This window comes from Cnephaeus nilssonii (genome assembly GCF_951640355.1).
Source record: "Cnephaeus nilssonii genome assembly, chromosome: 24".
Taxonomy (NCBI): Eukaryota; Metazoa; Chordata; class Mammalia; order Chiroptera; family Vespertilionidae; genus Cnephaeus; species Cnephaeus nilssonii.
The window spans coordinates 13,578,072-13,639,019 of record NC_137095.1 but is presented as its reverse complement, the minus strand read 5'-3'; the positions used below and the strand labels follow the sequence as shown (position 1 = coordinate 13,639,019).

At 51.5% G+C, this 60,948-nt stretch overlaps 2 protein-coding genes across 2 annotated transcripts; one reads left to right on the top strand and one right to left on the bottom strand.

The window, feature by feature from the left end:
• Positions 1-10,451: 10,451 nt before the first annotated feature.
• On the bottom strand, positions 10,452-19,895 carry MRPS11 (mitochondrial ribosomal protein S11). The gene is made up of 6 exons (XM_079763948.1): positions 19,629-19,895; positions 19,352-19,501; positions 13,359-13,457; positions 12,575-12,704; positions 11,542-11,607; positions 10,452-10,835 (listed from the first exon to the last, which is right to left on the bottom strand). Exons 1-6 carry the CDS (start codon positions 19,691-19,693, stop codon positions 10,728-10,730), a joined length of 618 nt encoding a protein of 205 aa, XP_079620074.1. The 5' UTR covers positions 19,694-19,895; the 3' UTR covers positions 10,452-10,727.
• A 118-nt stretch (positions 19,896-20,013) lies between these two features.
• On the top strand, positions 20,014-28,830 carry MRPL46 (mitochondrial ribosomal protein L46). The gene is made up of 4 exons (XM_079764262.1): positions 20,014-20,244; positions 22,997-23,183; positions 24,583-24,756; positions 28,487-28,830. Exons 1-4 carry the CDS (start codon positions 20,023-20,025, stop codon positions 28,735-28,737), a joined length of 834 nt encoding a protein of 277 aa, XP_079620388.1. The 5' UTR covers positions 20,014-20,022; the 3' UTR covers positions 28,738-28,830.
• Positions 28,831-60,948: the final 32,118 nt, after the last annotated feature.

Here is a 60,948-nt window from a genome sequence, read left to right as displayed (position 1 = left end):
TTCTGCCTTCTGTTTCCATGCATTTGACTCCGTGGGATACTTCATACGCGTACAAGTGGAGTCACACAGCACTTGTCTCCTTGTGTCTAGCTTATTCCACTGCGCATGAGGTCCTCAAGGGTCCTCCTGTTGTACGATGTGTCAGAATTCCCTTCCCTTTAAAGGCAGAATCACATTTCATCGTGTGCAGGACCGCATTTTGTTGACCCATTCATTCATCAAAGGACATCTGGGTGGCGTCCACTCCTTGACTGTTGTGACGAGTGTTCCTATAAACACGAGTGTGCAGATACTTCTCAGAGACCCTTTCATTGCTTTTGGAGACATACCCAGAGGTGGGCTTTACGGAGCTTTAAAACGTAGTTACCCAGTGCCCTCCCCCGCAGCCGCAGAGGTGGGATAGGCAGGCGCCGTGGGCCCGTGGAGTTGAGTAGTCTGAGGCCCCGGTTTTTACTTCACCAGCCTCCCGGGGGCTTAGCCTTCCATCCCAGCCCCCTGAGCCTTGCCTGTGCTCAGGCAGGCGGGGCCTTGGCAGGCGGGTGAGCCCGCTGCGCCCTGCCCGCTCCTGCCCGCATTAATTCGGCACATTTCTATGGCTCCCCGAAGGAAGAGACGCTTCGGCAACATTTAATTAGCGGCCAGGAACATGCTTTCCCAGGGACACGACTCATTTCTCAGCCAGCTGTTGCCGGTTGCTTCCTAGCAACATCCAGCACTCACATCTGATTGCTTCTCTCCAGGCAAGGGGGGTGACTGGCCCACCTGCTGTCACAGCTGGGGGGGGGGTGGTGGTGTGCGGGACCCCGGGTCTAAGGCTGATTTTCCAGAGGAAGTGAGTGATCTGAACCTGTTAGTTCTGTAAAGCCAGACCCGGTGCTGAAGCCTCTAGACTCTAGAGCAGGCGTCCTCAAGCTACGGCTCGCGGGCCACATGCGGGTGTTTTTGCCGTTTTGTTTTTTTACTTCAAAATAAGGTATGTGCAGTGTGCACAGGAATTTGTTCATAGTTTTTTTTAAAACTATAGTCCGGCCCTCCAACAGTCTGAGGGACGGTGAACTGGCCCCCTGTTTAAAAAGTTTGAGGACCCCTGCTCTAGAGTCTAGAGAGCCTTGAACGCCCTTCCCCACCCCTCTCCTTCAAGTTCATGATTAGAGCAGGCAGAAGGAATGCCACCAGCTGCAAACAGACAGCAGCCTGGTCCAGGGAAGTCCGCTGGGATGGGGTGCAGCGAGGGAAGGGTCTTGCCCCATAGGAGGCAGATCCTGCCCCTCAGAACGTGGGTGTGTGTGTGTGTGTGGGGGGGCGATGAGGGGGGTCTGGGCCACTCTGGCTTGGGCAAGGGGAAAGGAAAGCCTTATTATTTTTTTCCCCCAATAATTTTGATTTTTTACAGAGAGGAAGGGAGAGGGATAGAGAGTTAGAAACATCGATGAGAGAGAAACATCAATCAGCCGCCTCCCGCACACCCCCTACTAGGGATGTGCCCGCAACCAAGGCACATGCCCTTGACCGGAATCAAACCCGGGACCCCTCAGTCTGCAGGCTGACGCTCTACCCACTGAGCACACCGGCCAGGGCGGAAAGCCTTATTTCAAGAGGCCCGCCAACGGCTGTGGGCTGCCAGGGGCTCTGGAAAGAGGGAGTGGGAAGGGCGGTGCCAGCAGTGGCCCTGCCCTGGACTTGCCAGTACTTGGGGCATCTGAGCGATGGCTGCGCAGGGACCAGACCTCAGACCCCTCTCTGCCCAGATGCCTCCGCACGGCTGCAGCGGGAGCCTCGGAGGTGCTGCTCGGTGACGCTGCGCTCGGCACACGTGTGTGTGCTGTGAAGACTGGGGCAGCCGCTGCTTCGTGTTGTCGTCTGGAGGCCACCGTCCCACGTGGGGCCCCTGGACTGAGCACGTGAGCCTCCGGCTTGCACAGCCCACCCCCCTCCAGCGGCCTGTCTCAGGGGTGGGCCCGGCACCCTCTCCACCCGCCGCGGCGAGTGGGGCTGCGCCTGCGGGGTGCCCTGGCATCTCCTCCTTCATTTGGTCCACGAGCATCTCTTGAGGTGCTTCTAGGAGCAGGGGCTGAGCTTTTGCAAGGTGTGTCTTTCTTTGCAAGTCCCCAGTTACGGACCGGATGGGGGAGCGGACAAGGAGGCAGGCTGGGGATTCACTGAGAGCAGGTGCCGGGCGGCACACCAGCGGCCCAGAGCACCTGCCCCGACGGGGGCCCAGGAAGGCTTCTGGCAGAGATTCTCTCATCGTCGATGTTTCTCTCTCTCTCCCTCTCCATGTGTGTACACACACACACACACACACACACACACACAGGCCCCTGACTGACACATGGGTAGAGAGTGCTGGTCAGTTGGGCCAGGCATCTGTTCTCTCAGGGCCACACGGCTCCTCCCTGGGTCTGGGCAGATGCAAGTGAGTGAGTGAAGGGTTAACCTGGCATTTTCAAGTCCGTCTCACCATGGTTCCCCGTCTCCTGGTGGTGAGGGACTCGCTTGTCCCCTTTCTAGCAGCCATGGGCAATGAAGACCCCTGCTCTGGCTCCCCTTCCAGCTGCTGCTTATCGCTGAGGCGAGAACAGGAAGCCACCACCTCTCAGGTCCCGCTGCGCAGGCAAAGGCCGCCGTGCCTCAGCCGGCAGACACCTGCCTTCTAGGTGTGCGTTCCACGCTGTGGGAGCCTGCCACAGGGGGCCGTGCCACGGGGGGCCGTGCCGGGGAGGCCGTGTCCTCTCCACACCGTCTCTCGGAAGCACAGGGTGGGGCTGTGCTCGGGCCACTCGGTGCTGCCGGGGCCCGGGACCCAGGGCGTCTCACACGGCAGCACCGCACACTGAGGCCACCGCGTCAGAGGCTCCCCACAGTGTCAAGTTCACGCCTTCGTCCACCTAAACAATGACATTAGTGGGCCCACCCCCAGGCTCCCCTTTTCATACCCCCTGAGTGACACTGTCATTTGTTCAGTCTCCCAGCATTCGAACCTCTTTCGGGGTTTGTGGATTCTATGTTTTGTGAGGTTTGGTTTTTTTAATATATTTTTATCGATTTCAGAGAGGAAGGGAGAGAGAGAGATAGAAACATCAGTGATGAGAGAGAATCATGAATCGGCTGCCTCCTGCATGCCCCCTACTGGGGATCGAGCCCTCAACCTGGGCATGTGCCCTGACCGGGAATTGAACCGTGACCTCCTCGTTCAACCACTGAGCCACACAGGCCAGGCTCCACTAGATTCTTAAGATCCATTCGTAGTTTTCAGGACCCTTTCTGAGGAGCGTTATAGAACTGCTTCTTGGTCTCCTTGTCAGAGAGCAAACAGAGTTGAAGGCCCTGTTTGAGTTAGGGTGGTCTGCTGCCGGGGTGCCTCTGGGGGGGCAGAGGGCCTGCAGGGCGGCGAAAAAGAGCTTGTGTTTCCTGGGCCCGGGAGCCAGACCCTGTAAGATGCTGTGTGCCTGGGGACCAGCTGAGTCCTCCCAGGCTCTGCCGTGCTCAGGTCAGCGATTGCCCCTGGCGGCCACAGCATGGCTAAAACATGCAGCACGTGCCTTTAATCAGGAACCCCGAGCTCTTTCCCCTCAGGCTGTGAAATAAACAAGTGGCCATGGCCAATGCAACAACAGGCACCCAGTGAATGAATCAAAATCATACCTTTTTTTTTGTCAGATCAGCAAAAAGTACCTTTTTGATGTGCTGCAGAATTTTAGTAATTTATGTGTGCCATGAGAAGAAAAAGGTTGAAAGTCACTGGCCCGGGTTGTCTCCATCTTATACATGATACCTGAGAAGGCGCTCAGGCACAGAGAGACTAGCCTGCCAAGGGTCACAACACCGGTGCCAGAATTCACATCGGACTTCAGAGCCTGTCGCGCAGCCTGGTGAGGGCCCGGGAAGGACCTGGGATAGAGGAGGACAGATGGCATATCTGGGACTCCCAGTGCCCGCAGTGGCCAGGCGGGTGGGATGGAAAATCCCATCTGAGCCACACCGGCGGGAATGAGGGGAGATGGTCCGTGGGATAAGGGCCGTCTGAGAGACAGCACAGCGCTGGCCAGGGAGGGCTGGTGGCAGATGGGCAGCCGCGGGCCCAGCCCTGACCAGCTGTTGTTTGCAGAGGAGGGTGGGTGCCTGGTGACAGCTGGATTAGGTGTACTTAGCAACCTCAGTGACCATTGGGTGGAGACGCACAGTGGGCCCTTCTGCCTGGCCGTCCCCGCGCCTCCAGGCCCCGGGAGCTTAGTGCTTGTTAATCTCCGTCGCCATGGCAGCAGGCGGAGAAGGGCCATCCCAGGCTCTGGAATCTCCCACCTCCCACGGCCCACGGCCCACGGTGCACGAGCTTCTTCCAGATGCTGAGAACCTCCGCCTCCTGGAAAGGACGGTGTGAGACTCGGGTGCCGGGCACCGAGCCTGCAACTGGAGTGTTCTCCGGGCGCTTCCCTCGCGGCTCCTGTCCCCTCTGGGTTTGGGGCTCAGGGTTTCATCTCATCCTGTCTGTTTCCTGCCACAGACTCTTCCTGAGATGGAGGTTCGGGGAGACAGAAAGGGTGATCAGACAGAGTTGATCTGAGGCGGTGACAGGAGGGAAATAAAGTCAGATGCCGTTAGTGCTCCTAGTTCAGCATGTTTCCGGGACTTGTCCCTCGCTCGGGGGTGCCCAGAGCTGCCTATTCCTGGGGGGGGGGGGGGGGGCGGGCAGGAGGCCACGGGCCTGCCCTCTGCTCGCTGTGTCTTGGCTGTGAGCCCACGCGGTGACCCAGTTAGTCTGAGCGATGTGAGCGCTGATGATAGGGCTGTGAGGGCTCTAAGTCCCCGCCACGTACTTTTTCATCAGACAGAGAACGGTGAGGAATGCTTTCCCGTCAGTGCCCCAATTACCCCAACCCACCAGCACAGAACCTGTCTCTTTCCTGCTCCCAGGGACGTGCGGTCAGGGTCCCGTGTCCTTTCCCGGAAGCAGCTCTGTGCCCAGCTCCACAGCCTCACGGCTGGGGTGGGGTCCTGGCGACGGCTGAGGGCCAGGATGCCAAGCCCGGGAAGGGGCCCCATCGGCCCCCCCGCCCCCCCGAGGCAGGGCACACCCAGCCAGGGCGCCTGGGACGTCCCTTCTGTTAGACGTCCCTGTCGCAGCCTCGGTGCTTCTCGGCCCTCTTCAACCGAAAAGCAGTTAAAACAACAACCACAAAATAGAGCGGCTTCGCCTCCTAAACCTCTCCTGGGCTGGCCCTGCCCCACAGTCCCGCCTGCCGCTGTTCTCCGCCTGCCTCTCCTCCCTCGTCTCAGCATCTCTGCTCATGTCTCTGCAGACGTGTGTGATCTCCTGTAGGGTCCCCCCAGGTGATCCAGGATAACCTCCCCATTTTAAGGACCTGGCCTTCAACACATCGGCAGAGACCCTGTTTGCACGGAGGGCGCCGTGTACAGGTTCCAGGTTAGGGTCTGACACCTTTGGGGGCCGTTATCCTGCCTGTGCAGCCGCCTCGCTTCCCATCATGCCGTCTGCGCGTCACTGCGCGTCACTGCACCGTCTGTGCGTTTCTGCATCTGCCCTTTGTCCATGCCACCCCCTCGCTGGACACGTCCCCCATCGCCCTGGGTCCTCACCGCTTCTTTAGCACTTCCTCTTATTTTGAGCTCAGGTGTCACCTCTTCTGGGAAGTGCTTCTTGATACCTATATACCTCTTCTCTTTCTTTTTTTTTCTCTCTCTCTCTCTCTCTCACACACACACACACACACACACACACACACACACACGCCCTTGTTCTGTGTTAGCACTGGTAGTATTCAAATGAAGTTAAAAAAATTTTCTCTCCCCATTTGCCTCAAAGATGCTCAGGGCAGCTACCAGGTTTTAGGCATATTTTATTTGAGTGTCAATAGATTTTTGAGGAAGGAGGAAGGCGAGAAAGACTCCTGAGGAATGATTCTTGAGTCATTTGGCTTTTTAGCTTAATTTTTGGCTGCCGATTTTAACCATCTGGCTTAATCTACAGTTGGCTGGCCAAAAGATGTAGGAGGATGGGTGATTGGCTCCTACATAACATTTTCTGATTAAAATCACAGGGAAAATGAGCTTTTAATAGTAGTAATAGTAATAATGACAACAACAATAGCAGCAAGATGGGTGTGCATCCGCATTCACACTCTGTCCCCACAGGAGCCCGAGGAGCAGTGTGAGAGGCACCCTGGTTGAGCACCAGCTGTATACAGCAGAGTACACAGTTATCTTAACGGGCCGTGGAGGTGGGAGTGGTTGAGGTTCGGGTTGATGCAGAGCTGGGATACCAACCCAGGCCGTGTCTCCACCCCAGCCCTCACCCCCAAGCAGACTGGAAGGAAGGGGCGGCCGGGGAGCCGTGGCAAGGGCACGGAGGAGAGCTAACTGCATTTCCGGGGCACCCGATCAGACCTCTGTTCCCCCCGAGGGTCTCCCCTGCTGCAGTCACTCGTATGTGAGGACCTGGACTGTCCTCCCGGCCATGAATGAGCTGCACGCCCCTCATTCCTGAGTGCCAGAGCCCCTCCCACCCCACTGCCTCTGTCCTGAGGGGAAACTGAGGTCCAGTTTGGGAGGGCGTGTGGCCCGCGACAGCCTGCGCACCGAGTCTGTGCTCAGCGGCGTCTAGACAGCAGGTGTTGTGCCGGCCAGGCCCCGGGCACCACGCTGACCCTCAGTTGACATTTCCTTCGGTCCAAGGGGATCACCCAAATCCCAGGTGGCTAAGCGGCCCCGGGCTCTATGGAAACGGCCCTGCGCTGTCTGCCCCGCCCTCCCCCCCAGCCAGCAGTCCTGACACCGAGGCTGGCCTTCCCGGCAGGACGAGCTGTGCCAAACCGCAGAGCATGTGCACAATTTAATTTTAACCTGGGTGGGCGCGGGGAGAAGCCAGATTAACTCCCAGAACCCATTTCCGAGCCAAGTCAGAGTCCGCCCCCAAATAGCGGACCACCCGCGGGGCGGTGGGGGCACGTACAGGGTCCATGTGGTCAGAGGGCTGTTACAACGCTAGGCGCACGCTTCCGTAATTGACATAATGCCTGACTGCAGCTTCCGTGCAGTTTTATAAGCCAGTTCTTTTTTCCTATTTTTATTGTATTTAAGTGGTTCATTAGTTAATCTGACTAAGCAAGAAGGTACACAGCACCCTCTCCTGAAGGTTAAAAAGGCTTAAGTTACGTCTTCTTTCCGCCTGCTTCCCACTCGTTCATTTTCTCTCCCTGGAGAGAAGGCTACCACTTGGGGAATGTCTTTCCAGATTCTTACTGCATGTACATTGAGGCTCATATATCCTGTCCTTTTCTGCAAAAACCGGGGCCTGTACTCCCTCCCTTTTTAATTTTTTCCCCCTTCCCTTTTTAATCCTCTTAAGGATTTTTTCCCCCTTTTGATTTTTAGAGAGAGAGGAGGGGGGCAGAGGGAGAGGGAGAAAACGTTGATCGCTTGCTTCCTGGATGCACAGGCTGGGAATCGAACCCACAACCTTTTGCTGCAAGGGACGATGCTCCCACCAACCGAGCCACCCAGCCAAGGCCCCCCTCCCCGCTTCTATTTTTACTTAGCAGGACATCTTGACTTGTGTCCGGGCTAACATTCCGTTATATGGTTGGAACATAACTCCTTTAACCCGCCCCCGCTGATGGACATTTGGGTCCCAGTTGTTCACCGCCCTTCTCAGTGAATACACATCTTTGCATACTAGCTACACACGGGAAAGAATAGCTGGCTGCCAGCTGCCAGCCACATGCTGCTGTTTACGTCTACATGAACTTGAGTGAATGAAACTGCAAGTCCAGGTCCTCATCTCAAGTGCGGGGTCACAGGACGGAGCACGTCCGCGGTGCAGGGTTCTCTGAACGCGCTGGGCGCGCTCCCAGGAGGGAATCGGGAGCCAGAGGCCTGCTCATCGGGTGTGGACAGCTGCCAGCTCTCCCTGTGAAGAGGCTGTTTATAGCCCCCAGGCAGGGCTCAGACAGGGAGCGCACTTTCAATCCAAAACCATTACATGGAATGTGGGGGGGGGGGGGGGGCGGGAGGGAGGGAAGAAGCGGTCCCCGAGTACTGATGCAGGGACATTGTGTTTCTGTGGTCGCGGCCCGCACTGCGCTGTTCGGGCAGACAGGGCTGTTCTCAGCTTACAAGGGGCACACCTGTCTCAGGGAGCCCGCACCGCTGTCTGAGGCCTGCCTCCCGCCACCTCGCTGCGGTTGCTTCCCCCCCGCCCCCTTCACAGCCTCGTCCCTCTCCTCCCCCAGGTCCAGGGCCCCTCCACACCCTGGCTCATGCCCGCCCTGTCAGGGAGAGTGCTGACTCCTCGTGCGTTCCCAGTCACCCTGACACAGCCAGTCTCCATCTCCTCACTTCCCACCCTCTCCCCCTTCCCTCCCTTTGGTGACGTGACGTCCACGTTGCCAGCTTCCGTGGGCACTGCCCGGTCCTCCTCTTGGTGCAGTCTGCACTGTGCCCCTTCCTTCTTTTTTTTAAAATATGTTTTTTATTGATTTCAGAAAGGAAGGGAGAGAGAGAGAGAGAGAGAGAGAAACATCAATGATGAGAATCATGGATCCGCTGCCTCCTGCACGCCCCCCACTGGGGATCGAGCCCGCAACCTGGGCATGTGCCCTGAGTGGAATCGAACCCGAGACCCTTCAGGCCGCCGCTCTATCCACTGAGCCACACTGGCTAGGGCTGCCCCTTCCTTCTCGAAGTGCTTGTCCCGTTGGCGTCCAAGGCACCGCACCTGCAGTCTAACCGCTCCACCCCTCGTCCTTTGCAGTCTCGTCCTTGCAGCATTTACAGCTCGGTCTTCTTTTCCTCGCTGTCCGCTTTTTTTCTGAGCGATCTCACCCCCACCATGGCTTCGATTCGTGAGCACCGTTTGGGGAGTGATGGTCATGCATTTTAATTCCCTAAGAAGATGGGCATCTTGCTCTTACTGGTTTGGCTCAGTGGCTAGAGCGTCGGCCTGCCGACTGAAGGGTCCCAGGTTCGATTCCGGTCAAGGGCATGTACCTTGGTTGCGGACACATCCCCAGTGGGAGGTGTGCAGGAGGCAGCTGACTGATGTTTCTAACTCTCTATCCCTCTCCCTTCCTCTCTGTAAAAATCAGTAAAATATATTTTAAAAAGAGATGGCATCTTCATGGTTTGCATTTCCAACCCTAAGGACACCCGTTGGTCCATCTGGTTGTCTCGCCTCCACCTGCTCCACAAAGCTCCCCTTCCATCCCTTCAACTGCGGGAGCACCTTTCACTGACACCGGGGGCACTCCGGCCTCCTTCACAGACCTCCTCACCGACCCGCCACATGCGTGTCCAGCTCCCTTAGACCGGGGCCTGGGGAGTAGTGACAGTCACAGCGGCTTGTTCCCCGGAGCCCGGCCTGTTGGCTCAGTCCCCCTGTGTTTGCTCAGTCTGGTCGAATGGGCAATTTCTGCTGTGGCCGTGACCGCTCTATCTCTTTGGGCTGATAATACTCAGGTTTCAAAAACAATGTGTGTACCAAGAATAGAGGAAAATGAATAGAGGAAAAGAATAAGGGAGCCCAGGGGAAGGGATCCATGCTTTTTTGTTTTTCTTTCTTAAATATATTTTTATTGATTTCAGAGAGGAAGGGAGAGGGAGAGAAACATCAATGATGAGAATCATTGATCAGCTGCCTCCTGCATGCCCCCTATTGGGGATCAAGCCCGTAACCCAGACATGTGCCCTGACGGGGAATCCAACTGGGACCTCCTGGTTCATAGGCTGACACTCAACCATTGAGCAATGGACATGTCAGCCAGGTTGTAGGCAGGGGCGATTGGAAATGGTTTCTCTTGACATGCCGAGTGACATGCTGCCCGCATCCAGGTACATGCGTGTTCAACAGGCTTGTTTGGCACTTGGTGTCAGGGGATGGCTTGGCTGAAAGAAGGGAAAACACTGCGTCTATGCTGAAAGGGAAGACACTGTTTGTCTTTTTGCCTGAGGCGGACAGGGGAGGGGAAGGGAGAGGAGGGGAAGCTTCCCTTATGCAGCCAGGCCTGTGCCACCAGCTTTGAGCCGCCAGAAGCAAAACTGCAGATGCACTTCAGAGTAATCCGGAACCCGCTGCCAGGAAACGGATGCGTGCCACACAAGCTGTGCCAGCACTTGGCTCGTGCCCGTGTTCGGGCCCGATGCTCGGCTCTGCCTCCTCTCTGCCCCAGGAGGTGGAGCGCACGGCCCACCTGTGTTCTCGGACCCAGGCTGCTGCTGGGGGGCAGGGGCAGCGGGCGGCAGCTGGCTTCCAGGTAAACAGGCCTGCTTAACGGTCAGCCTTCCGTGGCGGGCCCGTCTCCCCGAGTGGTGGCTGGTTTATATGTCAACCCTCCCAACTGGGGTTTCATCTCAATTCATAACCCTTTTCAGGAGCGCGTGGGGTTACGGTCTGCCAATCTGGGAGCAAAGTCTGACAATCACTTCAGATGGTAGAGATCTTTTATTGCTTTAGGCAGGGCAGCAGCTCCTGGTTGGGGTCTGGGCCACAGGCCCCCCCCCCCCCCCCCCCCCCCCCGTGTCCCAGAGAAGACGGCCTCACTTCTGGGCACGCGGGTCTCCAGTCAGAAGTAGGCGCCACGCGAGGAGGCAGCGCTGTCCCTTCCTGCTGAGCACCGCCAACAGCCCCCCGCAGGGCGCTCCGAGGGGTGCTTTCTGCAGGTCTCGAGGTGGGCCTGACGGTCAGGTGCAGGTTCAGGTGCAGGTTCATCCCGTCAGAGCCTGCGAGCCTTCTTGGGGCGGCAGCCGTTGTGCGGGATGGGGGTGTTGTCCGTGATGGAGATCACTTCCAGGCCCCCCATGGTCAGGCCCTGGATGGCAGACTGGGAGGAGCAGAGGACAGGGGGACGGCTTGGTGCCGGAAGTGATGGCCTAGTGGGTCCAGGCAGGGCCCGGACAGCGAGAAGGGGCGTGGGAGGTGGGGGTGGGGGTGGGGGTGGGGGGAGAGTGGAGAGGTTCCCTGGCTTTGATACCTACTCACAAAGGTCTCCCATCCAAGCCCCTTACCAGGTGTTCAGTGCTGCCCACTGTGTCCCACCTGTCGCTCCCACCTGCATGCGCTCTACCACCTACGTCCAAAGGCTGCCTGTGACCGCACACTCAGGCTCACACTTCGGCAGCTTTAGGAACCAAGTTGTTTCCTCTGCCTGGAATGTCCCTCACCTGGACAATGCCAGAATTGTCACCTCTTTGGGGGCTTTCCTGATCGTCCCCGATGGGCTCCCAGCCCCCGGGCACAAGCTTTACCAGTGCACCCACTCGTCTGTACTGAGAGTCCCATCTGTGATGGTCCCCAGGGACCACCTTTCTGTTCCCCGGGCCTGGCACCCAGCATGCACCCAGCGAATGTCTGCGGAACTCAGCTAAGTGGCCTGGGCTTGCTTTCGGCTCAGTAGATTGTAACAACAGGAAGCCAAGCCCTCATGGAAGCCCACTACAAGGCCCTTCCGCTCGCCCACCCTGCTCTCCAGCCCCATCCGTCTACAGAAGCAAGTGCACTCACTCGTGTGGACAATCCCTGCCACTTACCAAGCGCCCCGGCCCCAGGCCCTTCACCACCACGCGGATGTGGGTCACGCCCTTCGCTGTGGCTTTCTGGAGAGGAGCGGAGCGACAAGTGGTTAGAGGCCAGCGGGAGCTGCTACACCCACGTCTCTAGCTCCTGCCCCTGAGGCCGCAGGGTAAGAGCTCCAGGGAGAAGGCACCCCCAAATGTAAACAGGGGAAGACGGCAAGGACACAGGACCGATGGCCTGGGTGCGGGAAGACAGCACTCAAGTCACAGACTGCGCGTCAGCCGGGACCGCCTTTCGCCCAGGACAGCACTGCCACCTAGTGGAGTCCCTAACCATCGCTCCGATGGGCCTCAGGAGGGTGGACGCAGAATCTCAGACCTCCAGGAGCCCGGGACCTGCAGGCAGAGCTTCAATACCCACTAAGCCAGTGTCCTCTTACCATTCTACACCTTTAGTGAAAGTTACACTTTTCTTCACTGACTACAAAGGCATCGTGATGGAAAGTCCAGGAAACATGCAGATGTTACCGAACCCGCCCCGCAGCGCCACTGTTAACACTGACATGTGTCTTTCAAGGGTCTGACCTGCCCCTTGGTGGACATGAGCACACGCTGAGGATCGTTAATGCAGAGCAGCCAATGGCCTGGGGCACTGCGCGGTGTGCAGGCCAGGGTTTCCTTCAGGAAACACCTGTGTTTAGGCAGAAGCGTGTGACCCTCGGGAGGCCTGTGCTGCAGCAGCCAGGGCACAAGCTTTGGTCCCAGACCTGAGCTAACGCGACTGCGTGGCTCTGAGCAAGTCGTAGTCTGTATGTGAACGGGCTCAAAACACGGACAGTGCCGGCGTCTCTGAAGACTCAGATAATGAGGGTCCGGTGTCTGCAGTACTAGTATAGTGATGGCCATAAACACGCCAGAGGCGGCACACTGCCAGTCTGCCTCCAGAAAGGTCTGCCACGTGCACGCTCAGACGCGTCCTGCGTGAGGGTTTCACCACACCACGTCTTCCCAGGGACTAATACCGCCCGTCCCCACCCCCCACACTTACCGCTGCGCAAGCTATGCCTGCTGTCTGTGCCGCGATGCCCGTGCCCTTCTTGGCGTTCTTGAACCCCTCGGTGCCGCAGGAGGTGCGGGCAAGGGGCTGGTTGGCGGCAGAGACTACCTGGATCTGGGTGCTAGGAGAGCAGGGGAGGCACAGAAGGGAAAGGGGACTATTCAGGGACTTTAGAGAGCGCTAGGCTGTGTCCTCACAAGCCCGAGTGAGAAAGCAAGTCAGCTGCTTTTCCTCTGAACTTAGCCAGGAAAATGCTTTTTGAACTCTTATAGGAGGCGCCGGGGAGGGTCAGAGTCAATCCCTGAAGCCACACTGAAAACTGACAGGTCGTGTAAGCTAGAGAGCTCTGTTATGGACCGAATGTTTGTGTCCCCCAAATGCACGTTGAATTCCTAACCCCAAATAGTATGGTGTTTGGAGGTGGGGCCTTTAGGAAGTGATTAGGTCGTGTGGTGGTGCCCTCATGAATGGGATTAGTGCCCTTATGCGAGGGACTCCAGAGCGCTCCCTGGCCCCTCCCACCGTGTGAGGGCACAACGAGAAGCCGGCCCTCACCAGAACCCACCATGCTGGCACCCTGACCTTGGACCCGTTTGTGGGAAAGCAAATCTCAGCAATAGGATATGCCCAACCCAGCTGACATTTTCATGAAATCTGAGTGAACGTCATAAAGAGGAGGGGGCCTGGGGGACACGTGCACGGGCACCACCTTGCCCTCCCTGTGGAGGGGAGAGGAACCCACCCGGACCTGCCCGGGTGCCCCCTGCCCACTCACTTGTTGTAGGAGGCCTTAATGTGTGCGATGGGGATCTCCTCAAATTTCTTCCCCGCCCACCTCAGGGGGCTCTCCTGGCCTGGAACTGGCGGGTAAATGCTGCAATGAGAACATTTAATGGAAAGTTGTCCTTATATTTTTTAAAGTCAAAGAAATCCATCCCAGAGTTGAAAATGACCCAGCAGTACGGACAAACTCAATGAAAACAGCAGCCCCGACCTGCCCCTGAGGTGGCTGCCCGGCATCCCCTTTCCGTCCTGGTGCTGCCGCCCCGTCTGAGCGCCTCTGACTAGGCACAGGGAGCTGGTCTCTGAGAAGAGAGACAGCCCATCCTCCCACCCTTCTTGTCCCTTCTAGTGCAACAGATCAGTGCTTTCAATCCTTTGTAGGATCCGCTTTCTGCAACTTAAAAATAGTTAAACCGCTATTATTTCATCATCTGCAGATGGCATTTGACTCTATAAAAAAAGGGCAACAAAACTTTAATAACACTGCCCTAGCTGGTTTGGCTCGTGGGTAGAGCATCGGCCTTTGGACTTAAGGGTCTTGGGTTCGATTCCGGTCAAGGGCACATGTCCAGGTTGCGGGCTCGATCCCCAGTGGGGGCATGCAGAAGGCAGCCAATTGATGATTCTCTCTAATCATTGATGTTTCTTTCTACCCCTCTCTCTTCCTCTCTCTAAAATCAATAAAGACATTTAAAAAAACCCTTTAGTAACACTTATTATTACTATAAAAAAACCCCAGTATCCCTTAGAATAGAGGTCAGCAGGCTTTTTCTGTAAAGGGCCAGGGAGTAAATATTCTAGGCTTTGTTGGCCATGAGTTTTTGTAGCGCAAAAACGGCTGGCTGTAGACAACAGTAAATCAATGTGCGTCGCTGTCCCGATAAAACTTTATTGCAACTGGCCAGATCTGGCCCATGGAATGTAGTTTGCAACCCCTACCCTAGACCAATGGCTCGCTCTCTGAACAGCAGAAGCACCTGTTACTGTGACGGGTAGGCCTGGGAATCTTATCTCCGTGACGCCCCCGGCCAACCCCAGGTGAGGCCAGGGCTGAGAACACTGGCCCAGACACTGCGATGAGTTCACGATCTTTTGCGATCTCAGCCCAGCCTGATCTCTGGCTCTCCTAGGTCAGCACTCTGCATTTTCAGGTGGAGAAACTGAGGTAGGAACAGGGACACAGGGTTATAGCTGGGAACTGGTCAGAGCTTTGCTTATCAGGCTGTGCTCTCTCTTATTCACACACACGCAGCTGTCATTAAGCCCTTGAGATGTGAGTACACCCGCTGTTGCCCCCTGCCTACACGTGCAAATCAGGTCTGTGTCTGTACCCGCTCCCGTCATGAAATTCAACAGATTTAGGTTTAGAAAATACACGCTTATCTGAGAACAGTCCTCCCCTCAAGTAAGTCAGCCCTACCTACTTTCCTAGAGATATTTTTAAAAAACAACACAGCACAGTGATATAAGAGTTACAAGTGTATTCTTTCCTGCTAGGCCTGATCTTAAGAGATGATTGAGCACCTCAGCAGGTTCCTGGCTTATCAGCCTACACACACGGATGAGGCCGAGATGACATTCATGTTTAAAACATCACCGCTTCCCAATTGATAGTTTCCCCCATGGACGTGGGAGTGAAGACAATTAAGCCGACTGAAGTCTGAATGGACCAGTGCAATGCCTTATGGCAGTGGTCGGCAAACTCATTGGTCAACAGAGCCAAATATCAACAGTACAACGATTGAAATTTCTTTGGAGAGCCACATTTTTTAAACTTAAACTTCTTCTAACGCCACTTCTTCAAAATAGACTCGCCCAGACTGTGGTATTTTGTGGAAGAGCCACACTCAAGGGGCCAAAGAGCCACATGTGGCTCACGAGCCTCGGTTTGCTGACCACGGCCTTATGCAGAAAGACAGGTTTGTGAACCAGCAAGGACTTGGAACTCGAGCCATTGAAGTGAAGGCATGGATAAGCTCGGCCTTGAACCCCCGCAGGACCAGTGCGCAAATGAACCAGTGGTTCACCGCACAGAAGCAGGAACGGGCTGCCGCCTCTTCACAGCCATCCTCAGACCATGGCCACCTAGACCAGGGCCAGCACACACGGCATCGCTTCTGCACGGCTGCGGACGGACATCAGCCGCCTTTCCCCGCTGAGGGTCCGCGAGGAGGCCGACTCCTGCTGCTGTGCCTCAGGCATGAGAACTTGCTGGTCCCTGGGCCAGTCCAGCCCCAGGGGCCCCAACACATGGGGCAGACGCTGGAATCTCCTCTGGGTACCCTGCAGCTCTGCACCCCAAAGGCGGAGGCCCTGCCTCAGCGTCTTCCACCCATTTTCTACCTGCGCTATAGGCACTTTAGAAACGGAGATACGTGTAGAAAAATGCAGGGATCCGAGCTCATGGCCCACTACTCCTGTCATATGTTTTCAGTAAGAGCCTCCCAACCCTTGGCTTCTGTTTCTTGACTTCCCTTTCTCCCGTGATCCTGTGTGCTCCATCCTACCCTGGCTACTTACTCCCGTGGGAACTAGCCCTGTCATTACCCTACCTGCAACCCCATCACAACCTGGGTTCCTAGCATCACACGCTGGCCGCCACCTCCTGGCGCACCCACTAGCTCTCTCCACTGGGAACTCTTCAATCCCACTCATCCTACCAGCTTTCCCCTTTCCCTTACACCCCTGATGCTTTCCGTTCTGCCCTGACCTCAAGTAGATGATATGGCCAGTCATAATCATTCCCTTGCACACACCCTCAATCCCCACCCCTCACCCCTACCCACTTCCTGGCACTCTCCTGGCAAACCCCTACCCCTGGTTAAAGCCATCTCTCCAGCCACTCTGAGCCTGTGCGTGCACAGTTGGCTGGAAAAAAAATAGACAGCAATGCTGACTGGTCTCCCTATATCATGTTTCTTCGCCTCAGCACTACTGACATTTTGAATAAGATAATTCATTGTTGTGGGGGGCTGCCCTGCATACCGTGGCCTCTACCCACTACCTAATGTCCCCCCAGTTGTGACAATCAAAAATGTCTGCAGACATGGCTAAAAGTCCCCTTGGAGGCACATGGCCCCAGGTTGAGAGCCATTCTTTATTTTAATGGCTTCTAACGTCAAGTGGGCCCTCAGCACTGCTTGGCAATCAGACAGCACATCCCCCCTCAATTGTCCCTCCGGTCTCCCGGATGACTGTTTCATACCTTCTTTTGTCTCCTCAAACCTGCTTCCTCACTGACAGCTGATGGCCTTCAGGGAGAAATAGAAGCAATCAGACTTCCCTCCAGCTCCCACTACCAAACATCTGTGCCCGCGAGCTTTGCATTCTCTCCTGTTTTGATGCTTCACTTGTGCGTGCGCCTCTCAAGGACATCTCTCCAGCAGTGTTCCGCCCCGGCTTCATCGCTCTTTCCCCTCCGCTGCATCACGCCCATCAGCAAGAGGCTGCCTCCCCGCAAACGAAAAGCAAACAAAGACCTCTCGCTCCCCAAGCCTCCTTGAGCTACTGCCATTTCTGTGACCCTTACAGCAGGTCCCCCTTAAAGAACTGACTGTGCCTGCTGTTCCTTCCCGTCTTCTATGCTCCTTGAACCCACTCCAATCAGACTTCAGCCCCCATCACCCCACCAGAAATGCTGTGCTCAAGGTCACCGACCAACTTACAAAGTTAAATGCAAGGAGCAAGTCGGTCTTCAGCCTAGCAACCTGTCGTTTCAGCAGCATTTGACATAACTGACCTTTGTACTTGAACCACATAAAAAGAAATCTCTCCAGGTTTTTCCCCCACTACCTCTCTCTCTTAATATATTTTTATTGATTTCAGAGAGGAAGGGAGAAGGAGAGATATGGAAACATCAATGATGAGATCATTGATGGGCTGCCTCCACTACCTCTCTTCTGTCTCTCTTGCTGATTCTTCCTCATCTGCCAAATCGCTAAATGTCAAAGGGCTCGAGGGTTTAGTCCTTGGACTTCTCTTGAGCTTCGCTTCCTCTCTTGATGATCTTGTAGTCTCATCATCATCTCTGGCGCGTGTTCCACATGCATGTGTGGCCCAGATCTGTCCCCCGAACACCATGTCTAATAGCCAACGTCGTATCTCCACTTGGATGTTAATTAAGCATCTCCAACTTAGCCACCCAATCCCAAGCTCCTGTAGTCTTCCCCATCTTAACAACTCCATCTTCCCAGCTGTCTAGGCCCCAAATTTGAGAGTTCCTCCATTCCTCTCCTTTTTTTCAGACTTTACATTAATAAATCACATTGGTTCTACTTTCTAAATGTATCAGTCCAACCATTCATACAACCTCCACAGCTGTCACTCTGGTCCAAGCCACCATCATCTCTTGCCTGGATTATTTCAATGGTCTTCTAACTGCTTAGAAGACTTCTTGCTTCCCTACAGTTCAATGTCAACACAACAGCCAAAGGGACTCTTTAAAAAATGTAAGCATGATTGCGTCAACCCAGTGGTCGGCAAACCGCGGCTCTCGAGCCACATGCGGCTCTTTGGCCCCTTGAGTGTGGCTCTTCCACAAAATACCACGGCCTGGGCGAGTCTATTTTGAAGAAGTGGCGTTAGAAGAAGTTTAAGTTAAAAAAGTTGGCTCTCAAAAGAAATTTCAGTCGTTGTACTGTTGATATTTGGCTCTGTGGACTAATGAGTTTGCCAACCACTGCGTTAACCCTCTTCACAACTCTCCAGTGGCTTCCCATCTCATCAGAGTAAAAGCTGAAGTCCGGACGATGACCTCATGTAGCCCTGTGTGCCTACTACACTGCTGGCCTCTCTGCTTCCACCTCCTATTTTCACTCCTCCCTCCATGTTGGCATTACTGCTTATAAACACTGGAGACACTCCTGCCGTCTGTCATACTCCCATGTTTTATATTTGCTGTCCCCTACCCCCTATAATTTAAGTTCTGCGGGGACAGGGATTTCTGTGTGTTTGGTCACCAATGTGTCCCTAACACCTTGAACAGTGTCTGGCAATGCTGAACGACCAGAACAGAATCCTGACTTAAAACTCCTTTAGAGCCCTCCCACTGTCTACAGTGGGGACAGTGCACAAGCCCCAATTACAGACAATACCCTTGGCATTCTGATTCCTTCTTGTCTTGCTGACCTCATCTGCCATCACACACATGCACCTGAATATTCCATGTTCTTTCACACCACGTGCCTTTACACACATGCCCTGTTAGCTTTGCCTGAAACAACCCCTTTCATCTTGTCCAGCTGAACTCCCATTCGGTGCAGGTGTCAGCTCCACACTTCCTTCTCTGCAGTCTCACCGGATACACTCAGGAGCTAGACACGCATTCCTTCACACTTCCCTGCAGTCAGCTCTCACCTCAGTCTATCACTCATCAGATTCTGGTGAAGATGTTTGAAGGTTTGTCCTCCCTACTGTGGGGAGGAGCGGTGTTTTGTATTTGTATGGGTGCGTGGCACAGAGTAGGTTCTCAGTAAATGTTCGTTAAATGGATGTGAAGTACGCCTAGCACACGGAGGTGGTGGCAATGGTGGGAAGCAAGATGCCAGTCCCTAGGGCTGAGCCCGAGATCTCCCTGGATCTTAGACCAACTCTGAAAAGTGTAGAATAATCAACACCATAACGTAGCGCCCTCTCTCTCTTCCCATTTTGTGTCTGCTTAGTCTGTGCGACCTGCGCTCCCTCTCAGGGACGGAGAGAGCTGATCTGACTCTGCGCCTCTGACATCCACTCACTCACTCACTCATTCATTCATTCATTCATTCATCACATGCTCACCAAGCATCCACTTTGTGCTAAGTCTCATCTCCTTTGATCCTCACAATCTCTGTCGGCACTTTATCCATTTGTAGTCGAGAAAACGGAGGCTTAGAGGTTAATTTCCATAAAGTGGCACAGATGGCAAGTGACAGAGCTGGGAATTCTCTGGTTCCCAGGCTCTGGAGGGTGGTGCTGGTCTCGGGAGGGCTGGACCGAAGCGGCCCTCACCTGAAACTGCTGCTGCTCGGAGCCGGGGTCGCCGCCGGAGCAGGAGCCGGAGCCGGGGCCGCCGTCTTCTCCACCTTCTGCTTGGCCGCCGCGTCCTGCAGCCGCTGGGCGCCCGTGTGGATGGTGGCGGCCGGCACCCGGGCCACTATCCTGCGGGGACGGACAGCTCGCTGAGGTCCCCAGGCCTGCCGCCCACCGGAGTCCCCATGACTCACGGGACGAGGGCAGGAGCGTACCCTGGAGGTGGCCGTGGGTTCGGAGGGGCGATCACTCTTACCTGCTCGTGGGCGGCCAAGCCCACGACCACAGGAGCCGAGACCCCGCGTTCTTTACCGCCTGCATGACTTGAATTGACCCCAACGAGTTCCCGTCCGCGGCGCCAGCACCATGAGCGCCCGTGGGGGGGAAGCCCCGAGGGAAAGTCACCTGATTCCCCTTCGCCGGGCCCGTTAAAGTCTCTTTTCCCGGTTTATGTGCTCCATAATAACCATCGCTGTGGTTTTCAGCTGGGATTTCTCCTCTTTCCCCTAAATTCTAACAGGAGCCCTTCGCCCCCCCCTCCGCATGGAAATGGTTCATCCTGGTGCTCCCGGACGCGCCGTCCCCGCGCTGCCTTGTGGGAACACGGGATTGGCCGGGCCGCGGCCGCGGTGCATCGCGGGAGAGCAGGGATGGCGGCGCCGGGAGCGCGCGCGCTGCTAGGGCTGGCGAGGGGCTGGCGGCGCCCGCTGTGGGCCGGCGGCTCGGGTTCTCGTGGCCTGACCCTGGCGGCCGCCCCCTCGAGCGGCGGGTCCCCATGGCGTCTGTGGGGTGCGCTGTGCTTGCAGCGGCCACCGGTGGTCTCCAAGGCGCTGACCCCTTTGCAGGAGGAGATGGCGGCTCTACTCCAGCAGGTAGATTTGAGGCGCGAGGTCGGGGCCTCGGGGTGCCTTCAGGGAACCAATAGAGGCGCGTGGGCTCGGGTTCGATCCCGACTCGGGCACCCCTGAGTGTGTGTGACCTTGGGCCAGTTAACCTCACCGCTCGGAACTTCAGTGCACTTAACCCGCAAAAAATGGCACCTACCCTTTGTGGTGGGTTTGGTGCCGAGGAGGCGCTCAGTAAAAGGTAGTTGGTTTTCCTCGGCCTTCTTTATTGTCTCCTTAGGCAGCTCTTTGGAGACACTTCTTGTGGTTTGCGCTCAGCACACGACGGAAGCGGTGGTGAACAGGACGGACTCGGTCGCTATCAGAGTGGGCAGTTTGGAGAGAAGACAGGCTTTATTTGGGATGTTTTTCGAGGAGAAAGTCTCATTGAGGCGTGTTAGCGGCCCATCCGCGAGATGCCCGTGAGAGAGCCAGCCGTTTCCCTCCCAGGTCGGTTGGTGTGAGAGGCAAGTGAGGAGCCGTGGGCAGAAGCTGGGTGTAGAGGCGGCGAGGGTCTCCAGTGCCCACAGGTGGCGACCGGGGAGCGGCATGTTCCTCTAGAACCGGAAATGGTTTTTGTCTTAGCTGCTGAGAGCTAAAGCTCCCGTCCAGTGCTTTGTACTCGGCGTACTCCTTTCCTCTGCAAGTGTCTCATTAACCACAGAGAAGCACGGGGCACTTACTGTGCACAGACACTGTGCGAAAATGCTCAGCGCTTCATGCTGGTGAGGAGGGCCAGTCAGGAACCAGATAATCAATCACACGACTGAATACTAGGCGTATCGGTTAGTAATGCAGATTGACTATTAACGGGTTAAAAATGCGGATTGAGTCTCAACCGGTTAAGAATGCGGATTTTGTAATCAAAGAAAACACGATGATTTCAAGAGAAACGTCAAAAGTGCTTTATTCAAAGTAATGTCCATCGCTAGCTACACATTTCCCCCGTCTTTCAGGTAAGTTGTGGATACCGTCCCAATAGAACTTGGTTTGAGGCAGACCATTCAGAGACCCAATTTTCCACTTCTTCATACGTTTTGAAGTGCTGCTCAGGAAGTTCGTGTGCCATCGATCAGAACAAGTGGTCATCTGAAGGAGCGAGGTCTGGTGAATGCGGCGGGTGGGTTAATACTTCCCAGGCAAGATCTTTTAACGTGTCTTGAACTGGTGTTGAAGTGTGTGATGGTGCGTCATCATGAAGCAAAATTACTTTGCCGTGCCTTCTGGCCCATTCTGGTCGTGGTTCAAATTGATTCTTTGTTGTCGGTAGCGATCAGTATTCAAGGTTTCACCTGGTTTTAGAAGCTCATAATACACCACACCTTCCTGATCCCTCCAAACGCAGAGCATTGTCTTCTTTCCGAAGCGATTTGGCCTTGCAGTCGATGTTGATGGTTGACCTGCATCAACCCATGATTTTGTGCGTTTGGCATTCTCAAAATAAATCCGCTTTCCATCGCCAGTCACAATTCAATGCAAAAAAAGACTTTCTTTCAGTTGATGTGGCACCCGTTTTCCTTCCTTTAAAATCTTTCCCATTGCTTGTAAACTGTTGGAAATTGTTTGCTGAGCAACGTTTAATCTTTCTGCAAGTTGTTTTAGAGTTTGACACGCATCTTCATCCAATAATGCTTGTAATTGTTGGTCTTCAAACTTTTTCTGTTGACCTGGACGTTCTTTGTCTTTCACATAGAAATCATCACTTTTAAAGCATTTACACCAGCGTTCACAAGGATCTTGAGATGGAGCATGTTCACCATAAGCTTCCCGAAGTATACGATACCTTTCAGCAGCACTTTTCTTCAAAATAATGAATTAAAACTTCCAGCAAATGCTCTTTTTTTTGGGCACGAAATTCGACATTTTTAAGCATAAAAATATCTATGATGTTAACACCTTCAGCAAATTTGACATAGGAAGTTTTGAAGCTTCTTATCAATACAACAAAATAGCATACGTATCAAATGGAATATACTGTATATCAACATGTGTAACTCTTATCTATTGGAAAAAACCTGCGTTATTAACCGGTACACCTAGTAATCGCAGAGGCAGGGAAGTGTTGGGAAGGAAAATGCACAGCGCTGTAAGAGAGTTTGACAGGGTCGCCTAATTTTAATCTTATGAGAGGTGTCAAGTCATCTCTCTCCAAGAAAGTGGTATTTAAACTGAGATCGGAAGGAGGAGTAGGAAATCTCCCTGGAGGGAAACTAGGAAGAAAGAGCGGCGTCTGTAAACTCCATGGGCCAGGGAAGTCCCTGGTGAGTGAGGTTCCCATCAAAGACTGACATGACTGCAGCGTGGCCTCTGTTACTCGCCATCCTTTTTTTTTTTTTTTTAAACTATTGTTATTGATTACAGAGGGAGAGAGATAGGAACATCAGTGATGAGAGAGAACCATGGATCAGCTGCCTCCTGCACACCCCACACTGGGGATCGAGCCCACAACTCGGGCATGTGCCCTGACCGGGAATCGAACTGTTACCTCCAGGTTCATAGGTCAACGCTCAACCACTGAGCCACGCTGCCAAGGCTGTTGTTCACCATCTTGACCTCCAATCACATTATCATATTTTAGCAAATGTAACTCAAGCCCACAGTGCTTTCTCTGTCCGCCCCCCCTCCCCCGCCCCTCCCCGTGGTGTTTTGATTGTATATCTGGTTGTGTTGGGTGGTAAACTTCTGAGTCTGTGAGGTGTGCTGTAACTCTGTTTTATTTTGCCTCTTTTAATTTCCCCAGATCGAGATAGAGAGAAGCCGGTATTCAGACCACGAGCTTCGTGCTTTGGATGAAGCCCAGCGCCTGGCAAAGAGGAAAGCTGACCTCGATGACAATGAAGATGAACAGAATATATTGCTGGTACAGGATTTGGAAGAAATGTGGGAGCAGAAATTCCTACAGTTCAAACCTGGAGCTCGCATAACAGGTGTGTGGTCTTTTTCAGGAGAAAAGGGAAAGAGGAGGAGAAGAAGCGTATTCTGGTTCCCAAACCAAAGACAGTTGCTTAACCCTGCTCAGTGTTTTAAGTAACAAATAATTGCAAATGACAAATCATCCGTCTTTCAGGTGGGAGAAAAATAATTTTGCCCCCGGTTCCTCACATCTGCCCCTAATATAATTTTTTAAGGCCTATAGTATTTTTGAATAGGAGATAAGGACGTTGGGATAGCCTTCTTTCTCAGTTAAACTTTAGAAATGTTTTCTGAATTGATCTCCTAGTTTGGACTGAGAGAGGGGGAAATTAAGCCTTTTCCAGTAGCTCCCTGTGCTTTATCTGAAATCCCTCCTAAAGCACGGGATGAGTTCTCCTATCCTGTCTCAGAGGAATGCCAAAGGGAAAGGGGCTGGTGAGGTCAAAAACAGTGTCCACACCAGTGAAGTAGGGTTTGAATTAGTGTGGGTATTGCCTCTTTTTCAGAAGCTGAAAGGACTCCATGGTTTGCTCTCTAAAGGAGAAGTTCAGCTTTTGGTTCCTCTTCTTATATTTTAGTTTCCTCAAGATTGTGAGGCTTTACCTTGGACGAGGCCAGAGTTAGAGAGATGGGTCAGGGTTGTAATTTAATTAGAGTAGTCCCCCCCTTATCCTCAGGGAATGCATTTCAAGACCCCCCCCCCCCAGTGGGTGCCTGAAACTGGATAGTACCTAATCCTGTATATACTGTGTTTTTCCCTATACATATACACCTGTGGTAAAGTTTAATTTATAAATTAGGCACAGTAGGAGATTAACAACAGCTAGTAATAAAATAGAATAATTATAGCAATATACTGTAATAGAAGTTGTGAATGTGGTGTGTCTTTCTCAAAATACCTTGTTGTGTGTACTCACCATTTCAGGTATAGGAAGCACTTTATGGCTTCTCTTTGGCATATCTGAATGGCTAGCATTACTACTCTTGCACTTTGGGGCCATGATTAAGTAAAATAGGGGTTATTGGAACACAAGCACTGTGACAGTCGTTTGATAACTGGAATGGCTGAGTGACTGCCGGGCCAGGAGTGTATACAGCCTGGAGATGCTGGACAAAGGATGGTTCATATCCCTGGAGGGATGGAGCAAGATGGCACCCAATTTCATCTTGCTGTTCAGAATGTGGTGCAATGTAAAGCTTTTGGCTAGTTTATTTCTGGAATTTTCCATTTATGATTTGATTGCGGGTGACTGAAATGGCAGAAAGCACAACCACAGATGGAGAGGGACTCTTTTAAGTTTTGTTGAGAGCAAGCGTTGTGGCTCTACCTTAAAGGAAGACTGAAAAGCTCTAATCTTCATGGTGCTGGCAGATCACATGATCTCGTCTCCTCTGACCCCCATTTCTTCGCAGATGCCGATGAAAAGAACGACCGGACCTCACTGCACCGGAAGCTAGACAGGAACCTTGTTCTGTTGGTCAAAGAGAAGTTTGGAGACCAGGACGTTTGGGTGCTGCCTCAGGCAGAGTGGCAGCCGGGGGAGACCCTCCGAGCAACAGCTGAGCGAACCCTGGCCACACTGGCAGGTGAGTTCTCGCCGCCCTCTAAACCCCGTGAGGTGCACTGTGGACTCAGCCAGAGGATTTAAAGGCTGATTGAGGACGGTTTAAAGGTAAGGCTTTTCCGTAGATGAGGTGAGAGTGTGTCTGTCCCACTGAGATTTTTAAACTTAGTACATTGATTCTTGAACAACATGGGTTTGAACTGTGCAGGTTCACGTATATGCTGGTTTTCTTGAATAAGTATGTATAATACTGTAAATGTATTGTTTTCTCTAGTCTACTTTATTGTAAAAATACGGTATATAATACACACACATACGGAATATGTGCTAATTGACTGTGTTATTGGTAAGGCTTCTTGTCAACGGTAGGCTTTTATAATTAAATTTTGGAGGAGTCCAAGTTATATGTGGACTTGTGGCTGCCTGGGGGGGTGGGTACCACTTTGTTCAAGGATCAACTGTACATTCAGCGTTGTTGTTCCTACCATTCTCTCAGCTTGCTTCTCTTCCTATCCTTGCTCTTTGGCACCGCCACTTACCTGTTCACCCAACTAGAAGCCTCAGAGTTATCCTGGAGCGCATTCCGATGGCCATCAACTCTTGAGTCCTACCTGGTCCGCTCTAAGTATTCTTGTTCCCACAGCGTGGGCTTTGATACCTTGACTTCTCCCCAGGGTTTCTCAGCCTTGCACTGTTGGTGTTTGGGGCCAGAGTATTCTTTGTGGGCACTGTTATGTGCCCTGTGGCATGTTTAGCAGCATCTGTGGCCTGTCCCCATTCCCGTCCCCACCCCCTGTAGTCTGACAACCAAAACCATGTAGACGTTGCCAGGTAATAGCCGGGGAGCGAAATCACGGTGCGTGAGAACCGCTGCACTGGACGGGTGAAGTCGATTCCGAATGCGTTCCCCCTTTGTGTCACACCCTTCCGTGCTGCTGGAATGAGCTTGCTCAAACACAGATCCCTGTGGCTTCTTCCCTAGAATCCTTACAGGGTTTCCCATAGAACTTCAGACATTCAAGCATGGCCTGCAAATCCTTTCTGTTCTGATCGCGAGCTCATCAGTCTTCCGCCTCGCCTCATTAATGTGTAGTCTAAGTTCTAACCTAGCAAACCTTTTGCTTTGCATTCCTTGAATAATGTGGTCTTTCATGCACCTCTGCTTTGACGCATGCTGGTCCCCGATTGGCTGCTTTTACTCCTCCCTGGTCTGACTGCTCAGCTTTTAAGTCTCAGCTCGTTCGTTAAACATCCTGTGGTGGAAGTTTGTCCAGGCCTCCGGGTAGGGAGAGCTGCGCCTCCCTGAGGGCTCCGTAGCACTGCGTGTGCCTTACTCAGTGTGATAGCAAACACTCTGCCTTCCATTTGCTGGCCCTGTCCAGGCCGTGGGGTCACCGTGATGACACCACAGGACATTACTGCTCCCTGGGAGCTTCTGTGCTGGTGGAGGATATGCTCTTTCACTTATCCCATTGCCCTGTGGTTGTTTATTAACACGTTTCCCTCCCCAGCCAGAGTTCTGACCCCCTTGAAGGTACGTGCCGTATCTATTCCTCTCCATCCTCCAGCTTTCAGCAGAGTATCTGGCCCGAGGAAGTATCTCCTGAGTGTTTTTGAGAAAGTGGATTTGGCAGGATCATTGCACAACCACTTTACGGGCCCTGCCACCATCTTAAGTACCCTTTCCCTCGAGGGGCCTGTGTGGCCTGCAGGAGAGGGAGCATGCAGATAGGGGTGGAGTTGGGGGGGGGGGCTTTGCTGTTCCCAGTGGTCCTGCAGAATGAATCTAACATTTGCAATTTTCAGGGGTGGTGTAAAGAAGTGCCTGCTTGCCGAGGCCTCACCAACATGAAATAGTCCCTTTTAAGTTTTGCCTATCCAGTCCGTAAAAATGATTGCTTTTGGATTGGCATTTTCCTAATTGCTGGTGAGATTGACCATCCTCTCATGTTTATTGGCTGTTTGTATTTCATCTTCCATGAACTACCTATTCAGATTCTTTGCTCATGTTTGTAATGAACTGTTTCTTTTTTATTTTCTTGATTTGATTACTTTTTAATCCATTTTCCCCAGGTTATAGAAATTAAGTGGAAATTTCAGAAAGATACAAAGAAACATACCGATATAATCTCACCACTCACAGATACCCACTATTGACTATTTTGTATATAGTGTTGTTGTTTTTTAATATGGAGAATGTCAATTCATTGAAGATGGTGAAAAATTTATCAAACAGTGTCTAATAAACGTATCACAGGGTAAGAAGTAGTTTTCCCTTCTCAGAGGCAACCACCATCAGCAGTTTTGGTATGTTTTTAGAATTGCACATATGGTATCTGTTTCTTTTACCCACACAGAGCATATTTATACAGTTACATACTTTTTTTCTCCTCTTATATAGAGCCTTTAGTTGTCTGTATCAGTACACGAAGACATAGCTCGCACTTTAACACCAGCGTGGTATTTCATATGTGCATGTACTGCCATTTGTTTAACCAGTCTGTTGCTTTTACAAATAAAGGGGCAGTGAACATCCTTGTACACTCATCTTTGCTCACACGGGCAAGCAGAGTTGCTAGATCACAGGGACTGTATAAGTAAAATTGATACCTTGCCAAACAGAGCAATCATACTCATTCACATCCATTGCCGAGTACCCATGTTTTCTTAACCTCGACAAGCAGCGTACCGCTCAGTGTTTGAACTTTAGTAATAGTAGGTTGTAGTTTTAATTTCTGTTTACTAATAAGATTGAGCCTACTTTAATGAGTTTGATACTGACTTTCATGTGAACTTCCGGTTCATATGCTTTGTTCATTTTTCTTTTAGATTTGTTTTTTTTTTCCTCATTGATTTCTAAATACTTCTTATACCTTAAGGTATTTCTCTTTGAATGTGTTGAAATATTTTTTTCTAGTTTGTCATTTTGTCTTTGACTTTTTTATGGTGGTGTTTTTTTTCTTGAAGAACGGCTTAATTTTTATGTAAATATCTTTTTGAATTTTTGAATTTTGTGTTTTGTTTAGACCTTCCTCTCTTAAAAATGATGCAGAAAATAAAGTACTCTTATGGTCTCTTTATTTTTAAATGAAAAATTAAAAAATATGGCAACATTCAGAAAATATTATTAAATATCCATGAAACCATTAAAAATGAATAAAATTCTAATGAAAAATTTAAGTCTCTGTTGTTAAATCTTTTGTCTGTGCGGTATCAGTTTTGACATGAGGGCCAAGATCCAGCTTTATTTTTCTTGTTTAGCTCGCCCGTTCTCCACATGCCTTTCAGTAACCCATCATTTCCCCATCCTTTAAAATACCGGGATGGGGTTATTAAGCCCTTTGTTATACATTGCAGGACTTATCTACCTACCTTTGTCTTTTAACTTTGGTTATGGTGTGTTCACCCTACACAAGTCCAATCAGGTCCTTCTCATGCTTTCCGTGAGACACTCCTTGAAAGGCTGAGTTTTGCTTTCCAGATACCAAGTGACTTGGTCCTTCACCAGCAGACGGTAATGGGGCCGAGTCTAGAAGCTCAGTGCCGCGACTCCGGCAGTGGTATTGGAGCTGCATTGCTGGATTCCGTGTGAAAGCAGAAGCTTGGCACACGGGGTGGACCCAGTGAATCGGCTCCTCAGGAATGACCGCGGGGATTCCTCACTCCCCGGGATTTCTCTTCCTCTTACCTTGGCCCGAATCAGCAGGTGGGTGTGTCCTCATCTTGCAATTCTGTTTTTCCCCCTCCCTCAGAACACAACATGGAAGCCAAGTTCCTGGGAAATGCACCCTGTGGCCACTACAAGTTCAAGTTCCCCCAGGCAGTGCGGACAGAAAGTAGCCTCGGGGCCAAAGTATTCTTCTTCAAAGCACTGCTCCTAACGGGAGACTTTTCCCAGGCCGAGAAGAAGGGCCGGCACGTGTGGGTCAGCAAGGAGGAGCTGGGGGACTATTTGCAACCCAAGTACCTGGCCCAGGTGAGGAGGTTCCTGTTGGACCTCTGATGGACTCGGCGCCGGTGGACGATGCTCGGACAAGTCTGCAGCTGGGGCCTCAAGGACGTGTTGTGGTTGCCCCATCTTTGCAGGGAATCTCAAGAAGCAAACGATTCTGAGAAATAAATGGATTTATCGTTGTGTGGTCTTGGCTGGTGTGTCCTTGGAGGAGGACTGGCTTCTCTCCCTGTGCATAGAGGGCCGGCTCCGAGGGTGCCTTCCCTTTTCGCTCCAAGCTGGTGGTTGGGCGTCACATTGCTGTAGTGAGTCAGCTGGCTTCCTGGGCCAGGGAGAAAACAAGGAAATGAATCCAAAAGCCTTGTGTGCTGTGACAGCTTCTAGGCATGGGTGTGTGTGTGTGTGTGTGTGTGTGTGTGTGTGTGTGTGTGTGTGTGTATGTGGACAAAATCTGTATAGTTTTCTTTCTTTTAACCATTTCCCCTTTTGTTATTTCCTCCTTTTCTACTTGATAGATGGAAGTATCGGTCTAGCCTAGGGAATAATTCATTCTCCTCTTTTCTGTTTCTTTTGTTTTATTCATTCTCTATTTTTTTAAAATATATTTTTATTGATTTCAGAGAGGAAGGGAGAGGGAGAGATAGAAACATCAGTGATGAGAGAGAATCATTGATCGGCTGCCTCCTGCACACCCCCTACTGGGGATCGAGCCCACAACCTGGGCATGTGCCCTTGACCGGAATCGAATCCGGGACACTTCAGTCTACAGGCCGATGCTCTGTCCACTGAGCCAAACTGGCGAGGGCTATTTTTTATTTTAATTTTTTTTTATTGATTTCAGAGAGGAAAGGGGGAGAGAGAGAAACATCAGTGATGAGAGAGAATCATTGATCAGCTGCCTCCTGCACGCGCGCCCCCCCCCCCCCCCCCCATGGGGATGGAGCCGGCAACTTGGGCATGTGCAAACCCTGAACTCCTGGTTCATAGGTCAACGCTCAACCACTGAGCTACACCAGCCGGGCCTGAATTGGCTTCTTTCCTCATGAGTACTGAACTTGGGAGTCAGAAAGCCTGGGTTTGAATTTATGCCCTTCAGCAGGTTACAGCTACTCTCACTGTTAGCAACAGTGGTGTGACCCTGAGTGCTAGAACCATACCTGCAACACACATTTCCATTCAAACCAGCGGGGCCGGCATCGTCACGCCGTATCCCTGTGTGAAAGATGAGAACATAGACTCGGAGAGATGCGTTAACTTGCTTAGGGTAACTCGCAAGTAGCGGGGCCAAAATGAACTTCGATCTGTGTGCAAAACTAGTTCTTCGCCGTTCTTCGCCTTCCCTCTCATCTGGAAGACATGATGAGACTCTCAGAAGATGTGGGAATTTATGTGAAGGTACTCAGCACTGGGCACGGCTTGTTAGACACTCTCAGCAAGTGGTTCCTCCTTCCAGGGGCTTTAGACTCCCACATTCTGGATTCAGCTGTGTCATCTTTAGCTCTTACATCTCCCATTCTTTCCTTTTCCAGGCTTTATGTTAACTAGGAGTTTCTGTCTGACTTGTCTGATAAGGGACATGGGTAATTTGGACATTAGCGTGTTCATTCCACGGCCAATCTCAACATGCGTGCGTGGCAGGCCAGTCCCATCTTCACAGCCAGCGGGTTGGGCATGTCGGCTCCGCCCCACCCTGGGCCAGGAAATCCGGAGCCACTGTTAGCACCGGCTCATGGGGCACTAAGGCCAGAGTAGACCCACTGACCCATCCTATTACACCAGCAGGGGAGAGAGAAACAGCGGAAAGGTGGCCAACCCAGTCACTAAGAGCGCTAAGCTGCAGGCATGCCCAGCAAGATGGAGCCCGTGTGCCAGGAACCTTAGGGCGGCCCCGTCCCCCCGCCCTTCTCTGCTTCATTCCCGGGAAGCCTGGATTGGAGCCAGTCATCGCGGCTGTCAGTCACCTTCCACGTGCCTTGGGAAGTTCACCACCACAGGAAGCGAAGGAGGAAACTGCTCTGCCCCCTGCTCCCAGGGGCGGGGTCCAGAGCAGGGGTGGCTGTAAAGGTGCAGGGCTAGGCCCAGCCAGCCAGCGCTGCTGCAGCTGAGGGCTGGCCCTGGGCGGTCCCCTGTGAGTCCGGGGTGGGGACAGCCAGGAATAGGCGCATGAGTGAACCTGGTATGTGTGCACACACACGCACCTTCGCCACTCTGCCCCAAGTCATCCTCAAATGGGCCAGAGAAGCCAGCGGCAGGTTTGTTGAGGGTTTGGCAGCGCGTGAACACCACTGATTCCTGAAAACCTGGCTACCCAGCCCCCAGGTCGCTGCTGAGCGGCTGAGAAGGGACTGAGGTGGGAGGGAGAGACCTCCAGGTTCTCCATTTGAAAAATAGCCCCAATGCTATTAGGGAAGACAAAATGGGGAACACCCTGAGAATGGGGTTCGGGAGGGCACCTCCAGGCTAGGGAGCCTTGGGGTTTTCGGGGCTCAGAGAGGACACCCCAGACTAAGAAGTCAGGAGGAGGTGGAGGGGGCTAGGCAGGGCTCCAGGGCTGGTGGGCTGGGCTCATATGCACGAGCGCCACAAGGTGGCAGGATTTGCCTGACAACCAGGCCCCTCGCAGGCAGCCTCGCCGCCCCTGGCCTGAGGTCCCTGCCTTGGAGGAGAGCCCCCAGTGCCCTGCTCTGTGGGCCGGAGGGGCAGCCCGAAGCTGACGTGTAGCCAGCCAGGGGGGGGGGGGCCGTCCCCTTACTCCGCCTCACGCGATTCCCAACTCAGCCCTGTGTGGAGGCTTCCTCTTGCCACGTGCTGATCAGGGAGGTGAAGGGACTCTGGATTTAGACTCACGGGTTTGGACTCAGCTATGTGACACTAAAGCCGCCCACTGCCCCCTGCTGTCTGGACGATCACCTTTGAATCATAGAGTTTGCACCCCTGGGAAGACCCGAGCTGGAGCACTTTGGGAGAACATGAAGAGGATTTGGAGGAGACAGCAGTGAGACAGAAGAGATGGATGTTACTGAATTTGGAGACGGGAATGATGAGAGACAGAGTCCTCAAGTGTGTATCTTACACAGGGCATGCCGGCCAGTCTCCTGTCAGTGACGGGCAGTAGCTTGAAATGCAGTAGGAGGAACCCTGGGAAATGGCCACATGGGGAGAATTCTTTGACATTTAGGCCTATTCAGCATTAAAGTGAAGTTCTAAAACATTGCAGTTACCATTCAACAAGAATTTGTGGGAAAATGGTGATCAAAATACTCCTGGCCAGTTTGCTCAGTGGTTAGAGTGTCATCCCTCGGACTGAAGGCTCGGGGATTCCTGGTCAAGGACATGTACCTGGGTTGCAGGTTCAATCCCCGGCTTTAGTCTGGCGTATTCAGGAGGCAACCCATCGATGTATCTCTCATATCGATGTTTCTCTCTCCCCGCTCCCTCCTTCCCTTCAACTCCCTTTCAAGAACAATGGAAAAAATAACCTTGGGTGAGAATTTAAAAGAAAAAAGGTAATAAATACTCCTGCCAATATCTTCATGATGGCGGAGCAAGAAACAGACCCACCAATTAGCAAAGGCGAGCTATACCATAGGGACATGTGCTGGGCACCCAACCCGGGCAGGGGGTCAGGGAGGGCTGGTCAGGGCTGAGCTGAGGCCTGAGGAATAGGGGAGTGAGCCGGGGGAGGAACATGTGCCCCTGAGGCCTGAAGGAAGTTCTGTGGGGCTGGAGTGTACTGCCTGTGGGAATTTTACAGTGTTTTAAGGTTTTTAAAACATATACGTATGTGTGTTTATTGATTATTGATTTTAGAGAGAAAGGGAGAGAGAAGTATTGATGTAAAAGAGAGTCATCTATTGGCTGCCTCCTGCAGGGGTGGAGCCCACAACCCGGGCATGTGCCCTGACCGGGAATCAAACCGGCAACCTTTTGGTGCATTGGATGATGCTCAACCAACTGAGCCACACCGGCCAGGGCAGTTCTAAGTTCGTCATTGTCCAAGACAGCCTAAGAGTTGTTTTCTTTGAAGGCAAGACAGTGAGTTCTGTGGTCTCTTGTTACAGTGGAGTCCCATCTTGCGTGCAGCCCTGGCCTGGTAGTGCAGTTGGTTAGAGTATTGTCCCCATACACCAAGATTGTGGATTCCATCCCCGGTTAGGGCACATACAGTGAATGCATAAATAAGTAGAACAATCTCTTTCTCTCCCAATTTTTTTTTGGGGGGAGGCAACCAAAATTTTTGGTCGCCTTGTCTCGACAAAAATAAATAAGTAGAACAAGTCAATGTTTTTTTCCCTCTCCTTTCCTCTCTAAAAATCAATAAAAATTATAAAATACAATAAAAGCCCATGCGTAAGTCACAGATCACGTTCACAGTTACCGTTGCACAGTCTCTTAGAAAGGCATCGCCTTGGTGACTGGCGCAGGCCTGTTGGGAGAATCTAACATGGCCAGTTTCCTCTAGGGATGGGACCAACCCTGGGGTATTGGGTTGAGCACAAGATTACTCTGTTGAGGGGCTATGCAGTATAAAATATTAGGGTTCCCATACCTCTCAGGGGCCATTGACTGACTGCAGGTCTATGCCCCCCGAGGAAAGGCCCAAACGAGGGCAGTTTGGGAGAAGATGCAGGGGATTCCAAATCACGTGACCTCAGCACCATGGAGCTGCTCACACAAAGATAGGCATTGGGGATCCAGGGTGGAGTGCCCCACCCACCTGAGGCTCGCTCCAGAGCTAGAGTCTGGGGGCAGCGAGCTCGTCCCCAGTGGAAGGGAAAGCCTTCTCACCTGTAGAAATCCCCGGATAACACTTGGAATTCATAGAAGCCCAGTGTGCACGTGATGTGACTCTGTGGTAGCTGCCTGCACCCTCCGACCCGCAGCAGCCAATCATCAAAGCAGTAACGCTCCTCAGGTGACAAATTAGCATTTTCTTTTTAAAGGGGAGAGATCTGGGTGCTGGCAACGTTCTTATGTCAAGCCAGCGATGAAGTGATGAAGTTGGGTAATTCTGGCCGTAGCCACTAAGAATATATGATGCTTGTAGTAATGGCTGTGGATTTCGTGGATGGCATGTAAATCGACTGAAAGCGGGTCCACAAACTTCGTTCACCCTCAATAAAATAAGAGTTTGACTTTTTAAGATGACTCCTTTGAAGCAAATGGCACTCATTTGGATGGAAAAGTATGTTTGTTAAAAAGATATTGTAGTCAGACCTGATGCACAGCGCTTTTGAACAGCACCCTCTTAGCCATTGTTGGGCATATGTGAGAGTGAGAAGTGTTTTATACGTATCTGTCTTCCCACAAAGACCCAGGCTACATTTCCTGCCACGTCCGTGGAGAATATCCCTGCCCTCCCTTTCTCCCATCCCCGTTCCTCCCCGATCTCCAACGCACAGCCCCACACACAGCCTCCCCCGACATCCTTGAACATCTTGTCACACGGCTTTGAATATTCACATCACACACACACCACGAGCTGCAGATATTCTCATCACATACACACACACCCTTGAATGCTTGCTCCTTCCACACATTTATACAGTCCCTGGAAATGCGTCTGATACATACTTACACCAATACACACACCTGCACATTCTACACACACACACACACACACACACACACACACACACACTCACACACACACTCACACCTTTGACACTGATGCCCTACCACACCGAACATCCTTGAGCATTCACGTCACACAGATGCTTGCATATTCCCCTCACGCACTGTTCAGGTCATTTGCCTGTTGCTCTCAGATCCGCGCCCTCCCCTCCCTGCTAAGCTCTGCAATGTGTGTGCGCCTGCGTGTGCACATGTGTTGAGGGGGGTGCTGAGCCCTGAAAATTACCTTTTCCAAGCTTTCTTGCTACTGGATTCCAGTTGGGTTTGGCCAGTAGGAGGTACTGGTGAGAGAGGGGAGGACGAAGGGAGAAGCGGGGTATTTCTCCTCATTCTTTGCATCCCCTCTGGTCCCGTTGCCCGCCCGCCGCCAGGCTTCTTCATGATGCCAGTTCCCGCCGGTGGTCAGGCTCCTGGCAGCACCGCCTCCTCCCTCTGCCCCTCCAGCTCCAGGGGTGGTGGTGGCTTCTGCTGCTAATCTCGGGGTCACTTCCCATCCCCCGTTTTTGTGTTTTCAGTCTTTTCAATACTTTTTGCAGCCAGTTCCCTGTATTTAAGTTCCCTCTTCTGAACTACCTGGCTTGGGCGACATTCCCTAACTGGACTCTGGCTGCTGCTCAGGATATTCTCATCCCAGACCGACACTTCCCTCCAGCTGCTGGGACCTCTGCTGGCTCCAGTCCTGGTGCAGAGTAGGGGTTCGGTCAGTGTTTGTTGAATGAATGATGGCAGTGCCCGCCTCGCTGTTCCGGGATTTTCCTGGGGCAGAGCTTGTTGTATCCCTGAACTGGGTGGCTCGGGGGCATCCTCCATCCCCTCTAGACGGGTCACAGTGACAACAGTGAGCCCGGCCTCAGGGAGGACCAGGTCACCCCAGCCAGAGCCACTGGGCAGTGGAGAGTGAACGGCCTCACCTGAGTCGGGGAGACTGTCACGGAGCCTCAGTAGCCAGATGTGGTTTCAGAAGCGAGAGACTCGCAGAGCCTGAGATAAACAGGAAAGCGTGGGGTGCTCCTCTTTCCCTGAAGATTCGGGGGCACCTGTGGTCTGAACACCAGCCCCCAAATTTGGTTCTGAAATGGACTCGGGCACTCGGTTCTTTGTCTCAGTATTCGTGCTTATAGAACCATGGGGGACTGTTACCCGCCATTTATTTCTGTTTGTAAAACGTCTAAGGAGCTGTTTGGTCTGGACAAGGAGTGTGTCCCCCGTGGGCCTGGGTTTCCTCAGCAATGCCGGTGAGGGCTGGGGTGGGTCTGTGATCAGGGTGGGTCCCAGGCCGTACGCGGGGTGTCCACAGGGAGGCACCACACACATGCATTCCCGCCCGCCCGGGAACTGCAGGCCAGAAGCTGCGCTGCCCCGGGGATCGGAAAGCCCAGGCTCCCCGTGCCCAGAGCCTCCCTGTGTGCGGGTGCATGGCGGCACCAGCCACTAACCGAGTCATTAGCACATGAGCTGGAGCTCCCAGGGTGACGCAGAATCATGGAGAGGGTGTGGGAACGCAGGAGACGTGCGATTTGGCAGGGAAGACAGAGCCAGGAAAAAGGTGATAACACCAACATGCACGGATTTTCACACATATTTGATCCAGTTTAATATATTTTACTTGGAGCCGACCGATGATGCTAGAGTCTCCCGTGGGCCAGTGTCCTGATTGATGTGATCTGTATAATGTGCCCGAGGAAAGCAGGGTGGCGGCAGAGTCCCTAATTGACAGACAAGGGGAGCCAAAAGCTGGGGGAGTGAAGCGGCATCGTCCTGGTCACACCCCTCTTCAGCGGCAGAGCTGGGACTTCAGTCCAGGTCTAATGAGCCAAGGACATCCCTGGGCACCCGAAACAGTCAGTGGGGCGGGCACCTACCTCAGCGTGGCCTTGGGCGATTTTATCTGGGGAGCAGCACTGGCATGTGCCAGGCAAACAGGGGAGCTCCTTAAATCACCTGTGCTTGCACATCCTCTCTACATCTGGGGTGAAGAGGCCCAGAGAGGATGTCTCTTGTCTCAGGCCTCATGCAGAACCAGAGGCAAAGGTGGGAGACGCGCCCTGGCCGGTGTGGCTCAGTGGATAGAGCGTTGGCCTGCGGAATCAAGGGTCCCAGGTTTGATTCCGGTCGAGGGCATGTACCTTGGTTGCAGGCACATCCCCAGTAGGGGGTGTGCAGGAGGCAGCTGATCGATGTTTCTCTCTCATCGATGTTTCTAACTATCTCTCACTCTCCCTTACTCTCTGTAAAAAATCAATAAAATATATATATATTTTAAAAAGGGTGGGAGACCCTGGGAGTCCTGACTCCTAGCCGCTGGCTTTTGCCACATGGAGTTCGCCTGGTCCCAGCGTGAGAACTGGTGCTTCTGGAAGTCTCTGGGATCTTACGGGCCTTCCTTCCTGCTCACAAATATCAGAGCCAGCACAGCCCTGGAGATAGCCTCTGCTCGGCCCCCTGGCGGGGCTCCTCGGCCCTCCCAGCCCAGCTCAGCAGAGCAGGGCTCGCCCAGCTCACGGGGGCTCGTGGGACGGGAGAGCCGGCTCTGCTCAGCACGGCTTTCCCTGGGATTACAAGGTAATGCATGTGAAGGAGCGCCGGCTCATCCAAGTTTATGGATTATGTGGAAATCGCATTGCGGTCCTCTCCCGGGCCATCTGCTCTTGGCACTCTAGCCAGGACCTCCCAGAGGCCTCTGCCCTGAGCAGGGCTGGGGCCAGGGCTGGGCATGCTCTTTGTGCCTGGGGCCAGGCCAGGATTTTCCAAGGGACCTCGAGTGGTTTCTGCCCCCAGGGCCCCAGAGGGGAAGGCGGGCAAAGCAGGGCAGTTGCAGCCTGAGCAGCGAGGTGGAAACCCATTCATTACCGATAGGATGGTCCACCTGGTTTTGGAATGAAAATGCAGCCTTGCATTTTAGAAGGCATCATTAGGCACATTGCTGGGGTGGGTTGGTGGGAGGGAGGTTTGTCTCAAGATCAGATGCAAAGGTCTCCCGCTCCCTTGAGAAGTCTGCCTGAGCAACGGAGCGGGCTGCTGAAGCCGCGGGCCTCCCCGCCTCCCCGGGAGAGAAGGGAGTCAGGCTTTCTGTAGCGAGGAGTTAGGGCTCTGCTTTCGTGACTGACAGAAAGCCCAGAGCCCACTGAAGCTTTCAAAGGGGAAGGGGCGAAGGGCAGTGTTATGTAGGGGTGAAGCATTTCATTGGTCTCTGGCCAGGTTGGAACTCAGCTCTTAATAGCTTGGCCTTGGGCAAGTCACCTGACCTCGGGGTGCCTCCGTTCCTCATCTGCATAATGGGGATATACATAGGACATACATGTGGGCTGTTATGAGGTTAAATGAGTGTGAAGGTTGCCTGGCACCAGGTTCTCTTGAGTCCAGAGACTGTCCTGAGTGTGGGGCTGTGGCTGGTATTTCATCAGGATCGGAGGTGGGTGGTTTTGTAGCTCTTGCCAGTTTCCATGGTGTCAATGCGCCCACGATGGCCGGCTGTGAGCCATCGCTGTGGTGCTACTAAGTGAACTGGGAAAAGGTGCTCACAGTTGGCTCTCCAGAGTCGGTGTGAGCTGATTCCGCTCAGCTCTGGCCCAGCTACACTGGATGGTAAGGCTACTTTACAAATACTGAAATATCGGTTGCTAAATAGCCACAGTCTCAGGAGTTCTCCCACGACTTTGTTAGCCTCAGCCTTTCCTCGGGTGATCCTCCCAGACCTCCACTGGTCCTTTAACTAGGAGCGTTGTGGAGACCCTGATCCCGTGATTTGGCCAGTATCAGTTGTGACTGGTCAAGGCTGGGCCAGACCAATGAATACATTATGTGGGTATCACAGGTCTGTGGCCTAGAGGTGCCAGGCCAATAGGCTGAGTGACTCTGGCTGTGGATGGGAAGCTCAGTCCCCCACTGTGAGCTGCCTTGTGAGGCCCCATCCTCATAGTGCTCCCCAGAACAGCTGTGGACACAGGAGGGGGAGCCCTGTATCTGGAGGTCGAACTGGGGCAACGAGAGTGTATGTCTCTGTTAAAATAGAGTTTGCACAAGATTTGCTTCAATGATTAAAAAATGTCATCGGTATGACCTGTTTCATCAGGTTGGAATGCAAATACTGTCACTCTTTAAAAAATTTCTTTAATTAATTGCTTGAGCAGTCTTCATTATTCAGAAGTTCAGTATCCCTCTTTGGAGGCTTCCTGCCACATTGGATTGTTGGCTCAGCGCGAAGGAAGTAGACTGGCTTCCAAATGCCAGGCAGAAAAACAACTAGAGTCTGATCAGCCTGCTAGCTGGTGGTCTGGGTTGGTGGCTGTGGTGGTGACCTCACTCAGGACTCCCAGCTGACCCATGTGGGTGGACCTGGGGCAGTAGGGAGACAGGCAGGTAGCAGAAATCAGTGTGATGGGTCGGGCGCGACAGTAGAGAGCGGTGTGGTCTGTGGTGAGTTGGCACGTGCATCCCCCCAGCCAGCTGTGGCCCAGTGTGGGCCCTCTGTTTCTGGATCTGCTCATACTTTCAGAAGAAACAAGATATAGGTAGGGTTGTATTTTTGAGGGGGAAAATTGCATGTAATAAGATGTACAAGTCCTAATGAATTTTTACATATGTATACATTTCATGTCTGCAGCCACCATCTATAAAAAGCTATGAACATTTCCATCTCTCAGACATTTCCCTTATGCTCCTTTCCAAGGCAGTAGCACCCCTCCCTCACCAAAGATCACCACTGACGTCTATATCCATAAGTTAGCTTGTCTGATCTTGAACTTCCTACGAATAAAATCTTACAATATGTATTCATTTATGTGTGGTTGTTTCATATAATACTCTCAAGATGATCCATCTTGTACATTACCAGTAGTTCATTCCTTTTTACTGCTGATAAATATCACAGTTTGTTTACCTGTGCTCTTGTTGAGGGATTTTTGGATAGTTTTTACCTCTTGGCTATTGTGAATATAATTGCTGTGAGCCTTCATGTATAAGTCTTTTTTTCTGGACCTAGACATTCATTTCTCCTGGGTACATAGAGGGTGGGGCAAAAGTAGGTTTACAATTGTGAGCATGTGAAACACAGAGCTTATTCTTGTATTATTATTTATTAATTATTGTATTTCCCTTATGAACAACTGTAAACCTACTTTTGCCCCATCCTGTGTAGACATTGGAGTGGTATTACTGGGTCATAAAACATGTCGATGAAACTTGATTAGAAACAGTTTTTCATAAAGGTTATGTTCGTTTATATTCCCACGAGCAATGCACGAGAGTTCTAGCGGCTCCACATCCTCACCAGCACTTTTGGCCATTCTATTGGGTCTGTAGTGGTACCTCATTCTGGCTTGAATTTGCATTTTGCTGGTGAATAGAGATATGGAGCACCTTTACATATATCTATTGGCAGTTCAGTATTTACTTGCAGTATTACTTTCAATTCTTTGCCCTCTTTTTAAATTGGGGTGCCTTTCTATCTTTCACATGTAATATATGTATAGTCTCTATACTTTGTATATTCTGAGCACAAGTCCTCTGTCAGATGTGTGTGCTATGGCTATTTTCTCCCAGTGTGTGGCTTGCCTTTTCTCTTGCTGGTGCTATTATTTTTCCTTAAATGTTTGGTAGAATCCATCAGTTAAGCCATCTGGGTCTGAAGTCTAATTTGTATAAGGTTTTAACTACAAATTCAATTAACAAAAATAGAATTTCCGCTTTCTTCTTGGATCAGTTTCAGAAAGTGGAGTTTTTCATGGGGTATTTTTTATTTCCTCTAAGTTGTCAAATGTATTAACTTATAGTTCTTCATGTTACCTCCCTATTATCTTATCCATGTCCTTAGGATTTATAATAATAAATATTCTTATTTTTATTTCTAATATTAGTATTATGTTTTATCTCCTTTGCCGTGATTATTCTTATTAGACATTAGCCAATTTTATTAATCCTTAAATAAGACAATTTTTTCTTTGTTGTATTTCCTGTTATTTTTCTCTTTTCTATTTCATTGATTTTTTTCTCTTTTATTTTTTCTACTTTGGGTTAAATTTGTTCTTTTGTTAGCTTCTTGAGGTAGAATTTTTGGCTATTGATTTTTTAAATATTTTATTCTTTCCTAATAGATGCCTTTTAACTAACAGTATTTTCATTGTTGAGATGTTTGGTCAAAATCTTAAGGTTATTCCTTTATATTTAATATCCATTTTTTTCTCTGGCTGCTTTAAACTCTTCACTCCAACTTTGTTTTTCAGTGGTTTTTCTATAATGTGCTTAGATAGGCTATTCTTTGTATTTTCCCAACTTGGGATTCATTTAGCTTTTTGGATCTGTGGGTTGATATGTTTCCCAAAGTTTTGAAAATTCTGGTCACTATCCGTTCAAATACTTCTCTTGCCAAAATTCTCTTTCCTCTTCTTTTTGGACTCCACTTGCATTTATATATACTCCTTGATCCCTCCCCCTATCACTCTGATGCTACATTCTCTTTATTTTAGTTCTTTTATTCTCTTTGTGTTTCAGTTTTGTTATTTTTCTTATTGACCTGTTTTTTTAATATATATTTTTTATTGATATAAGAGAGGAAGGGAGAAAGAGAGAGAGAGAGAGAGAGAGAGAGAGAGAGAGAGAGAGAGAGAGAGAGAAACATCAATGATGAGAGAGAATAATTGGTGGGCCACCTCCTACATGCCCCACACTGAGGATGGAGCCTGCAACCGGGCATATGCCCTAACTGGGAATCGAACCATGACCTCCTGGTTCACAGGCCACACCAACTACTGAGCCAAACCTGTTTTTTATTTTACCAACTCTTCTGCTTTGTCCAATCCATCATTAAGTTAATTCTTCTTTTCAGTTATTCATTGTTTTAGGTGTGAAATTTCCATTTGGTTTTTCTTTAGAGTTTCTGTTTCTTTGATGAAATTCTCCATTTTTTTAGCCACTATATTTATACTTTCCACCAATTAAGAAAATTTATAATTGTCATTTCAAAGTTCTTGTCTGTTAATTTCATTATCTAGATCACCTGTAGGTCTTCTTCTACTGACCATTTTTCTCTTGATTAGAACTGTCATTCTTCATTGCATTTATTGTAATTTTGCATTTATTGTAATTACATTTATTGTAATTTTGGATGAAAAACTAGATGTTGTGTGTAAAAAAGAATGGCAGAACTTGAAGCAGGTAATATTTATTCCCAGAAAGATGATGTCCTTTCTTTTCTCAGTGGTAAAATAGTGGCTTCATCATTGCTGGCTTCAAATGCCTTGAGGATGGGATCAGGCCTCTCCCTGGGATCTAAATGGTAAATGGTTATAAGAACTTTCTCTGATTTTCTTTCCTGCTTTCCGATCTTCATTCTGTGGGAGTCCTCATGCTCTGCTTTCCAGCCCAGGTTCATGTGCAGCTGTGTACTTGATAAACATCCCGTGGGGGAGAATTGGCCTTCTCTCCCCGAGGGCTCAATCAGAATCCAGTCCATCATGCCAGCCCTATGGTCAGTATAAGTTAATCTGGCTTCCTCCTAATTCAGCAAAGTGCCCCTATCTATTGCACACTTGCTTCTCTGCCTGCCCATGACCCAGGAACAAAAGCAGCCACTGTTCTCTATTCACTTATTAAGCCTTGTCCCTCTCTAGAATTTAGTGCATTTAGATTTCTCTACATCGTCAGCTCTTTGTTGAGTTTACAAAATATGATTTTGTGGTTTATTGATGTTTTCTCATTGTTATGGTAAGAGTGACTGGAAGCCCAGATGTTTGTTCTTTTAGTGTGAAATCATCTCATTTTCAAGGTAGCAAAAAAATTCCAATATTTAAAAAACGTTATGCAGACCAAAAGAGATGCTTCTGTGGGCTAGACTCCTCGTAGCCTGTGGGCTGTAAGCTTGTAGCCCCTGATGGACCTAAAATTATTTATTAATAAATAATTATTGATGGATAACGGTGACATTGTAATATCTTACTTCCCTGAAAATAGTTGGCGGCTTCTGTTAAAACCTGCTTGTACTTAGGATGCCTGTCATGCTTAGGTTTTCACCTCTCTCGTGAGTGCTATGATGGGAGAAAATGTAAGAATCTGCTTGATAAGGCCATTGGTGCTCATAGTGGATAGTCCTCCAACTGCTTAAGTCCTTGGATTGTAGCAAGCCCACCTTGAGTGCCTACAGGCTGGGATCTCTGGTGGGAAGAAGATAAGGAACCGAGGATGCTATGGTTGTGTGTGTGTGTATGTGTGTGTGTGTATGTGTGTGTCTTTCACTTCGGGAAAACTAACTAACTGGGTAGGTCTAACTAGTAGTCCAAATCGCCAAGTCTAATCCCAAGGATTTGGACAGAATGCAAGCCTGCCCTTTCTCCAAGTCCAGTGACGCATGGATCAGGAAGTGTCAGAAGGACCCAAAAGTAAAGAAAAGCCCCGGGGGCTGATGGGAAATGAGCCATACCCAGTGTAACTATCACACTTCATCCCAGCAGATCTCACTTGCTGTTAACAAAATCACACGTTTTCATCTCTCTCATTGTGAAAAGTTAATCTCATTCTTCTCCAATATAACACTTAATGAGCCTATGATGAAACTCTCGACAGAGCACATCATTCTAAGGCCGTGGAAGTGGTTCCTTTGTGGTTTCTGAGCCCTTACATTTGGTGAGCTATCTTTGGCCTTCTTGAAAACTCGAAACCTTCAATCAATGAAGTAAATGCACCAATGTATGCGAGTTTTTGATTAAACAGATAAATGCTCAGAAACAATGCAATTCTTGTAAATATTTTTATTGTACTGCGTTAAGAGAAAAAGAAGTGACATGCTTAATGAGGCACTTTGCAGAAATCCCAAGGTTAATTTAGGAGAGTAAGTAAATACCCAGAAATGCATACAGTTATTATAAACACTTTTACATACAGGTCAAAGTAGGTGACACATATTTCATATCAATGATGTACCGATTCTCCATTTAATTTGGGAGCATGAAGTAAACAAGTGCTCAGAGCATGTCAGTTCCTTCAGAGGCGTCGCCCTCATTTAAAAAACACCAGGAGATTGGGGAAACAAACCTCTGGGTTTAAAAAAATGCATTTTTATTGATTTCAGAGAGAAAGGGAAAGGGAGAGAGAGAGAGAGAAACATCAGTGATGAGAATGATTGATCGGCTGCTTCCTGCACACCCCCTGCTGGGGATCGAGCCCACAACCTGGGCATGTGCCCTGACCGGGAATGGAACCGTGACCGCTTGGATCATAGATTGACACTCAACCACTGAGCCATGCTGGCCGGGCCAAACCCTGGGTTTTGTATGTCAGTAAATGAGCCTGAAGGGTGGCAGGAGGTGGTCAGGACTCTCTCCTGCCTCCAGGCCCTGACGTGGCAGCAGGATTGCGCAGATGTGCAGGGAAGGAGACTGCTGGTCACTGGGGGTGGGGTGGGGTGGGGTGGGAAGTGGTTTATTATGGCCAAGTCTCTTTGGGCTGGGGCAGCAGGGACCCCAACCGTGGTGCAGATGTCCTCTCCTTGCTCCCATACTTTAGGCTGAGAAGTCCCAGGTTGTGGCTCGATCCCCCAGTAGGGGGGTGTACAGGAGGCAGCCAATCTATGATTTTATCCACTGAGCCAAACCTGCTAGGGCCTCTCTCATCAGTGATGTTTCTGTCTCTCCCTCTCCCTTCCTCTCTGAAATCAATAGAAAAATATTTTTAAAGAAGTGGCTGTGATGGAATTCTCTTCATGTGGATTTACATCTGCAGGGGAAACACACTTAGCAATGTGGCCAGTTTAGAATAACTCGTGGTGGCGGTCATGCGTTATTTGTCTCTCTAGGATCCATTCCCCATTTTCATCTGAGGGTCCAGCCCCCCGCCCCCCTCAGCCATGGGGTTTAAGTGGACCTCATCCCTGGCCCCAGGGGTGGAGTGCAAGGCTCAGTCAGTGCCTTGGATTCCTCTGCTGACAGGGATTGCTTCAGGAAGAGCACACAGCTCAGTCGGGCCAGTCAGAGCCACTGAGCCTGACTCCTGGGTTTTTGGTGGGGTACTGGGGAAGCTGACGCCCCCACTGTCGCAGAACTGGAGCCTGGAAGTGTGTGATGTTGGTGCCAGTGTAGTCATGGTGTGCTTCTGTCAGGGAGCCTTTCTGAGAATGGAGCCCAGCGAGAGAAAGCAGACCTTTCAGATGAAGAGCTAAGTTTGGTGATGCCGGTGTGCCTGGACCAGCTATGCCTGAAGTCAGCCCTACTGCCAAACTTTTCAGCTAATTTTTTTTTTTATTAAAACAACTTGGGAGGGGTTTCTGTGCTTCCCGTGGGAAGGAAGGGGGAGGCAGGGGGAGCGGGTCTAGAATGGGCAGGTTTGAATAATTGCAGGGGCTGCCCCTAGTGATCTGACGCCTGGCCCTGTGGTGACCAGGACAGACAGTGTCCGCAGTGGAAGAGCGAGAAAGTGGGTTGGGGTGGGGCTTGGGCTGGTTGGTTTGCATATGGAAGGCTGCTCTTCGGACAGTTACTATCTCTAGAAATCTAACTTGGGGAGGGCGGTCTCCCCAGGGTCATAAAGCCCCAGCTGGCCAAACAGCAGAATGAAAAGGCATGCTTCATTCAGTGGCGACACGGAAATGTCGGAAAGGCAGGGAAACGTGATGGAGCTGAGTGCCCAGGGAAAAGAGGTCAGTTTTGCTGAGCACATGTAGTATCTGCTACAGCAACTTAATTCCGTGGAAAGAGCTTACACTCTGGCGCTAGAAGGCGGGGACCGCTGGCCCTGTGACCTGGAACGTGTGAGCCCGGACGAGTCACTTTCTCTCTCAGAGCATCCGTTTAGCCAGCTTCCCCAAGGGGAAAGCCCTCAGAGCTACGGCGCATGGCCACGGTGAGAATCAAATAAGAGGCCGTAGATGTTTGTGGCGAAGTGCAGAGCGCCATTCAAACGTTAGCTGTTTGTTGTGGTCTTTCCAAGTTTGCCGGCCCGCTGTGGCTCCTGCAGATGGAGCTCTGCTGTCGTTTAAGCTCAGGCCCCACCTCCAAGCTGCTTGGAGTCGGACCAGGGAAGCAGCTGGATGACCTGTTTCCCAGGGCCTCACGCCGAGGCGCCGAGGGTCTGGACAAGGATGCGCAGGAGGAGCAGATGTGGCCCGGGAGCCCACGCCAGATCCAGCTGGGAACACACGCGGCTCACCGGGACGGTGGCGGCCAGTTCTCTGCCAAGGCTTTTTAGAAAGGACTCTTTCCCCCCTTTTAAATCAGTACACGCTCATTAAGGAAATCGGGTTAAATATAGAAAAACACGGAGAACAAGAGAAAGGGACTCCGAGTGCCATCACACAATCACCGGTGACACCGTGTTTCTGCCTTTATTTATTTATTTATTTATTTTGGTTTTGGTATTTTGCCACTGTGAAATGGCTTTTAATTCATTGATTCTTCATCAAAATTTCATTTTGCTACATGGTACATACAAAATTAAAAAGTTACAGAGGGTTACGCAGTGAAAATGAGGCCCCTCCCCTCCCAGTTCCCTTCCTGGAAGGCAGCCTTGGTTACCAGCTCCTCGTGCTTGCTTCCAAAGTGAATCAATGCACATATGAGTATATGCATGCATATCCTTTATTTCTATACACGGATTCTCGCGTGGGATGCACCCTCTCCAACATCTTGCTTTTCCACATAGTAATGTGTCCTGGAGAATGCTCCACGTTCGTTTGTGGGAGCTGAGCCTCACTCATCTTACCATAATTTATTCACCCAGTCTGATATCGAAGGGTATTTAGTTTGTTTCCAGTATTTTGAGTTTTTAACAATGCGGCAGTGAATATTCTTACACATGTGTCATTTTGTACATGTACCAGTATATCCGTGGGATAATTCTCTGGAATTGGAATAGCTGGATTGAAGATGCACATTTTAAATATTATGGTGTGTTGCCTCTGTAAAGGTCGCGTGCATTGACAGTGCATAGAATGAGTGTCAGTTTCTTCAGACTCTCGCCAACAATCTGTTATTAAGCTTTGTCAACTGGCTAACCTGATAAGTAAAAATTGTACGGTATCTTCTTTTTAATGTTTAAAGTCCATTTTATTTCAGTTGCTATTAACTATTTTATCTTGTCAATATTTTCCTGTTGGACTGTTGACTTTATTGAGTTGTTGAAGCTCTTTATATATTAGGGAAGCTAGCCTTCTATGATATATGTTGCAAATATTTCCCATTTGTTGCTCTTCTTATGACTCTATCTTTGTTTTTCATAAGGAATCTTTTTATTCTTTGTGAAGTTAGTATAATCAATTTCTTCTATCATAGTTTCTGCATCTGTGTCAGATTTTGAAAAAGGCCTTTTCCCACTCCAAGACTAGTTCTGTGGTTTTATTTTATACATTTGAACATTTCTTCCATCGGAAATGTATTCCGGTGTAAGGAATAAGGTCGAGATCAACTTTTTCCCCAGGTAGGAACATGGTTTATCCCAATATCACTTGTCGAATGCTGCATCCTTTGTTCTACTGATTTGAAATGCCGTGTGGACCATGTGCTATATTCTCACTGACATTTGGATGTATTTCTGGAATCTGACATCTGCTTTATTGATGGCTGCTCTAAAGGAAAAACAGACCGAGGGAGGAGTGATCAGGGAAGGTCAATGTGAGGAAGTAATTCAGCAGAGGCTGGAATGGTCTTTCATGAGGTGGGAATGGCATGTGCAAGGGCCCTGAGGCAGGAAAAGACCCGGTGCATTAGAGGAACTCACAGAGAGATCCCAGTGTGGCTGGCCCCCAAGTCAGGGCACTAGTCCTAGGAGGTGAGGCTGGAGAGATGGGGAGGGACCTATTAGTCCTCCTGGGTCTCGCTAACAATCCCGTGCGTATCCCATGCGATTGGGAGCCTGTGAAGGGTCGTAAGCAGGGCAGTGCTATGGTCCAGCCCACAGGTATTAAAGATCTCTCCAGCTGAAGAATGAAGACTCTAGGTGCAAGCTTCACTATGCAGGGCCTCGAGGGAACAGGGCGAGAAGGTACTCTTGGGATTCCCAGCACAGCCACCAGGCCTCCCCTCCCTCTGCCTCATGCTGAAAGCAGCAAGACGGGCATATTGGCAAATAGCTGGCTCTTAACTAGAAAAGTACGGCTTTGCCTTCATGAAGGGCCAAATACCTTTACAAATTGAATCATTTCAATTGAACAAGTCTTTTCAGATAGTTCTGAAAATTTCAGTCCTTTCATAAGAGCCCCATCGAACAAAGCCATTTGAAATGCTCGGTTAATACAGCAGCCACCGGAGCCCCATTTTGAATAGAGTTGTGTTTTGTTGTTGTTGTTTTTATATATATTTTTATTGATACCAGAGAAGAAGAGAGGGAGAGAGATAGAAACATCCATGATGAGAGAGAATCATCGATCGGCTGCCTCCTGCACGCCCCCTACTGGGGATGGAGCCTGCAACCTGGGCATGTGCCCTGACCGGGAATCCAACCCTGACCTCCTGGTTCATAGGTCAGCGCTCAACCACTGAGCCGTGCCGGCTGGGCCACACTGTCTTTTAAAGTGTGTGTCTGCATGTATGGGTGTGAGCATGTGTGTGTGTGTGTGTGTGTGTGTGTGTGTGGCGTGCAACATTTTCCCAGACACGGGACAGAGCTGAAGCCCTAGCTCAGTGGTCGGCAACCTCCTTAGTCCACAGAGCCAAATATCAACAGTACAACGATTGAAATTTCTTTTGAGAGCCAAATTTTTTAAACTTAAACTTCTTCTAACACCACTTCTTCAAAATAGACTCGCCCAGGCCGTGGTATTTTGTGGAAGAGCCACACTCAAGGGGCCAAAGAGCCACATGTGGCTCGCGAGCCGTGGTTTGCCGACCACTGCCCTAGCTGGAGTGATTAATGTCCCGGGGCTTCCTGATGGAAGAAGATGAGGATGAGGATGCTGATGCCAGGAAGCTCAGGGTGGCCGGTGTCACAGTCCTTCCTAGTAGAGCTGGTCCAGGCCGCCACGTCAGCAGTGAGCTCAAAGAGCCTGAGTGAGGTCGAGTGGCCAACCATCCAGCTGGCGGAGCCTCTGCCCTGAGCGGGTCTGGATCCGATGGCCCAGCGGACCCCTCTCAGCTCGGAGCATTCCCAGGATGGCCAGCCGGTAACCGAGGTGACCAGCAAGCCACTGGGCTTTGGATTCCCCCCTGCAGGTGTGGGCGGTGCTGCGGGCGGTGGGGTTTGCCTGCAGGAACTGACAGGAGCCATTAGGCTGGGCCTGGCACTCACCATGGGCTCTCGATGTTATCTCCAAATGCAGTTACACACGCAGGCTGAGATGCACTGACAAGAGGGAGAAGAAAAGACATTCATCACAGGGCTCTAAGCACATCGCATTACTGACGCTGGTGCCTCCAGTGCCCTAAGAATTAACAGTTCATAAATCCTATCATTATTTTGTGGATAACACAATTATAATTGCATTTGAAACCCACGATGATAATTTGTTAAATGTAAACATTGAGAACAGCAACAAATATGGGGACTTGGTTGTAGCAATTTGTCATTCTTTAATATTCTGGAAGCTTCGAGGCTGCAGGAGGGCCGGGTCTCTCGTGACCTCTGAGGAGCCCTGAGTGTGGGTGTTTGTGTTATCCATGCGAGTGTGGGTGAAGGGGTGTGTTTGTGAGCCTGCGGGCGGGTGTGTTGGGGAGAGAGTGTGCCTGTGCAGCGGGAGCATCCCCGGCCTCTGGGGACCGGGAAGGGGGCTGTCAGAGCGCTGCGAATCTAAGACATCAGGGCATAACTTGATTTGATGATTTGGCCCGAGTAACCCTCTCAAAATAGAAAAATCAAGGACCCAGCGTGGAGGCAGCCTGTCTGGGCTCGGGCTGGTAATGAGGACTAACAAGGCTTGATGGAGCCCGGGAGCAATGGGCTGAGATGGCCCCAAGCTGCCTGGCACCCGGGCCCCGCAGCCATCCAGCGCGGCCCAGCCCGGCCTAATGCTATCGCCCACGGAGATCCTCGCTGATAAGCATGAGAGGGAGCAGCTCGCACACCCTGCGGGAGGCTGCCTCCGAGGCTGGCCGCGCGCCCAGGGCAGCTTCTGGGAGGGTGTCGGCGGGGTGCTTGCTGGGACAGGGGCCCTCCCAGTCCTTTCGAAATACATTACATAAACACTTGTGCATTTTAGGAAACTTGGAGATATAGATTACCATCACGAAAAGAAGAAACAGCTTTTCACTTGGAGATAGATCCCCACTGCACACACGTTACCGGGTAGGGCCTGACCACGGACGCCAGGGTATAAAGTCTCCATAAGGAGAAACACTACCCTGGACAGCTCCTCAGGAATGTGTCACGCTGGGAGCAGACACACCAGGCGCCGTCCACACGCCCCTTCCCCACTGGCATGGACCCGCTCACCGTTTTGTTGGTTGAGCCCCAGGAAGAGTAGTTGGCTCGCATGTAGGGGACAGGTGGTGTGACAAACACACATTTTGGAACATTAGAGTCACACTCAGCATGGGAGGATGCTCGCATTCTAGAAGGCAAATGGGGCCTGGGAGGGACAGACAGCAGCATTGTGTCAGATCTGTACCATTGCAGTTGTCTTTTTCTCCGGCCCCCCCGCCTCCCCACCCTTCCACCCCCCACCCCACCTTGCAGAGTGCGTAGAGTTGAATTCAGAGGAGGGAAATGCATGCCTGATGTGGCCGCCTTGTGTACCTTTTCCGTCTTTGTCTGTCATGTGAATACATCCATATGATTGATTGTTTGATAAAAACAGGATCATACTGTATATGCTCTTCCCAGCTATTACACCCTGCACATCATTCTCTATAATATCCATATCATCATTTTACATGACCTCCCGGTATGCCACTGAAGAGATAAATGCCGTAATTTGTGTAATTATATAATCAATCCTTCATCGCACGGCATTTGCTTTCAAATTGTTGTTATTCTAAGAATTGCTCCGATAATTTCCTTCAGGAGGAATCTTTGCTTTTCTGTCCAATTCCTTTCCCTAGAGGAAACGTTCCCAGTGAGGAATCCTGTGTCAGACACGCTTATAGTTTAAGCCTTTGGTCACAGGCCACCTGCTGTGTTCACTCTTACCCAGGGAGGGGGACGAGCTCAGAAAACTGACCAATAGCCTACAAAGAGGTAGAGTGGGCATGCCATGGTGGTTCTAAACTTTTCTGTTTGTCTTAGCTTTCATCCACCTCAGTTTCCCTGTCATTTGCAAATGGGAGGAGCGAGGCTCAGGGCGTCCCTGGTTTCCTTGGAGCAATAAAGACAATCAGGGAGGGCTTCCCTGATTTTGGAGCCCCACATGCCTCAGCTGTGGCTCTCACACTGGGGCGGGCCACAGGCTCCACGTGGCCGCTCGCCACAGCTCCACCCAGTCCTGGGGTCCTGGTGGCTGAGCTCTGCACAGTGCTGCTCCAGAGCCATCCTTGCTTTGCACCCGCACAAAGCTGGCAGCCTGGTGGGTGAATGTTACCTAGTTCAACTGTACAGTCATGAACTGTGAAGTAGCCGGGAGAGAATCCCCTCCCCTCCCTTAGCCCTGCTTCCGCAGCCTCCTCGGTGGGCACGGTGAGCTGTGCCAGTGTCAGCTAATCCCAGCGTTCTAGGAATCCCTTTCCCCCTTGGCTACAAGTACCCTGGCCTGTGTTTTGGGTAACGGCCAGGTGGAAGTAGATGCTGGTGATGTTGCTACATGATTCTTTTTTAAGGGACCCAGGCTCCTTTCAGTCCCGAGGCTGTGGCTCCTCGAACTAACGCAGGCCTGGGAATTGGGTGTGGGGCAGCGGGTCCCTGTAATTGTGGCTCCAGTCAGTCTCGGCTTCTTCCTAAGCCGCACGTCTTTCCCTTTGGTCACGCCCATCAGGTGAAGCCTTCGGGAGTAGCCCGCTCATGTCAGTCCTAGAGGCCTGGTTATCGCCTAATATCCCTGTAGGTACAGCCGTCGTGTTTGTGGGCCTGACTCCGCTGCCTGTCCTGGGGGGCGCCTCTGCTTGCTCTTGGGCAGCTGAGTCCCTCTGCTCGACCTTGGTCGCCCAAGTTTCAATCACTGTCCCTTCAGTCAAGGAGCTCGTGAGCCTGGCAGCTTTTCCTCCTGCTGTGACGCGATTCCCCAGGATGCTGGCGCTGCCACACCGCCAGCGAGCTGCTCCAGGCCGTTGTGACGAGCCTGTCCTCTGAGCGCTCGCGTGGGTTACTTTTGGGGTGGAAGTTGTGAACGCCTGATAACTGTGCTCTTACCTCCTTATCTCCCCAGCGTTTTGGGTTCTTTCCTCTGTATTATCTCAGGTTCTTCCTGGCATTTCAAGTTCATATAGGTTACTGTTGACTCTAGTTTTAGTTCTCAACCAAGCAAATAACTGAGATTCTTCCCAGTGGCTTGAGTCAATGTTCTGTACCCAGAATCTCTGCTAGGTGTTGACACATTGAAAATTTGACCTGATCTTAAGTGACGCTCCTCTCTCCCTGCTCCAGGTCCTCATAAAAATATTTAAATGAACATTCAGCGAAATTGACTTTTTTTGGCTTACAGTTCCATGAGTTTTAACCCACACAGATTCATGTAATTACCACCACAATCAAGTTGCAGTATAATCGCATCACCACCACATCTTCCTTGTAATACCCTTTGCAGTCACACCCCTTCCCCACTCCTAAGTCCCGGAGACCATGGTCTGTTCTCCGTCACTGTGGGTGTGTGTTTGAGAGCGTCGTATATGTGGGATCATACAGTGTGGAGCCTTTAGAAACGTGCTTTTTTCCACTCATCACAATGCATTTGAGAGTCATCCCCATTGTTGGTGTGTATCAGCTTTCTCGTTTCTGCAGGTGGGCACCTCTTGCTTTTCTAGTTCTTGAGATCTTACTCCATTCTAACAACTGCCCTTTCAGCAGACGTGATAGGGCTTTGAGCTCAAGCTCTAATGTAATTAAACCAACCCTAGCAGACTCGAGTTTCATTGCAGTTATACCGGCCCTGCTAGAGATAAGAGAGTCATTCTTTCTGGGTAGTCATAGAAACTCCCTGGTTCTCTGACATGCTTGGAGTGGAAAGCTGAAAACCCCGGCCTTTTAATTTTTATTCTCTAAGTTTACCAGCGCAGTTATAAACCTCGTCTCCTCCACAGCTTTTGTATTGCTCACGCCACTGATAATGCTTCATCGTAGCTGCCAGTCTGACCACCAAGGTCTTCATTCATTCTCGCAGTTCAGGTAGACACAGGTTGTATTGAAGGATCATTTTTTTCCTGCTGACACCGGACAGTTTATTGTGAAAAGCCGTGGTGTGGCAGGGGGAGGCTGGGAGGGACAGGACCAGGGCCCATCTGGGGGGATTCAGCTGGACATCAGGCATTCCTCCATCAGGTTCAGGGGAAACACTGTCAGGGATAGAACCCCCAGAGGGAGCGCTGTGACCATCAAGCAGGAGGGCTGGGGCGGGGGGCGGGGACCCTAGGCACTGCTGGGCTTTGATGTGGGGCTCCATGTCAGTGGCCGGAAAGTGGCAGCTGTACCCGCACACAGGCACACGGTCTGCGCCCACCAGGTGACGTCATCGCGGCATGCCAGGACCAGGCGGTGAACTTGGGGTGGGTCATGCGCACACTGGCACCTCACTGGGTGCGGGCAGAGCCTCCCGCAGGAAGACAGAGCGGTGCGCCTCCGCGCGGCTCACCTTGCCCTTCTCGAAGAGCATGAAGTGGGGCTTGAGCCCGCCACCAGGCCTGGTGTACTTGAGGGAATTCGGGATCTCTTCATTCTTGGTGTTCTTCGGATCCCAAACCGGTTACCTGGGAAGCCCAGCACGACCAGGCCCTGGGCCCAAGGCGCTGCTGCAGCTCGTTGGCCTGGTATAGTCCTAGACCTTTGTGCCTCAGAGAGAGGCCACGCTCTCATGAGCAGCACCTTGCCCCACGGGGACCCCAGGCTCCGGGCTCCCCATTGGCCAGCGGGCGCACAGAGAATGCGTCCAGGGAGCTCGGGGCGCACATGGCGTGGGTATCAGAGAAGGGAAGGCAGCGCCGGGAACAGGAACACCAAGAAGTCATTTTGTCACTAAGCGTTATAAACTAGCAATGCCACATCCTTTCTAGATAACTGGATCAATTAAAATAGTATGTGTCTTGGTCTGTTCGGGCTGCTACAACACAAATACCATAGATTAGCAGCTTATAAAAAACCAGAAATGTATTTCTCCTAGTTCTGCAGCTGGAAAGTCCAAGAATGAAGGCACCTGCAGATTCGGAACCTAGTGGGGACCTGATTTCTGGTTCATAGACTGATACCTTTTCACTGTGTCCTCTCTTATAAAGGCACTAATCCCAGTTATGAGGGCTCCACCCTCGTGACCTAATCACCTCCTCAAAGTCCCACATCCTCATACTCTCACATTGGGGATTAGGTTTCATAGGTTTTCAACATATGAATTTTTTGGGGACACAAGCATCAGTCTTTGGCAACGTGGTAGGCAGAATTCTAAGATGGTCCCCAAGATTCTGTTTGCTTGGTGTGCATGCCTTGCGTAACCCCCTGTCTGCCTGTGGGAGGAAACTTTGACTGTGACAGGATATTACTCATGTGATTATGTTACATTATATGGCAGAATGGATCTTGCTGCTGTAATTAAGATCCCTAATCAGTTGACTTTGAGTTAATCAAAACTGAGATTATTATGGGTGGGCCTGACCTAATCAGATTATCCCTTAAAATATAAGAATAAAGAGCAGATGCCCTCCTGCTGGCCTTGAAGGAGCACACTGCCATCCCGTAGAGAGGGCCATGTGGCAAGGACCCAGAGCAGTCTCTAGGAGATAGCAGTGGTCCCCAGCTCACAGCTAAGAAAACAGGGACCTTCCTCACATGACTACAGGGAAATTAACCCTGCCAACAACCCGAGAGAGATCGGAAGTGGATCTGTCCCTAGTCGAGCCTCCTGAAGAGGTCACCGCTCGCTGACACCTTGGTTTCCATGAGGCCCTGAGCAGAGGACCTCGCTGAAATGTGGTGGACTCCTGACCCCTGGAAATGATGAGATAATAAATGTGTGCTATTTTAAGCCACTAAGTTTGTGGCAGTACTTGGCACAGCAACAGAAAGCGAATGCAGCATACTAACAGACTCACAAGCTTGCTGAATTTCCAAAAGGTTCAGGACCCGAGCTTACCAGTAAAAGCCAGAATTGATCCTCCAGGGGATCTGTCCAACCCTACAGTGAGACGTACAGCTGCAAACCGCTGCTGCCTTCATCTGATGCGCCGCGTGCATACACCACGGACCAGACACCATGAAGAAAGGCTGTTCTCCATGGCGGGACCCGGCTAACGTGATGATGTTGTTTTCTCATCTGTGAAATAGGAATAATAGTACTTCCCCAGCAGGTGGTTATAAGGATTAAGTGAGAGAAAACATTTAACGTATTTGAGTAACACACAGCTCTTAATGCTCTAGCTGCGTTAGCTATTATTCACGAGTGACTTGCCCAAAGCCACAAAATTAGTAAGAAGCTGAGTGGAGACTTAACTCTAGGTCTTTCTACTATCAAAATCCATTCTCATCTTCCTCTCGCCTTGACTTTAGCAGGAGGAGTGCTCCAGAAACCCAGTTTAAAAAAAACCTTTGCCCATTCCCATTCTTAGTCTCTCCCAGGAGAGAGAGGTTCGCATCTGAGAGACAGAGGAAATCCCGCATAATGGAATATGAATGTTTTATGAATTGGTCTTCACCGAGTAAATGAAAGGGTCATTAAGATGCTCATTAACAAGTACAGCACTTTGTTTGGAATTTGAAAATGATTGGACACTGTACAGCCAAATGAGCTCATAGGGACTTCCTGAAATTCCCCAGATCAGCTTTCCTGCTTTCACAATGTTCTCTCTTGTGATGTCTGGTGTCAGACACCCTGTACAGCCTGTTCCAAGTATACATCGCCTTCTCTCCTTTACTAATGGTCTGGAATTCTCCTCTGCCTGTCGCTGGGAGGAACGGGTGTGAAAGTTTGGAACAGCCGCCTTTGCTGGCTATGGAAGGAGTGTGTGTCTGTGAGTGGGCACGGGGCGTGCACGCACGGGTGGAGAGTAAGGCCGGTGGTGTGGTGAGGGTGTTGCAGATTCTCAGAACTGATGCAGCGGAGAGGAATGCTGACCAGTCGATAGGGTGCAGCGTGAAGAGGCTAGGGAAGCAGTACCCAGGCCAGGGGGAAAATCCCTTAGTGGTGTCAGGAAGGAGTGCACTTAGCCATGTGCGGCCATGTGATCATTCTGAAACTAGAATATTGGAAGTCGAATGGTTCATTGAAAAAGTGAAAAATGAAAGGCGGCAGTGGAAACATCTCCCTGGGTGATGTTTCCATCCAGGGAGAGCCACGGATGGCCAGTGAGAGGACTTTAAAGCTGCGCACGTGGTCACACTCTGAGCAGCAGATAGTCAATATAAACCCGAGGTATTAGTCCCAGCCCTTGGTTATACACAACAGTCCTCGCCACGGCTAATCCAAACCCCAATGGATTTACCTGGAAGGATATCGAATTGCTCACCAGATAAATCCTGGAAATCTGGAGGGCTGGTTTTTGAGTGCTGAGGTACATGGAAAACTGACAAGGATGCTGCTCAGTTTGTATAACAAAAATATTTCAAGAGACTTCTGGTTTCAGATGATGGCAGAGGACCTTAGTCAGACTAACTTCCCAGTGACGATACTTTCAAGTTCTTGGCAAAATGCAAAAAGGCACTGTAGAGCGGTCATTAGCAGGCAGAAACTGGAGGGGCTGCCCCCCATGAAATGAGGGAAACCCCGTAGGCGAGATCGTATTTACCTGTGTTTCCCGAGAGCACCCCCCAGTCTTGGGGTTCTTCTCTGTAGCCCTCTTCCCGGGGAGGGTGACATATCCCTGTACTTTTGAAGCTGAGCATGGCCACGTGACTTGCTGTAGCCCATAAAGAAGCTGTAAAAGCCAGTGTGTGCTCGTGCCAGTTCGCTGCCCTCTGCCGCGAGGACTGGCGGTCCCTGGCAGGGCCACTCCTCCCGCGGCTTCTCGGAGCAGGGCTGCACCTGACCTGCGGCCCGCCTGCTACACGAGCGAGCGGGAAGTACCCTTTCGTGGCTGAGAGCCAGCAAGGTTCTAGGGTTTGTCACCGTGGCTTAATCTAGGGCACCCTGACTTACACGGGAGGAAGGAAGGTGCCTCTGGGATACGAGTGGTAAGAAGGACACACCACCACCTCGCAAAGAGCGATGCCCTGGGAAAAACCTTCGGGGTAGGAGTTTGGGGAGAATCATAACCCGTTGGATCTGGCCCAGGAAGAGATGAGAAAGACCATCGTCATGTGCTGAGGCAGCTGCTAGGTCTTTCCCTGCCTGCAGGTCTGTATTTGTGGGGCTCTCCCGAGCCCTGGAGTCCTGCAGAGTTGGCAAGAAGTGGGGTCCTGTGCTTAGGGCTGTGGTGGAGTTGGAGGGAGAGGAGGCTGGGGGTCAGGCGGGGGGTGTGCAGGGCGGCCGATGGCCTGGAGCCCGGCTTGGCCGATGGGGAGGGAGCAGTTCTCTCTATCCCACCAGCATTAGGGGGTTGCTGCTAAGCTAAGCTAATAATTAGCCCAGGCTGACTCGCATAATTCTCTTTATTTACAGGCTGTGAATCAGTCGTGGAAAGAGGTTTCTCTGTGCAGTCGGCATTGTGCTCCATTTTCTATGCGCCGGTGTTCTGGGCCACAGTGCCGGCCCGGCCTCCACAGGGGTTCGTTTGGAGCAGAGGACAGGGGCTTGTGTGTTGGTTGGGAGGGCGGCGGGGTAGAGGACGGCTTCATTGGGAACAGTCAGGGGCGCGGACTTGGAGGGGAAGGAGCTAATTGAGTTTGCATCGCCCCCCACCCAGAATATGCAACTGATTAAAACCTGGAGCTGGGAGGGACCACGCTCTCTCCCTCCGGAGGACGTCTGCGCTCCCTCGCCAGCGGGAATAAGCACACGTTACACAAGCTTCCAGAATGTGGGGCTGCCTGGAGGCATGTGCTCTGTGCTCCTCGACCTACATTTTCTCCTTGTAAAGGAGGTGGTGGGGGTGGGCTGCGAGAGCATGAAGGAAAAGCGCCATGTACGTGGTATTCGTGCAGTCAGCACCCATTAACTGAGCACTTACTATGCTGGACTCCGTTAGGCAGTGGAGCACCTAGGGAAAAGGCGGTCACAGCCCAGTTCCCTCTCAGAGCTCCCATTCTGGCCAGGAATCAGACTTCGAACAATTAAAGATGTCAGAGGCGCATCTGAGGGGGCTTTCAGTGGGGACTTAACCTTGAGGGTTGAGAAGGAAATGATGTTTAAGGTGGGAGCCGAGCATGGGAGCAGTTGGTGTGAGGACAGTATTTATATGAGATTTATACGTGTGCCTACGTGTGGTTGTGCAGTGAGACCCTGGGTAATGAGGTAAATGAATTAGTACACAGAGCAAAATTTTCCAGATTGTCAAGTTTATAATCCATTGAGCACCAGATGACTTTATTGCCAACCAATTAGGTGTCGATTGTTTTTACGAAATTAATTTTCTGTTTCCCTGCCCTCTTAAGCAGGCTCGGTATGGCCGCCTTCGGATGCCAGGGCCTTCGCTGTGGCCATCAGGCCTGTCCGAGACTTCCGCAGAGCGTGTCCTCGGGTTTATGTAGGGGCTCTGCTCACCGGATCCCACGGAGGTGGCTTCAGACGGCTGTGCTTGTGGAGTGCTCTGTCTGCTTTTTATAGTTTGCTGCCTCTTTGCTCTCCGCCTGTCAACTGTCACTTCCTGCAGCTGTCAGAGAGCCTGGCACTGGCAGGCTCTCCATCGGCATCTGCCTCGCCCAGCACACACCCCCTCACTTGGTTCTGATCGGGGCTGGCTGCAGGGCCAGGTCACTCATCTCGGCAGTGACGGCAGTGACGCGAGGCCCCTGGACGAGCAGCAGCACCCTCCCCGGGGCGCTTGCTGGAAATGCAAATGCTTGCCGAGCTGAAACTGGGGGGCTGGGCAGCGCTGTATTAACCGGCTGTCCTGGTGTTCCGGTATCCCCAGTGTTTGAGAACCAGCGCTGTGAGGAAGGACAAGTAGGATCCGAGTGGGGCCGAGTGGCTCTTTCACATGCAAACTGCCTGCGCTTTCCGGGGTCAGCCACGGTCTGTGTTCTGTCCCACGAAGGGGCTTGTGTTTCTTCTTGGTCCTCGGCTGTGGTCCAGTGTGAGCGGATCGTTACGGAGAGCTGAGCCTAGGAAGGTGTGTGTGTGCACGTGTGTGTGCGGAAAGAGAGAGTGAGGGGTAGAAAGACAGGGAGAGAGAGACAGACCTGTCAGATGCTCCTTAGCTGCGGAGTTTCCCACAGGTCCTGGTTTCAGCGCTCGTGAGCCTCCCCTTGGGCCCCCGTGGTCCTTAGGTAGCACAGGGTCTCCTGTCCCCCCTCCCACCCAGGAGTGCCGCCTGGGCCCAGGCTGCGTGTCAGGAACACCCTGAGAGGCACCAGCTGGTGGTGACTGTGCCAGCGACTCTCCAAACGGCGCTCCTGGGAAGGACAGCTGGGCTACGGGCGGGAGCCTGGGCGATGCGGGGCTGCGGTTTGTAAACGCGGGCCTGTTCCATGGAGGGTGGCCACGGGCCTAGGAGCGCGCCTGGCACTTTTGGCAGCAGCTGAACGTTTTGAGTGGTTCGCAGCGTTGCTCATACCTTATATAGTAGGAGGCCTCTTCTAGCGCAGCTCGTCATGGGGGCGGGGGACGCCTGGCGCCGATTGGTCGCCCACCACCCTCTGTGGGCAGGCATCTGCCGGAACCCTCCCCTCCCCAGGGCCTGGCTGTTAGCTCTGCCTTACGGACTAGGTGTTGACCGAGACCAAACATCCGGGCCCAACCCGACCTGATGCGAGCCGCCAAGACCAATCTCTCCCGCTGGCCAGGTCTTGGGGAGCTGTCTGAAGCTCAGTCCTGTGGAGCTGTGACCATGACACAGATTGTGTCAGGCAGAGCTCAACCGGAGAAGCAGAGCCGGGAGGACAGATAGAGATGGATCACCAGGAGCGGCTGCGTCTGGGGGCGGGCCAGGCAGGTCAGGCTTGAGGGCAGGCGTCAGGGAGAGCAGGCTGGCGCTCTTGGCCGGCGGGGAGCTCCGTCCACGGCCCAGTTCCTTCTTCCCGGAGGCCCAGCTCTGCTCTAAAGGCCTCAGGACTGACCCAACCATGCTCACCAGGATCGCATTGGATAATTTCTCGCACTTAATGGAACTGACTGTGGATTCTAATCTCTGTCGTACCCACACGTTCACACCAGGTTAGCGCTGGATCGGATACCTGGGGACTCGGTCCAGGCAGGCTGACTTACACACACTGACCTCACACACACACTGACCTCACACACACACTGACCTCACACTCACACTGACCTCACACACACACTGACCTCACACACACACTGACCTCACACTCACACTGACCTCACACACACACTGACCTCACACACACACTGACCTCACACTCACACTGACCTCACACACACACTGACCTCACACACACACTGACCTCACACACACACTGACCTCACACACACACTGACCTCACACTCACACTGACCTCACACACACACTGACCTCACACACACACTGTCCTCACACACACACTGACCTCACACACACACTGTCCTCACACACACACTGACCTCACACACACACTGACCTCACACACACACTGACCTCACACACACACTGTCCTCACACACACACTGACCTCACACACACACTGACCTCACACTCACACTGACCTCACACACACACTGACCTCACACTCACACTGACCTCACACTCACACTGACCTCACACACACACTGACCTCACACTCACACTGACCTCACACACACACTGTCCTCACACACACACTGTCCTCACACACACACTGACCTCACACACACACTGACCTCACACACACACTGTCCTCACACACACACTGACCTCACACACACACTGACCTCACACTCACACTGACCTCACACACACACTGACCTCACACACACACTGTCCTCACACACACACTGACCTCACACACACACTGACCTCACACTCACACTGACCTCACACACACACTGACCTCACACACACACTGTCCTCACACACACACTGTCCTCACACACACACTGACCTCACACACACACTGACCTCACACACACACTGTCCTCACACACACACTGACCTCACACACACACTGACCTCACACTCACACTGACCTCACACACACACTGTCCTCACACACACACTGTCCTCACACACACACTGACCTCACACACACACTGACCTCACACACACACTGTCCTCACACACACACTGACCTCACACACACACTGACCTCACACACACACTGACCTCACACTCACACTGACCTCACACACACACTGACCTCACACACACACTGTCCTCACACACACACTGACCTCACACACACACACTGACCTCACACACACACACTGACCTCACACACACACTGACCTCACACACACACTGTCCTCACACACACACTGACCTCACACACACACTGACCTCACACACACACTGTCCTCACACACACACTGACCTCACACACACACTGTCCTCACACATACACTGACCTCACACACACACTGATCTCACACACACATACTGACCTCACACACACACTGATCTCACACACACACTGGGAAGTCCC

Excerpts from the sequence above, each read along its gene's own strand:
- MRPS11 (XM_079763948.1), bottom strand. The coding sequence starts at position 19,693 with ATGCAGGCGGTAAAGAACGCGGGGTCTCGGCTCCTGTGGTCGTGGGCT. Across the intron at positions 19,502-19,628 it reads GCTTGGCCGCCCACGAGCAG|GATAGTGGCCCGGGTGCCGG; the intron begins GTAAGAGTGATC and ends CCGTCCCCGCAG. Across the intron at positions 13,458-19,351 it reads CCGAGCAGCAGCAGTTTCAG|CATTTACCCGCCAGTTCCAG; the intron begins GTGAGGGCCGCT and ends TTCTCATTGCAG.
- MRPL46 (XM_079764262.1), top strand. The coding sequence starts at position 20,023 with ATGGCGGCGCCGGGAGCGCGCGCGCTGCTAGGGCTGGCGAGGGGCTGG. Across the intron at positions 23,184-24,582 it reads ACCTGGAGCTCGCATAACAG|ATGCCGATGAAAAGAACGAC; the intron begins GTGTGTGGTCTT and ends ATTTCTTCGCAG. Across the intron at positions 24,757-28,486 it reads AACCCTGGCCACACTGGCAG|AACACAACATGGAAGCCAAG; the intron begins GTGAGTTCTCGC and ends CCCCTCCCTCAG.